The 59,211-nt window shown below is 37.1% G+C and overlaps 1 protein-coding gene and 2 pseudogenes across 2 annotated transcripts; all 3 read right to left on the reverse strand.

Moving 5' to 3' along the window:
• Nucleotides 1–1,707: 1,707 nt before the first annotated feature.
• On the reverse strand, nucleotides 1,708–20,428 carry LOC138425077 (arylacetamide deacetylase). 2 transcript variants are annotated; one of them, XM_069562705.1, is made up of 6 exons: nucleotides 20,099–20,428; nucleotides 17,650–17,730; nucleotides 12,835–13,057; nucleotides 10,956–11,025; nucleotides 9,571–9,742; nucleotides 1,708–4,612 (listed from the first exon to the last, which is right to left on the reverse strand). In XM_069562705.1, exons 3-6 carry the CDS (start codon nucleotides 13,019–13,021, stop codon nucleotides 4,016–4,018), a joined length of 1,026 nt encoding a protein of 341 aa, XP_069418806.1. In that variant the 5' UTR covers nucleotides 13,022–13,057; nucleotides 17,650–17,730; nucleotides 20,099–20,428; the 3' UTR covers nucleotides 1,708–4,015. The 2 variants fall into 2 exon arrangements, with proteins under 2 accessions (XP_069418806.1, XP_069418799.1); XM_069562698.1 differs by lacking the exon at nucleotides 17,650–17,730.
• Nucleotides 20,429–32,930: 12,502 nt separating this feature from the next.
• On the reverse strand, nucleotides 32,931–46,676 carry LOC138443725 (arylacetamide deacetylase-like; annotated as a pseudogene).
• LOC138430123 (S-adenosylmethionine decarboxylase proenzyme pseudogene) lies at nucleotides 34,406–34,999 on the reverse strand (annotated as a pseudogene).
• Nucleotides 46,677–59,211: the final 12,535 nt, after the last annotated feature.

A 59,211-nucleotide genomic window follows, 5' to 3' on the forward strand; every position in this document is an offset into this window, starting at 1 on the left:
TGCTAGATTGTGTAGAAGGTCCAACTTTGAAGACAGGGATAAATGCCTCCACTTCCTATGTCACTGATGCTAGTTCTCCCTTGATGAGGTTTTATTCCCAAATACCAACATCATGCTGATTCATTGTGTATGTTCTAGTCCATCTCTTTTGAAAGCTTGTAGGAATGTACCCATCATGTTTGATATTTGTTCTTTGTTCTGACAGGATATAAAACTGTGGATCAGGCACCCAAAATGGAGCCAGGTAGACACTTTGTGGATGTAGTTTTGGATATATTCTTGCATTACTGAAAACTTAAACTTTCTGAACTGTATAAAATTCAAGGACAGCATCAGCCATTCTCAAAATATCATCTGCTAGTGTTAATGATCATGAGTCTGGGTCTGTTCATCCAAAACACAGCAAAGTCAATCTACTGACACTGGATTGTGGTGAAGGAAAGCACAGCATTTAATGCAGGGTGCCAAGCAAGGAGAATGAGCAGTTAGTGCTCAAAAGATCTGAACTCCCCACTGGTTTTTGGAGATGGATTTTAAAAGGCAATTCTGGTGGTGTGGTTGCAGGGTGCCTGAGTATCTTTCAGATCTTTTTAAATTGATTGTTGGCTGAGGGTGATATTTTGGGAGTCGACATCATCAACCTTGTTTTCCCAGCTGGTTTGAGGTCCATATGCTGGTTGTTAGTAGTTTCCATCTGTGGGAATCTGGTGTCTATAAAAACAACTCAGGAGGGACTTCCCTGGTGGTCCAATGTTGAAGACTCTGGCCTCCCAATCCATGGAGTCCGGCTTTGAACCCTGCTCAGGGAACTAGATGCCCCACGCAGCAATGAAGATGAAAGATCCCATGGCCCCCAACTAAGACTGGTGCAGCAAAATAAATACAGAAGCACTTTTTTTTTTTTTAAGTACATTAGGAATGTGCTTCAGACACTGTTATCAATGTTCTATTGGGAGATCCTGTGTCTCTGCTATACGCTTGATCTATTGTTTAAAGTGTTATCAGTTTGCTGGCCCTATCACTATTCTTTGTTGATACATGTTCACATTTTCTTAATCATCAGCATTCTAAAAATTGGAGTATAATTGCTTTTACAATGTTGTCTTAGTTTCTGTTGTATGATGAAGTAAATCAGCTATATTTACACATATATCCCCTCCCTCTTGAGTCTTCCTCCCCTCCCCCATATCCAAACACTCTGTCATCACAGAATACCAAGCTGAGCTCCCTGTGTTATACAGCAACTTCCCACTAGCTATCTACTTTCATACATCAACCCTACTCTCTCAATTCGTCCCACCCTCCCCTTTCCCACCATGTCCACACGCCCATACCCTATGTCTACATCTCTATTCCAGCACTGCAAAGAGAATTTCTCAAAAACCTCTATCAAAACAAATAGGCTTGGCAATAGATTGAATGGAATGAGACAGTGTCCATCTGGTGGTAGGGATGCACACATGAAAGCACTTTGTGTGGTATTCTTTGTTGTGCATTTCTACCCCACCTGACAGAACTTTCTACAGCTGTTTTCTGTTTTTCTTCAGCAGAGAGCAAAGGCATCAGGATGGGAAATTGACAAAAATGAGGAGTTTAAGTTACATAGTCATTCACTGATTGTCATGTACCCTGATGCTTAAGGAGCACAATTAAGAGTCTCTAATTGGAATAAAAATCTGTTCTTTAAGAAATGAAGAAAGAAAAAAGTAATAAATATAAAGAATTTTATGACTTTGTGTAATTCATCTCTGGAGTACAAAAATTGATTGACTTTGTAGATTAAACAACCAGATAAATACAGAGAAAATAACATGTAATTATTTCAATTTATGTAGCAACTATATTAGAGAAAATTCAGCAATTATTTTCTTGTCCCAAATTCAAAAAGCAAACTTGAAGAAGAGAATAAACACATTTAGTAAAAAGAAACTCTAAAATGTAGACCTAATATCAAGCTGTTAGATAATACACTTAATATCAAATAATTAAAATCTGAATGCTGGAAAAAACACAAGAGTATCCATTATTGCCACTGTTTCCCTAACACTTTACTGGAGATCCTAGACAGAGCAATATGACCAGAAAGAAACATAAAAGGCATGAAGACTGTTAATAATTATTGATAAAACTCATATTCACAGTTGAAACAATTATCTACATAGAAAATCATAAATCATTTAGTGTAGAGCTTTCAGAACTACTAAGTGAATTAAGCAAGGGTTTGGGATACAAGGTCAATATATAAAAGCAACTGGCTTTTATATCCCTGATGTCAACAACTAGAAAATGAAAATTACAAGTAAATATTGTAATTTTGAACAGGTTTAAATATGAAAAAATCAGATATAAATTTAAGAAAATAACATAATAATGCACGATTTGTCTCTGGACTTCTGTTTTGGTCTAATTAACATCCATTCACTTATTCAGCAGTGTTTTTGCTTGTTTCATTTTAAATGCACTAATTCAGTTAAGGAAATATTTTCTAGTATGCTGAACTCGAACACTGGACTGTCTTTATTTGATGACGTTTTCCACTGCAGAATACTTTGAGGTAGGCAGAGGATAATGACAAACACCAGTAACAGAAGTATTCAACAAAATATTTTTACAGCACTTTTTTCAAATAATTGAATTAATTATGTTTCATAAATTCTGTATTTAGAGGCACACATACAATTTCAAAAAATTTATTTTACATAAAACATCTTCAAACTTACCTATCACACTACTCAATAATTTATTTTCCCAAACTATTTTTAAATTTATAATGCTATAGTGTCGTTTGGTATACATTTGAGGACATGTATATATGCGCTACTGCTGCTAAGTCGCTTCAGTCGTGTCCGACTCTGTGCGACCCTATAGACGGCAGCCCACCAGGCTCCCCCATCCCTGGGATTCTCCAGGCAAGAACACTGGAGTGGGTGTGTGTGTGTGTGTATATATATATGTGTGTAGATGTAGATTAAATACATTGGTATATGAGCATATGTGCAAACATATATGTATGAAAGTGAAAGTGAAGTTGCTCAGTCGTGTCCGACTCTTTGCGACCCCATAGACTGTAATGTACCAGGCTTCTCTGTCCATGGGATTTTCCAGTCAATATTACTGGAGTGGATTGCCATTTGCTTCTCCAGGAGATCTTCCCAACCCAGGGCTCGAACCTGGGTCTCCCGCATTGTAGACAGACGCTTTACCGTCTGAGCCACCAGGAAGTCCAATATGTATACACATATGCATTTTTGTTTCCTTGTGCTTCTACTACTGCTCAGCTACTCATATTTGGAGCTATTTTCTTAGCTGACTCCATGTTGATATATGGCAAAACCAATACAATATTATAAAGTAATTAGCCTCCAATTAAATAAATTTATACTAAAAAAAAAGGATTCAGATTATCCAAAAGTAAATGTTGCTTTTGTCTGGCTAAAATAATCTGTCAGCACCTCTCATCAAAATATCAAGAGATTGAGATATCTTTATATCTCAATTATTTATGTTGTTTTCCTTGACTAAGGAGTTGTGCATTAGAAAATAAATTTTACAGTGGTGGACAGTTGATATAGAACTGGGACAAAAATACATAGAAAGAATAACAACTTCATTCATGCCAGCATTAAATGGATCTTATCCAAGTACCTGAAACCACGCAGAGTAAATGGTTGGTATTAAACAAGCAGACACTTCTTCTAACTAAAGTAATTTATGAAGCAAGTAAAATGAAAGGAATGTAAGAAAACTAGATGCTTGAAAATGATAGCTAAAAGTGAAAAATAAAATCTAATATACTCTGAGAAACAAAAGTGAGTGAATTACTCTGAGACTAACCTGTAAAAATCATTCCTTGACAATAACAACGATTACCTACATGCAGATTTAGAAAAACTATACGTCTATAATACGTTTATACATCTGTAAAACACGTATTCCTAATGTGAGTACTCTGGGCGTTTGTCCTTTCTTCCTGAAATTCTGGAGCTTACCTTTTTCTATATTGATCAGATTTTTATTACAGGTTTTCATGTAGCCAATTAATATACTGATCAGCTGCTCTATAACCAACTTTAGTAAAAAGAAAAGAAAGTGTTCCATGGAATGCACCCTCTATGTGGTTATGGATCACTCGAACTCCAGAATTCTGAAGTCGAGTAACATACATGAGTCCATCATCTCTTAAGACATCATATTGACAAGTGATGACATAGGTCAGGGGTAAACCATGCAACTTGCTGTCATCAGCTAGCAATGGTGAAGCTTTCACATCTAGAATCCCTGGATATTTTTTAGCCAGCTCTGAACTACCATGAGTTGGAATCTTATAAATGTGACCTTTCTTAAACTTCTCAGGGAGCAAAGAACTCCAATTAACAAATTTGAACAGATGGCTTGATTCCAGAGGAATGTGTTGGTTGGAAAACATTGCTTTCTTAAGTGATCTATCTGTAGTAAAATATTCACTCCAGAATCTGATCATGAGCGATTTTGACAGAACTGGATAATGTGCATTTTCTCTATATGATGGTAAATCAAAATCAAAATTCTGAAGGGCAGGATATATTAAAGTTTGAACCTTGAGCTTGATCTTGATATCTGGATCTTCTAAGAGCTGGAAAAAATTATAATATATTGTTTTAATAAGTCCTTTTAATGAAAAAATTAACCACAATATTAATGTATTATTAAGGTTCTTAAAAATATAATTCAATAACACATTTTGATAAAAAATAAAAATCTTAACATCAGGTACATTTTAGTATTCAGTTCAGTTTAGTTCAGTCACTCAGTTGTGTCTGACTCTTTGCAACCTCAGGAACTCCAGCATGCCAGGCCTCCCTGTATATTAGATGTTCATAAAGTTAATATGTTTTAATTTTTAAAGCAAAATTAATTTGTATCCTCCTCATAGACTGTGGAATAGAATCATTTTTTTTTAAAGAGGATCTTTTACTAAACGTAATTTCATACTTATGGAGCCTGGATTTATAATCTGAGGTTCTATAAGTTCATAATCATGTACTTGATCTTCTCTTTTCTATTATTGAGCTTCCCTGGTGGCTCAGATGGTAAGGAATCCACCTGCAATGCCAGAGACTTAGATTCAAACCCTGGATAGGGAAAGTCCTCTGGAGAAGGGAATGGCTATCCACTCCAGTATTCTTGCCTGGAAAATTCCATGGACAGAGGAGCCTGGCAGGCTACAGTCCATGGGGTCACAAACAGTCAGACACGACTGAGTGATTAACATATTTTTCTATTGTTAGAATTATTTTAAATATCTAAATATGTTAGCAAGAATTGAGATGGGAAGGAAATAGCTTGAGTTTTAAAGAGATGCTTGATTCTGGATAAGTTTAAATTATACAGAACTATTAAGTTTTTAATATTTGAATGTATTTGATATTTTAAATTATTACTCAAATTTAATATGTAAACAATAGTTCAAATAAAATTTGAATTTTTGTGCTTTTCTAAATATAGTCCCCATCTTCTTCCAGAAACAGAATTCTATAGTTTTCTTCAAAGCTAATTTTCCTGCAATGTGCTTCTGTTACTGGTACAAACTGATCATTTTATCAGTCATAAAATATGTATCTAGTGAACTGCATATTTGGTGAGTTAAAATTTTCAGAACCAACTTTATCTTGTATATGCCTGAAGCAATGACATACTCAGGAAGAATCAAACTGATTAGCACACTGAAAAATAGTATCGCTTCCTTATCATTCAGAGCACTGGCCAGGATTTCAGGTACAATTGGGTACAGGTAATGTGTATCCAGTTTTCAAGAGAAAACTTTTATGAATTACCTATTAAGTATGATGTTTCTTCTAAGTGATTTTGTATACATACTTTTTCAAATTAAGGAGATTGTTTTCTATTCACTGTTTCCTAATTTTTTCATATTTATAGATTTGGGATATTATCTTTAAACAATTTACTTTTATTAAGATAACCATTATTTTCTTCTTTAAATTATTAATTTGGAGAATTGTATTAAAGGTATTTTAATGTTAAACCTATCACAATCTACTAGAATGAACTCAAAATAGTCATGATATACTAACCATTTAAAGTATTGTTTAATTTTTTGAATAGTATTTTAGTTCAGGATTTTGCATCTGTGTTCACAAATGTAGATGTTTATCATTTTTCCTTCTCAAATTGACCTTGTCAGGTTACGAATCAAGATACATCAGCCTCCCAAAATGCAACTTTACAACTTTTGGAATTTGTTTTTAGTAGATATTTCTATTAAAAATACCTCTTAGAGTTTGTGTTTAAAACTACTTGATCCTGGAGTGTGTGTGTGTAAAAATATAAAAATGACCATTCAGTTTATTTCATGATAATAATATAATCCTTGTTTCATATTTCCCCTAGAGTCAGTTCTTTTTATGGTGAATATTTCAATTTCATGTAAATTTGAATGCATTGCTCTAAAGGTGTTCAAAGTATACTATTGTATTTTTAATATCTGTAAGATATATAGCTATAGTCTCCTTTTCTTCCTTATATCAACTAATAAATCTTAATAAAGATTCTCATCTTTTTTTTTTTTTTTTTGGTCTGTCTCACCCAGACTAATCAACTGTACCGCTTTTTTCAAGAAACTATTTCTGTTGACTTTGCTGATCTTACTGTGTTTATTTTTAATTTCATTTTTGTGCTCTCATCTATCTTTTATCCCTTTTTATTTTGTCTTTGTTTTTATTTTTTAGGCATTCTTTTCTTTGTTTAATTTCATGAAATGGATATTGACCTGTCAATTTTAGCAATTTTTTTTTATATTTAGTTAAGGCTTTATATTTTCCTCTGGATGTTGATATATCTGTGTTTCACACAGTAAAATGCATATCTATTATAATGCAGGTCAAATATTTTCACATTTTCATTATGATTTCTTCTTTCGCACTTGGATTAATCAGGAATGAGCATCTTACTTTCAAAACATACAGAGTTTTCTCTTGATATTTTATTGGTAGTGCAAAGCATTATGCTAACTGTGGACAGAGATATAATCAAAATAATTTGATTTCTCAAATTTTATTGTGCATACTTAGAATCACTTGGAATTCTTGTTACATATGCATAGTGTTATTCGGGACATCTGTGGTAAGACCAATGATTCTCTATCTCCAATAAGTGCCCAGATGCTGCTGATACTGCTAGTCCACATACTATGCTATGAATAGCAGGGGTCTATTTGATTTCAGTTCTTTGAATTGTTTGAGAGTTGGTTTATAACCCTGCATATGTGCCTGATTAAGAAAACTGTTTTGTGTGTTTCAAAGAAGTGTACATTCTTCTGTTTATTATTTTATGTTCACTGTTTAAATTTATCAACCATGCTGTTCTATTACTGAAAGAGATTAGTAAAATTCTTCCAATTTTGCTATTAACTTGTTCATTTTCCTTTATTTCCTATCAGCTTTGCTCTGTGTTTTCAGACTGTTATTAATTGCATGTAAATGGATGTGGGTTTTTTTTCATCTTCCAGTAAATGGAATTATAGTTAGAAATGTTGCATGTTAATTCCAGGAATAGTTTTTTTCCTCTAAGATTATTTAATATGATTATAAAATAAGTATACTGATCAGTATTTGCTTGACATATCTTTTACTATCTTTTTTGTTGCACCTATCTATATCTGTGTTTTAAAACATCCTATTCATACAACTTCTGTTGGAATTTAAAATTTGATTGTTTCCATTTTTGTATTCTACCAGAATTTTTAATACATCTGCATCAAAACATTTATTAACATTTTTGGTTTAAATTCATAATTTATGTATTATTGTGCATTCTATTTATCTCATCTATTCTATTATTCTTTTTCCCTTTTGTATTCTTTGAAATAATTTTTATTATTCAATTTTCCTGTGATATCATTTCATTGGAACATTTTTATAAAATTTTTTTATATGTCCACTAAGGATAAACATAAAATTCATTACTTTATCAATGTGAAGATGACTGGATGGCATCACCAACTCGATAGACATGAGTTTGAGTGAACTCTGGGAGTTGGTGATGGACAGGGAGGCCTGGTGTGCTGTGTTTCATGGGGTCTCAAAGAGTTGGACACGACTGAGCAACTGAACTGAATATTAATTATATCTTTATTACTTTCTTACAGAATATAAAGTTATTGGAATATTTCAATATTCTAATTAGCCCTTCTATGCATAGGTAATTATTATTTTTCAAATTAATTGATTTCTATTTTTATATCACAGGACACAATTATTATTGTTTTATAGAGTCATGTTCATTTTCATTTTAGCTTGTGAATATATTTACCTTTTTTCCTTCTCTTTATTTTTTCCTACCTTTTTGATCCTCCCTCAGTGGTTAATTTCCTTCTGCCTGAAACAATCCTCTTTAAAATCCAAAGGGAGAGTGTATTGAATTGTGAATTTTCTGGAATTTTATTTTAATTGTGAATTTTCTGGAATTTTATTTCTAAAAAAAGTCATCATTTTGTCCTCAGATTAGAAGGATATATTCATATTAGTCTTTTTGCCATATATTTAATGAATTCTCATTATTTTGTATTTTCTATCTTTTAATCTCTCTGTTCAATATTACAAACAATTTTCTGATCTCTCTTCCAATTTTCTATATTGCTGTATTGCAGTCAATATGTTAACACTTCTACATAGTAAAACCTAGAATGAACCCTAATATAAACTATGGACTCTGGAGGATTATAATGTGTAAATAGAAGTTCATTAACTGTAGCAAATGTGCCACTCTGGGTGGGGTTGTTGATAATGAAAGAGTGTGAATGTGTGGCAGAGGGTAGACTGTAAATTCCTCATCTTCTCCTCAATTTTTATATGAATCTAAAATTGCTCAAAATGTATAAAATCTTAAAACAACTGCATTTAAAGCCTAATTTGTATGGGTAATGTTTTTATTTATTGAAATTTTGTATATTTTTCAGACATATTAGTTTTTATAGCTTCTTTCATGAGCATATTTCCAAATTTTAAAATACACTTTTATTTATTTTAAACAGATTCTACTATAACATTTTTCTAACACTAACAATATCTGAATCTGAGTGATATTTTTTCCTGTTAATTTGTTTTTATTTTCCTCTTTGTGTATCTGCTTACCTTCAACTCTCTGTTGATTGCTAACAAAAAAAATCAGTTTTAAGAATAAACTGGAACCTAGGATCATGTTGACTTCTCTCAGTGATGACCTATATTTCTTTCTGGTAAGCATATATACGCATATTAAAGTATATTATAATATACAATATTCTGAACATATGTCATGAATATACTTAGACTACATACAATATTCTGATTTCTTAGTTATACTTATAGTTACCCTTTATTGATTTTCTCTCATTAAAAGTGCCAATGAACTATATAGGAAATTGTTTCAGCATTTTATATATAAAGAAGTATCAAAGTATGAAATCATTCTTCTCAATGTTCCCTAAATACATAAAATTAGTGACAAATTATATTTATAATCCTGATGTATGAGTCAAAAATTAGTAAATGAAAGATAAGAAAATACAATAAGTGAAAATGCTAAGCATCTTACCTGCTGTGCCGCTGCTGCAGCTAAATTCCCTCCAGCGCTGTCTCCAGAGATACCTATTCTTCCAGGATCTACACCATAGCTTTCAAGAATTTGGGGGTCTAAAAACCATTTTAATGCAGTGTACACATCTTCAAATTGAACTGGAAAATGGTACTTTGGGGCTAGTCTGTAGCTGTAGATAGGAAAGCAATGCTTTCTTAATCATTGATTTTCTTATCATTTAAAATTTTTTCTTTAATTTTTGCTTTATATTGGCTTATATTTGATTAACATTGTTGTGTTAGTTTCAAGTGTACAGCAAAGTGATTCCATTACACAGATACATATATCCATTCTTTTTCAGATTCATTTCCATATAGTTTATCACAGAATATTGAGCAGAGTTCCCTGTGCTATAACCATTGGTTTTCCAGGACTCTTGACCCAAAATCAAAAGTAAAATTTTGCTTTTACCAACATATTTGTTGGAGACATGTTTTTCCTAATCATAAAATTTGACTAAGAATCTCTAAATATTGCCATTTTTATAATCAAAATGTAAAGTCCAATTGCTAAATTTGGTTCAGTCTTGGGGAAATACTTATTAGCTGCTACCTTTCCCAGAAAAAAATATTTGCAGAGTGACTAATTTTGGTAAATATTCTACTTTTTAAAAAAAATATAATTATTATTACTTGTTTCTCTAGAATTACTGTTATTTTGTCAAAATATATCAGTTTAATATGATAATTATTCCATTAGTCCATTAACTGAATTTTCTGAAGTTTATGTTTAAGAAGGTTCTCACAGAGAGTGTGTTCTATAGAAAATTTAAACCCTTTTCCTACTCTTTCTAAATTGTGTATTAGAATGGACTTTGAGATAGGTTTTATCTTACTTTCATGGTAAATACGGGTAATATCAATGGATTACTAACTTCTGGGCACCTTTCTAAGCACTGTTACATGTATTATAATATGTAGTCCCCATGTCAATGATGAAATATGCAAATCACTAATACTTAGTTCAATATCCCTTATAATATCAATCAGTTACCAATCTGCAGAGCTGACAGTCAACCCCAATCCTCTGACTCCAAAATTTCCTTAATATTCTGCTAATTATAGGGAAAGATCCAGAGGTAGTAGTTAAATCCATGTGATACTGTTGGCTAACTTCATTTGAACAACATCTTTCCTTTCTGACCTCTGTTCCTTCTTCAAATATGGTGCATGCCTTTTCTCTCGACTGCTGGACTGGACAGCTTCCGACATTAGGTTTCTCTGTCCATAGTCAATGTCATCAGAGGCACAGATTAATTTTTGCCATAATAAGACACTCTATATAGTTGTGTGTATATTGATATGTAAGGCATATGGCCTAAAATCAAATAACACAGCTCTTACTTGGTTGATATGACAACTGCATCAAGTCTGTCTGCTGTCCATCTTGACAGAAGGTCATAGGTATAATAATCTGAAATAAAAGAAAAAATACTGGACTGTTAGGGGATGTTCAACTTTAAGGGATCCAGTATATTGCATTTTCCTTTGTGTGCCATTTCTCAAGGACTCTCTGTTCCTTATCAGTTTCTGGAATACAGGAAAGAGTAGAGAGGCATGCAGTTCTCAGGACTGAGATCATGGGAAAGGGCACCGGCTTGGATTCCTTTCGCTGATTCTCTTCAGCGACCTTGTATGTATTAGACTATCCATTTTATTGCAACTGGTAGAATTTCATTCTTTGTAATGGCTGAGTAATCATTTTACTGAAGATATATAAGCATGCATTTCTGCTAATGAAATACCTTTGTTCCACTAGAGACTTGGGTCCCCCTTGTCCTTCTTTCTGTCTTCATTCTCTTTGGACCGTGGAAGCCTACCAAGCTCACTTTCTCCACTAGGCTTTCAAGACCTCCCTGAGAGGATGCCCTGTGCCTTCCTGAGCAGTACAAGTCCTGTGCATGGGCTTTATCGGTTTTCCACATAACCCGAGAGATACTGCTCTCTCTCTCTCTTTTTCTCTCTTTCTTTTTGTCAACTCCAGTCCCCAGGTCCCAGTCTGTAAAAGACCGCAACACTGGACCTCTGCTGCTGCTAAGTCACTTCAGTCGTGTTCAACTCTGTGCGACCCCATTGACTGCAGCCCACCAGGCTCTGCCGTCCCTGGGATTCTCCAGGCAAGAACATTGGAGTGGGTTGCCATTTCCTTCTCCAATGCATGAAAGTGAAAAGTGAAAGTGAAGCCACTCAGTCGTGTCCGACCCTCAGCGACCCCATGGACTGCAGCCTTCCAGGCCTCTCTGTCCATAGGATTTTCCAGGCAAGAGTACTGGAGTGGGGTGCCATTGCCTTCTCTGACTGGACCACTATAAGAATTTAAAAATGATACTGTCAAGAATAAAGTTTACTGTGATGACTTTATATTTCTTCCCTTTATCTTAAAATATTACCTAAAGAAAAAAGTCTAATACTTAGCTTCCTGTTGATCAATTTACATATTCACATGTCAGTAGAATGTGAATCATGAAGTCTGGTGATCCTTCACTTGCCCCTGATCAGTTTTCCGTTTCAGAGCACAGTGGCGTGTCTTACCCTTGCCAACCATACTCTCAATACACTGGACCTTGGGCCTTGAACATCGTCTTCCTACTTTCAATCCATAGTGCTATCCATTGTGATAACATACAGGAAAAAAATGTACTAAATGTCTCCTTTCAACATAAAAACTAAACTGTTTTTCTGGAGTACAACCTGATCTGGGAAAGGATAAAAATGTTCTTCAAGGGAAAAAAAAAATAAAATGCAACTCATTATTTAGTCCTATACTGTTAAGCAGGAGATGATTTCAAGAAAGCTGACTATACCTTAATATTTAATTAAGTAATTGGAAAGCTTTTTCACATCTATATTGGACCATTAGGAATTTGGAAAATAATCATTTGAGTCTTAAAGGATAAATAAGACATTTTCAGCAATATGTTAATGAGTTCAAAAGACAAAAAGAGTTTTTATTTGCTAAGGTGCTTAATCTTCATTCTGCGAAATTTGTACGTTCTGTCAGTGAGTGGTAAGATCAGAAACTGTCTTAATTTTTGTAACAAAAATGTGTTAAATTCTGAATGTTAATAACATTTTATTCAGACTGAGATTCCAAAAACTTAATTCATGTTGCTTTCCTGAAAATAATTTCAGAAGCAAGAGCATGATATTTAATTTGTAGCTCCCAATATGAGAATCATCATTTACATTATATGAAATGAATCTACCAATGTATCACCCTTACCATTACTACCCAAACACCAGCCACCACCATGAATATAAAACAAGCCTCTTCTTAATGATTTTGTCTTCTGTTGGGGCACATATATACGGACAGGAATATCATTGAATGTTGTATCTCTCACAATTATGTTTTCATCTGATGTTGGTGGAAAACCTTGAATTCTTGAAAAGAGTGTCATCGATTTCATGAAATGGTTTAGCCCCAATATTTCAGCAAACAGGGCCTAAAATGAAATAAAAATACACATATACTCTAACTGTAAAAAATGTTTTGAGTCAAGAGGTGTACATAAATACTCAATATGACCCCAAAACTCTTAGTTATAGTCAGAAAAATCAATGATTATACCACCAGAAGATATACAAACCCAGATGCTTTACTACTGTATGATGAATAACTTAAGTGACATTAATCCTTACTTATGCTGCTGCTGCTGCTGCTGCTAAGTTGCTTCAGTCTGACTCTTTGTGGAGCCCATGGACTGCAGCCTACCAGGCTCATCTGTCCATGGGATTTTCCAGGCAAGAGTACTGGAGTGGGGTGCCATTGCCTTCTCCAATCCTCACTTATACACTCACCCAATAGATATTAATATGGAATATATAATTCTGTTGTCAATGACCAGTAGAATTAGGTAAGCCATTCATCCTCAAAAATAAAAAGAAAAGAAAAAAATCACAGTCAAATGAAACACAAGTTATAAAAGTACATTGTAATATAAATATGGGAAAAATTCTTTGGAATAATTGTCAAGGTGAGGAAAAGGTTTTTAACTTTACTAAGACTTAAAAGGAAAATAGAGTTTGGATGATTAACTGAAGAGAAAACCTTTCAGTCAGATTAAGTAAGCTTAGTCTAGAGAAAAACAAAATGTGGTGATAGAAAAATACAGATTGTTTGCTATTCCTATCCTTTTAGACTCCAAGAGGTTGAATGAAAGGAAAGAAGAGTCCCTAAGAAGAATTTAATAAAATATACAACACACACATATTAAAAGCCAAACAAAACCCAAAGGCTATGAAAGGCATATTGATAAGTTTTGTTAAATTTAACAGTAATATTTTAAAAATCTAGTAAAGTGGTTGAAAAGTCAAAGCACAATGTAAATAATAAACTTGCAGTTATGAAAATGATAGTCTTTAGAATATATAACAAACTGATTACAGTAAGAAATACATTAACAATTCAATAGACAAAATACTCCAACATTTTTTTCATTAAAGGTCTAGAATGACTGAGGCTTTAAGGAACAGAAATACTCAGTTTTCAAATATGTAATTCAAAAGGAATGGCAAATACCAAAAAATGGTGGAATAAGCACTGTTTTAACCTCTTTCATTTCTAATTTTATTAAAATGAAGGTAAAATAAAAATCTTAATACATTTTTGCTATGAAAGCAAAATACAATTGGCCCTCCATATCCTAGGGTTGTGATCTTTGGTGGGTTGAGTCCAGGCTTCCCAGTTGGCGCTTTTGGTAAAGAACCCACCTGCCAATGCAGGAGACATAGAAGAGGCCAGTTTGATCCCTTGGATAGGGAAGATCCCCTAGAGGAGGGCATGGCAACCCACTCCAATATTCTTGCCTGGAGAATCCCATGGACAGAGGATCCTGGCAGTCTATAGTCCATAGTGTTGCACAGAGTCAGACATAACAAGTGACTTAGCAGGCACACACAAGTTGAATCCACAGATACAAAATCCACTGATAAGAGGATTGGCTATATTAATTGGTATGTGCCATATAATATAAGGGACTTCAGACTTGATATTGTTTTCTGAGGGGGTTTCTTCTATCAATCTCCTGCCACCCTGATAACAAGACTGTATTATAATATAGGCTTCTGAAAAAAGGCACAGTATTGGAAATCATAATAACAAAAAGCCTAGTTCTCCAAGACAAAGCAATACTAAAATGTGTATGCAAACAGTAACAGAGCTTAACAATGCAGGAATCAAGAACTGAAAAATTGAAAGGAGAAACAAACAAAGAATCCAAAGTTATTAGCTGGAAATTGACATTTTATCTCACATTTTGATAGAAAAAGCAAATAGAAAAGTAGTAAGCATATAGAAAATTTAAAAACTATCAACTCAACAGAATTAATGTATTGAGGACATTCCACCTAATGAAAACAGAATACACATTCTTTCAACTGCACAAAGAAATTTCACAAAGATGTACCATATGACAAATTTGGGGGAAAAATATCTCAACAAGCCAAGTAAATTAAGATCATACAGAATAGTTGTCAATCCATAGCATAAGTAAAATAAAAACTGGAAACATAATAGTGTATGAGGAATCCCTACACATTTGGAAATTAAACAACATATTCCTAAATAATTCATTGGCCAAGGAAAAGATACCTCTAGACAAATTGAAAAAATATTTTTAAGCAATTGAAAATGAAATTATAGCATATCAAAACTTGTAGAGTGCAGAAAAAGCATTGACTGAAGGAAAATTCTTAGCTTTAAATGCATTATTAGAGGAGAAGAAAGGTCTAAAGGAACTGATCTAAGCTTCCTCCACTACAAATTTAGAGTTAGATTAGCATATTAAACTCAAAGTATGAAGGAAAGAATAAAGGGAGGGGGGAAACCTGGAAATCAATAAAATCAAAATAGATAAAGAAAATTAAAGATTTATTCCTTGAAAAAAAAATCCCATAAAATTGATCAGCCTCCAGTCAAAATAATCAGAAAAAAAAAAGTTGCAGTTTACCAATATCAGAAATAAATGAAAGGACACAATTTTAAATGCTCAGACTCATAGACACAGTAGGCAGCAGTCAGTGTGTGCTCAGATCAACTGGACTGGCCATCCAGGGAGTGTGAAGTGTAGGGCAACATGGGACTAGGACTTGGATAACTGTAAGACATGTGGAAAGAAATTGAAGATGACACAGACAGATATATGATGCTTATGAATTAGAATTGATATTATTACTGTAAAAATGACCATACTCCCCAAGGCAATCTACAGAGTCAAAGCAATCTCTGTCAAAATACCAATGGCATGTTTCATAGAATTAGAATAAAGAACTCTAAAATTGTATGGAAGTACAAAAGACGCTGAATAACCCAAACAATTCTGATAAAAAAGAACAATGCTGGAGGTATCATGCTCTCTGATTTCAAACTATACGACTAAACTATATTGATCAAATAAGGACTATACTGGAAAAAAACAAACCGAGACATCAATGGATTAGAATTGTGATACTGGAAAAAAACAGATCCAGACATCAATGGATTAGAATCTCAAGACCAGAAATAAACTCACACTTATATGGGAAATTAATCTATGACAAAGGGCAAAAATATACAATGGGGGAAAAGACAACCTCTTCAATAAATGGTGTTGGGAAAACTGTATAGCTACATGCTAAGAATCAAACAGGACTATCTTCTCACATCATTTAACAAATATACTCAAAATATATTAAAGACATAAATGTAAGACCTGAATCAATAAAACTCTTTAAAAAATAGGCAATATGCTCTCTGACATCAGTCTCTGCAATATTTTTTTGGAAATGTCTCTTCAGACAAGGGAAACAAAAACAAAAATAATCAAATGGGACTACATCAAATTAAAAAGCTTTTGCACAGTGAAGGAAACTATCAACAAAATGAAAAGGCTGTCTACTGAATGGGAGCAGATGTTATATAAATGATATAACTGATAAGGGGTTAATATCTAAAATATACAGATTATTAAAAATTAATGTGATCTTGTGTTTGCCATAAGCAATTGGTTTCAATTTCAGTTATATGTATTGAAAATGAAGTTGCTAAAAGTACAGATCCTGTTGACCTGATGAATAACTTTATAGAAAAATGAGAAGACACTTAATAAATAAAAAGCATTACATTAATGTTATTATTATTCATTGTAACACATAAATTACATACATATTTTTGTAATTTGTATATGTTGTTATTCATGTATTCACTATTACCTGTATTATTTGTTACTGCTGTTTAGTTCCTCAGTCGTGGTTGACTTTTTGTGACCCCATGGATGGTATTCTGCCAGGCTCCTCTGGCCATGGGATTTCCCAGGCAAGAATACTGAAGTAGGTTGACATTTCCTCCTTCAGGGGATCTTCCCAACCCAGAAATCAAACCTGCATCTCCTGCATTGGCAGGCAGATTTTTTACCACTGAACAACCAGAGAAGCCCAAACATACCTAGCTCAACATTGTGTGTGTGTGATCAGTTGTGTCTGGCTTTTGCAACCCCTGAACTGTAGCCCTCTAGGCTCCTCTGTCCATGGGATTTTTCAGGCATGAATACTGAAGTGGTTTCCATTTCCTACCTGAGGGGATCTTCCCAACCCATGGATCGAACCCTTGTCTTTTGCATCAGCTGTGTCGACAGGTAGATTCTTTACCATTGTGCCACTTGGGAAGCTCACATATATTATATATCATGAGTAATAAATGTTTTTAAAGGAAAAGCTTTATGATTAAATATCTTTGTGCCTTTTTCTCCCTGCCTTTTGAACAAGGGTTCTCGGGTTTTCATTTAGCACCAGGCTTGAAAAATTATTTAGCTAGCTCTACTTGATACACACAAACTGGGGCTAGACTACTATTTTGCTTCCATAATGGAGAACACATGTCAGCCATTATCATGAACACTAGTGCACATATAGACACTGAAACAAAGCTGGTAGTTACAAAGAGGAAGACATTTGTTATTTCCTTAGCCTTGTTGGAGCACTCCCAGACTTGTCTCACAATAGTAGCATCACTCCAAATCTTTGATGTGGCGAGACAAAGAACCGAGGAGCATACACTCACCTGACAGTAGCAGTATGAATCAGCTTAAAGGACTATCTGCAGGAAACAAAGTTTCCATTTCCTGAGCTTCTTAGGCAGAATCTAAGAGAAACCCAAAATAAAATTGTACTAGGATACAACTTATTATTTATTTGATAAAAAAAAAGTCAAGAAAAAATTACAACATATTTTTGTTGAGAATTGAGAGAATACGGATACTCTCATGCCTTGCTGGTTGGAGTGGAAAATAATACAGAATGACTTTGCAATAATTAGCAAAATTCCAATTGGTTCAGCAATCCCATTTCATGGATTTATCATAGACAAAATGCAACCTCTGGAAGTTTTTCATGTATTACTATTTTATTGCTTGTAATATCAAAATACTAAAAAATAACAAAACTTTGCACCTCAATAGGGCTGAATAAGTGAACTATATTTTTACACACTTACTGAATCCTTTGCATTATGTAAAAGAATGAGGGGACTTTTTACATGAAGATGTGAAAAGATCTATTAGATATATGATTAAATGAGAAATGCAAAAAACCCAACAGAATATTTGTTATGTTGTTTCTTATGGAAGAATGAAAAGGAGACAAAAACATGTTTTTATTGCTATATTCATTATTATTAGCATCATGTGTAAAAAGCAACCCCAGGAAGATCACAATAGCTAATAAAACTGGTGTTCTCCAAAGGCCTGGGAGAAAAGAATGGAAAGAGACAAAAATGGGAGCAGGAATTCTCAGTGTCCACTTTTTTCATATTGTTTTGATTTTTGAAATATATGGGTACATTACTATTCAAAAAATAAAATTTATTTAAAATTATTTTTTAAAAACTGGAGTGGACTACATAGAACAGTAGTGAGCTTTCCATTCCTGGAAATATGATTGTTGAGATTAAAGGTTTCTGCTGGTCAGAACTCTAGCAGTTTTCAATCTGCCACCAAATAATCTTTGTTGATTCCTTTTTTATGTATAGAGAGACAGACAGAGGGAGGAGGCTAATTTTTTAGTGAGAATGTTAGAGGAGTAAACTGGATCAGGTTTCCAAATAAGTAGTCATAACAAATCCAGTGGTGGTAACTGATTGCCTTCAGCTAAACGTCTCATTCTTGACTATATGGATCTTGAACACTTGGGCAAACTTAGGAATATTATGAGGGACAGAAAAGCTTGGTGTGCTGCAATTCATGGGGTCACAAAGAGTCAGACACGACTGGGCAACTGACCAACAACAACAAACCTCTCATGTTTTTTATTAGGCATTTACAGTCAGCTTTTCTATACCATGAGAACCTACTTGCATGTCTACAGCATATATTGTGTTCCAAAACCATTACTAGTATTTAAATATCATAGGTAACTACAGAGTAGTTCAAGCACATGACTTCCGAATTTTGTATGAAATTCTGAAAGTGAAAGCTTGTTGTCGACCCACGAAAAGACACCGGAATTCTTGGCCTCCGGAGGAGAAAAATTCAATCCAGGGTCAGAGATGAGGCTTGATCGCTCAGAGCTTTTGTGTAATAAAGTTTTATTAAACTTTAGGAGATAGAGAAAGCTTCTGACATAGGCATCAGAAGAGAGCAGAAAGAGTACCCTCTGCTAGTCTTCAGCTGGATGTTATATAGTCACCAGCAGTCTGTTAATGAAAGAAAGGAATGTCTCAAAACTCAGAATGGCACCAGGCCCTTCACCCATAAAATGTATTTTGGGATAATCTCGGCACTAGACGATTCATCCCAGGCCATAAAACAATTGACTTGAATCTTGTAGAAGGGCAGATTACCATACAAATAGTTTCGTTTACATAGATTAGGGGAACAATATCTGAGTATAGCATAACTGTTTGTCAAGTAGTTTCTGAGCCATTAGGTGGAACGAACTTGAAGACAGAGTCTGGGGTAAATGCATAGTACATTAACATAGCTTAAGACAAATATTTCCATATGGAAAAATGCATTGGTTAGCTCAAGGTTTGAGAATAGTTAACTTCAGGTGAGACCAGATGTCATTATGGCAACACAGTATTTTAAGAGAAACCTTCTTTAAATTTGTATAGAGAAGGAAAAATATATGCTAGTGTGTTTCCTCCTGCCACTTAAGAAAGATAAAAATGTCTGGCACTTGCAGCCGATTTTCTCCATTTGGAGACCCCTGTCCTTCCTGCCTGTTACCCTCTCAAAAGCACACAAGAGTAGAAAAAGTAAAACAAGATTGTCACACACATATGCACACACACACAGTTTTACTGCTAGCAGAATAGATCACTTTAGAAATACAACCTGAATGCCTCCTTGGTCATCTTGTTACAGTTTGCTTTGAGATAACTCAGCTGTATAGCAGTCAGGAGAATTTGACAACAGGAAGCCAAGGTTATGAAGAACTTGTAAAAACAAAATGAAACAAAGCTAGAATCTTAGAAAACTTGACTTTCTTGATTAATAAATATTTTCACTTACCAAATATGATGAAGTTTTTAAAAAAGTATTTAACAGCATTATTTTCCACTGTTCTTCAACATTATCTGGAAGAGGTTCATAAATATAAGCTGCTAAGAGGACTCCCAATATCAGAAAGACAAAATATTTTTTCCCCATGTTGTAACTGTTCTGTTTCTTAAGCAAGACAGTATTAGATATCATTTCAAAGCCTGAAACTCAATAGAGGCAAACACCACCTAGTTATTATGTAACTTCTCGGCCATGGAGTTTCCTCATTGGCACAGTAGGTTGTTATATGGCAGGTACAGAAGGCTAGTGCTGAGGATAAGAGCTGAAGTTCCAGTGTGCAGTTTGTAAAGGATAACATTCACATTTTGACAGTTCATATCAAATCTCCCTGCATTTGCATATGAGAAAAATAACTGTGTAACACCAATTTAGAGAAGAATATTCTCAAAGATTCTGGAAAATAGAACAGACACACACTCCCTCTGTGTGTGTGTCTTAGTTGCTCAGTTGTGTCCGACTTTTTTCACCCCGTGGACTGTAGCCCACCAGGCTCCTCTGGCCATGGAATTCTCCAGGAGAGTACTGGAGTGGGTATTCCAGGGGATCTTTTACAGCGGATCTTTTGACCCAAGGGTTGAACCGGGTTCTCCTGCATTACGGACGGTTTCTTTACCATTTGAGACACCAGGAAAGAGAGGAAAACAAAGGGATCCATAAAAAAATTTGATATATCTTTAATGATATCTTTATTATAGCTTTATTAAAAGTCAATCATATACAAATTGATCATCTTAATGGCTATGTAGTGACTGGAGTAATTTTGGAGTGAATAATGGAAAACTGCAGCACCCAAGCCTAAGCCAAGTCTTAGGTCCACTGTTGGGTAAACCCAGGAAAGATAATGCACTTTGTAAAATGAAAGGCACTGATGTAGACTTTGTAAGTCCAATTTCAAAAGTGCATTTCTCAGCTTAATATGTAACTTGCTATTTCAAATTCTATTTGGTTAATATATAACCTTGATTGGTAATATATAACCTCAATTGTTACATAACACCACTAAATAATATTGGAAATGAAGATGTCATAACGTGCACCCAAGCTAATTCTGCTGATTTGTGTAAAATGTGTGATTCTGTTACTGTTCCACTTTCTAGAAAGGAAGAAAAAGAACTTGGATAACTACGTTGGTATGTGTTGTTAAGGGAATTTCTGTATAGAAGGTGGATAGTATAAAAGGAAAATTTTTAAATTACAGAACTACTTGCCCAGGAGAGAATCAAAACTTAATTCTCTGTTTAACACTTCTGAGGCTAATTTTCTTAAAGAACCATGAATTTAAGTAACCCTGACAGAATGTGGTCCACTGGAGAAAGGAATGGCAAACCACTTCAGTATTCTTGCCTTGAGAACCCCATGAACAGTGTGAAAAGGCAAAATGATAGGATTCTGAAAGAGGAACTCTCCAGGCTGGTAGGTGCCTGATATGCTATTGGAGGTCAGTGGAGAAATAACTCCAGAAAGAATGAAGGGATGGAGCCAAAGCAAAAACAATACCCAGCTGTGGATGTGACTGGTGATAGAAGCAAGGTCCGATGCTTAAAGAGCAATATTGCATAGGAGCCTGAAATGTTAGGTCCATGAATCAAGGCAAATTGGAAGTGGTCAAACAAGAGATGGCAAGAGTGAATGTCAACATTCTAGGAATCAGCAAACTAAAATGGACTGGAATGGGTGAATTTAACTCAAATGATCATTGTATCTACTACTGCAGGCAGGAATCCCTTAGAAGAAATGGAGTAGCCATCATGGTCAACAAAAGAGTCCAAAATACAGTACTTCGATGCAGTCTCAAAAATGACAGAATGATCTCTGTTCATTCCAAGGCAAACCATTCAATATAACAATAATCAAAGTTTATGCCCCAATGAGTAACAATGAAAAAGCTGAAGTTGAATGGTTCTATGAAGACCTACAAGACCTTTTAGAACTAACACCCAAAAAAGATGTCCTTTTCATTATAGGGGACTGGAATGCAAAAGTAGGAAGTCAAGAAACACCTGGAGTAACAGGCAAATTTGGCCTTGGAATACGAAATGAAGCAGGGCAAAGGCTTCATTTGCCAAGAGAATGCACTGGTCATAGTAAATATCCTCATCCTACAACAAAAGAGAAGACTTGACACATGGACATCACCAGATGGTCAACACCAATATCAGATTGATTATATTCTTTGCAGCCAAAGATGGAGAAGCTCTATACAGTCAACCAAAATGACTGGGAACTGACTTTGGCTCAGATCATGAACTCCTTATTGCCAAATTCAGACTTAAATTGAAGAAAGTTGTGAAAACCACTAGACTATTCAGGTATGACCTAAATCAAAACCCTTATATACAGTGAAAGTGAGAAATAGATTTAAGGGCCTAGATCTGATAGGATGCCTAATGAACTATGGGCGGAGGTTTGTGACATTGTACAGGAGACAGGGATCAAGACCATCCCCATGGGAAAAAAAATGAAAAACAGAAAAATGGCTGTCTGGCGAGGCCTTACAAATAGCTGTGAAAAGAAGAGAAGTGAAAAGCAAAGGAGAAAAGGAAAGATAGAAGCATCTGAATGCAGAGTTCCAAAGAATAGCAAGGAGAGATAAGAAAGCCTTCCTCAGTGATCAATGCAAAACAATAGAGGAAAAGAACAGAATGGGAAAGACTAGAGATCTCTTCAAGAAAATTAGAGATACCAAGGGAACATTGGATGCAAAGATGGGCTCAATAAAGGACAAAAATGGTATGGACCTAATAGAAACAGAAGATATTAAGAAGAGGTGGCAAGAATACACAGAAAACTGTACAAAAAAAGAGCTTCACGACCCCAATAATCACGATGCTGTGATTACTCACCTAGAGCCAGACATCCTGGAATGTGAAGTCAAGTGGGCCTTAGAAAGCATCACTACGAACAAAGCTAGTGGAGGTGATGGAATTCCAGTTGAGCTATTTCAAATCCTGAAAGATGATGCTGTGAAAGTGCTGCACTCAATACGCCAGCAAATTTGGAAAACCCAGCAGTGGCCACAGGACGGGAAAATGTCAGTTTTCATTCCAATCCTAAAGAAAGGCAATGCCAAAGAATGCTCAAACTACTGCACAATTGCACACATGTCACACACTAGTAAAGTAATGCTCAAAATTCTCCAAGCCAGGCTTCAGCAATACATGAACCATGAACTTCCAGATGTTCAAGCTAATTTTAGAAAAGGCAGAGGAACCAGAGATCAAATTGTCAACATCTGCTGGATGATGGAAAAAGCAAGAGAGTTCCAGAAGAACATCTATTTCAGCTTTATTGACTATGCCAAAGCCTTTGACTGTGTGGATCATAATAAACTGTGGAGAATTCTGAAAGAGATGGGAATACCAGACTACCTGACCTGCCTCTTGAAAAATCTGTATGCAGGTCAGGAAGCAATAGTTCGAACTGGACATGGAACAACAGACTGGTTCCAAATAGGAAAAGGAGTACATCCAGGCTGTATACTGTCACCCTGCTTGTTTAGCTTCTATGCAGAGTACATCATGAGAAATGCTGGGCTGGAAGAAGCACAAGCTGGAATCAAGATTTCCAGGAGAAATATCAATAACCTCAGATATGCAGATAACACCACCCTTATGGCAGAAAGTGAAAAGGAACTAAAAAGCCTCTTGATGAAAGTGAAGTGGAGAGTGAAAAACTTGGCTTAAAGCTCAACATTTAGAAAACTTAGATCATGGCATCTAGTCCTATCACTTCACGGCAAACAGATGGGGAAACAGTGGAAACAGTTGTAGACTTTATTTTTTGTGCTCCAAAATCACTGTAGATGGTGATTGCAGCCATGAAACTAAAAGATGCTTACTCCTTGGAAATAAAGTTATAACCAACATAGATAGTATATTGAAAAGTAGAGACATTAATTTGCCAACAAAGGTCCTTCTAGTCAAGGCTATGGTTTTTCCTGTGGTCATGTATGGATGTGAGAGTTGGACTGTGAAGAAGGCTGAGCACCAAAGAATTGATGCTTTTGAATTGTGGTGTTGGAAAAGACCCTTGAGAGTCTCTTGGACTGCAAGGAGATCCAACAAGTCCGTTCTAAAGGAGATCAGTCCTGTGTGTTCATTGGAAGGACTGATGCTATAGCGGTAACTCCAATATTTTGGCCACCTGATGTGAAGAGTTGACTCATTGGAAAAGACCCTGATGCTGGGAGGGATTGGGGGCAGGAGGAGAAGGGGACGACAGAGGATGAGATGACTGGATGGCATCACCAAATCGATGGACATGAGTTCGAGTGAACTCTGGGAGTTGGTGATGGACAGGAAGGCCTGGCGTGCTGCAATTCATGGGGTCTCAAAGAGTCGGTCACGACTGTGCGACTGAACTGAACTGACTGACTGACGCAAATTTAACTAGAAATTCTTTCCTGTCAATTGATCAAGGGGCCTTGCACACTGACCTATGGACTCATCAGTACTATGTAAACACCTGCATTTCAGTTCTTAATGACCATAATCATTGTGGAATATGCCCTTTCTCTCTTTAGTTCTTAGAAATGTCTGCTTTTCCTCCTCTGAAAATCACTCACTGAATTTCTTACCTGGTATGTGTTCTCTGCCTGGCAATTAACTCAGTGTCAAAACAAAAACAAGCAAATTTTCATATAGTTGTTGTTTTATTATTTGACAACAGGGAGAAGGCCTTGGACAGGATGAAAGAGCAGGTTAAGACTCAGGGTGAAATGTTTAAAGATCAACTATTACACTTCTCTATCTGCCTCTGTCTCTTTCTTCTACTTTGTTCTACAGTTTCTCTCTTAAAATACATACTTTAATTTTTAAAACATCCAGGTGAATTTAGTAATAAGTCACAGTAATAGTATAAGTAATAAAATTTGTGAACAATATCTTGCCTATCAAAAAGCAAACCTTTCTCAGATTAAAACAGATACATGAAAACTAAATTTTTGCATTAACATGCTATTAATTAAAAATAAATTCTTGAGGAAAATTCATAACATTTTTCATGGTGGAAGAACCAGTTTACATTCCTTCCAACATGGGATTGGGCTTCCCTTTTCTCAATATCTTCACATTTCTCTCATGGCTTTTTAAAAAATCACCATCTGAACTGGTGTGTGGTGATATCTCACTATTTGAATTGTTGTTTCCCTGATGGTTAGTCATATTGAGTACATTTTCATGTACTTGTTGATCATTTTGATGGAAGAAATTTTCATATTCTGTGATATGCATAAGTCATCCTGGATTATACATGGTTTGGCTTGAACTTTCTGCCAAGTAGAGCAATCTGTCTTACGGCCTGCCAAACATCCATCTGTTTTAACCAATTAAAAAAAAAGAATGCAGTCACCAGATTGTTTAGGATGTCCAAATTTGAAGGTAGAGATAAAGGCTCCCCTTCCTATGTCACTAATGGTAGTACTACTGAAGATGAGGTTTTCTTCCCAAACGCCAATGTTGTGCTGTCTTCCTACGTGCATGCTATTCTGTCTCTTTTGAAACCTTGAAGGAATGTACCAGTCATGTTTGATGTCTGTTCTTTGTTCTGACAAGATATAAAACTGTGGTTCAGGCATCCAAAATCGGGCCAGGTGGCCATTGTACATGTGGTTTTGGACGTGTTCCTGCATCATTGAAAGTTGAACTTTCTGAACTGTATAAAATTAAAGGAAAACAATGGTCATCCTCAGAACATCATCTGCTAGTGTTACTGAACATAGATTGAAGTCTGCTTCCCCAACACATAGCAAAGTCAATCAACTGACCCTGGATTGTGGTAAAGGAAAGTACAGCACTTACTGCATGGTGCCAAGAAGGAGATCTCTACTCTTTCTCATTCTATTGTTTTCCTCTATTTCTTCGCACTGATCACTGAAGAAGACTTTCTTATCTCTTCTTGCTATTCTTTGGAACTCTGCATTCAAATGGGTATATGTTTCCTTTTCTTCTTTGCTTTTCACTTCTCTTCTTTTCAAAGCTATTTGTAAGGCTTCCTCAGAGATCTATTTTGCTTTTTTGCATTTCTTTTTCTTGGAGATAGTCTTGATCCCTGTCTCCTGTACAATGTCACAAACCTCCACCCATAGTTCATCAGGCACTCTGTCTATCAGATCTAGTCCCTTGAATCTATTTCTCACTTCTATTGTATAATCATAAGGGATTTAATTTAGGTCATACCTGAATGGTCTAGTGGTTTTCCCTACTTTCTTCAATTTAAGTCTGAATTTTACAATAAGGAGTTCATGATCTGAGCCACAGTCAGCTCCCAGTCTTGTTTTAGTCGACTCTATAGAGCTTCTCCATCTTTGGCTGCAAAGACTATAATCAATCTGGTTTCAGTGTTGATCCTCTGATGAAGTCCATGTGTCGAATCTTCTCTTTTGTTGTTGGAAGAGGGTGTTTGCTATGACCAGTGAGTTCTCTTGGAAAAACTCTATTAGCCTTTGCCCTGCTTCATTCTGTACTCAAAGGCCAGATTTGGTTGTTACTCCAGGTGTTTCTTGACTTCCTACTTTTGCATTCCAGTCCTCTGTAATGAAAAGGACATTTTTGGGGGGTATTAGTTCCAGAAGGTCTTACAGGTCTTCATAGAACCATTCAATTTCTGCTTCTTCAGCATTACTGGCTGGGGCATAGACTTGGATTACTGTGATATTGAATGATTTGCCTAAAAGATGCTTGTTCCTTGGAAGAAAAGTTATGACCAACCTAGAGAGCATATTCAAAAGCAGAGACATTACTTTACCAACAAAGGTCCATCTAGTCAAGCCTATGATTTTTCCGGTAGTCACGTAAGGATGTGAGAGTTGGACTATAAAGAAAGCTGAACGCCAAAGAATTGATGCTTTTGAACTGTGGTGTTGGAGAAGACCCTTGAGAGTCCCTTGGATTGCAAGGAGATCCAACCAGTCTATCCTAAAGATAAATCAGCCTTAAATGTTCATTAGAAGGACTTATGTTAACGCTTAAACTCCTTACTCTGGTCACCTGATGTGAAGAACTGACTCATTTGAAAAGACCTGATGCTGGGAAAGATTGAAGGTGGGAGGAGAAGGGGATGACAGAGGATGAGACTGTTGGATTTCATCACTGAATCAATGGACATGAGTATGTGTAAGTTCCAGGAGTTGGTGATGGACAGGGAGGCCTGGTGTGCTGCAGTCCATGGGGTCACAAAGAGTGGAACATGACTGAGTGACTGAACTGAACTGAAGCAAGGAGAATGAGCAGTCAATACTCAAAATACCTGAAATCCCTAATGACTTTCAGGGAAGGGTTTTTAAAGGCAACATTAATGGTGTGGGTTGCAGGGTGCCTGATAAGACTTTGAATCTTTTTTCTGATTGGTTTTTGGCTGAGAGAGATACTTGGATCAACATCATCAACCTTGTGGTACTAACCAGTCTGAGGTTTATGTACTTGTGGTTAACAGTTTCCTAGTGTGGGAGTCTGGTGTCTGTAAAAACAATTTAGGAGGAACTTTCCTGAGGTCCATTGTCTAAGACTCTGAACTCCCAGTACTGGGCACCCAGGTTCAATCTAGTCAGAGAACTAGAGCCCATATGCTATACCTTAACCCTGGTGCCAGCAAATAAATACACACATATTTTTAAAAAAGCAACTTAGAAATGTGTTTCAGACAGGGTTATCGTGTTCTGGGAGGCATGTTATCATGTTCTATATCCCTGCTATATGGCTGATCTATTTTCTAAAGTGTTACTAGTTTCTGGCGCAACAGCTATTCTTTGTTGCTACATGTTCACATTTTCCAAATCATTACCTTTTGAAAACTGGAGTTTAATTGCTTTACAACATTTTATTTTTTACAACTTAGTTTTACAACTAAGATTCATTTTACAACTAAGTGAATCATCTATACGTATACATATATCCTCTCCCTCTTGAGTTTCCCTACCACCCACCCCATCTGACCCCTCTAGGTCACTACAGAGCCCCAAGCTACGTTCCTTGTGCTATACAGGAGGTTCCCATAAATGTCAGGCCTGTGCTCCCAATTTGTCTCACCCTTCCCTTCCTCCCTCTGTGTCCACGTGTGCATTCTCTATGTCTAAATCTCTATTCCTGCCCTGCAAACAAAGGTTCTCAAAGACCTTTATCAAAATAATAGGCTTGGTAATAGATTGAAACGAATGATACAGTGTTGGTCTTGTGGGCTGGCGGGGGGAATTCACACATGAAAGGACTTTGTGCTGTGTTCTTTGTTGTGCATTTCTACCCCACCTGACAGATCTTTGCATTGATGCTTTCTCCTTCTCTTTAGCAGAGAGCAGAGGAGTCATGATGGCAGTTGATAAAAATGAGGGGTTTTATTTACAAAGTCATTTGCTAACTGTCATGTACCTTCATGCATATGGAGCACAATTAAGAGTCTCTAATTGGAATAAAGATCTGTTCTTAAAAAGAGAGAAAGAAAAAGTAATGAAAAGTAAAAAAGGCAATAAAGTATTGTATGCCATTATGGACTTCATCTCTGGAGTACAAAACTTAACCTTGCAGATTAAACAACCAAATAAACTGAATAAAGGGGGGAAAAACTTACAATCGTATTAATTTATGTAGCATCCATATTAGACAAAATTCAGCAATTATTTTCTTGTCCCAGTGAAACTTAAAAACCTGAAGAAGATGAGAATATACACACTGGTAAAAAGCAACTTCAAAGTACAGACCTAATATCAAACACTTAAATAGTAGATGATATCAAATAATTAAAATCTGAACACTGGAAAAAACAAAAAAATATCCTTTCTCACCACTCTTTCTTTCCCTAACATTATACTGGAGGTCCTAGGTAGTGCAATAAGATAAGAAAGATGCATAAAAATTAAGCAGATTTTTAAGGACAATTATTCACAAATGGCAGGATTATCTACATAGAAAGTCATAAATACTTCATTGAGAAGTTTTAGAACTACTAAGCAAATTAAAGCAAGGTATTGAGATATAAGATCTCTATATAAAAGCAATTGTGCTTCTATATTCCTGATATCAATAAGAAGAAAATGAAAATTACAAATAAAGTATTGCAATTTGTAACAGCCTGAAATATGAAATAAGAAGAGAAGAAAGTGAAGTCACTCAGTCTTGTCTGACACTTTGCAACCCCATGGATGGTGGCTTGCCAGGCTCCTCTGTCTATGGGATTTTCCAGGGAAGAATACTGGAGTGTGTTGCTATTTCCTTCTCCAGAGTATCTTTCCAACACAGGGAACGAACCCCGTTCTCCTGCAATGCAGGCAGACTCTTTACCATCTGAGCCACCATGGAAGCAGGGAATATGAAATCAGCTCAGTTCAGTTCAGTCACTCAGTCGTGACCAACTCTTTGCCACCCCATGGACTGCAGCATGTCAAGCTTCCCTGTCCATCACCAACTCCTAGAATTCACTCAAACTCATGTCTATTGAGTCAGTGATGCCATCCAACCATCTCATCCTCTGTTGCCCCCTTCTCTCCTGCCTTCAATCTTTCCCAGCATCAGGGTCTTTTCAAATGAGTCAGTTTGTTGCACCAGGTGGCCAAAGTATTGGAGTTTCAGCTTCAGCATCAGTTCTTCCAATGAATATTCAGGACTCATTTCCTTTAGAGTGGACTTGATCTCTTCACAGTCCAAGGAACTCTCAAGGAACTCTCAAGGGTCTTCTCCAAACCACAGTTGAAAAGTATCAATTCTTTGGCACTCAGCTTTCTTTATAGTCCAGCTCTCACATCCACACATGACTACTGGAAAAACCATAGCCTTGACTAGACAGACTTTTGTTGGTAAAGTAATGTCTCTGCTTTTTAATATGCTATCTAGGTTGGTCATAACTTTTCTTACAAGGAGCAAGTGTCTTTTAATTTCATGGCTACAGTTACCATCTGCAATGATTCTGGAGCCCCAAAAACTAAAGTCTCTTTCTCTTTCCACTGTTTCCCCATCTATTTGCCAAGAAGTGATGGGACTGGATACCATGATCTTAGTTTTCTGAATGTTGAGCTTTAAGCCAACTTTTCACTCTCCTTTTTCACTTTCATCAAGAGGCTTTTTAGTTATTCTTTGCTTTATGCCGTATGGGTGGTGTCATCTGCATATCTGAGGTTATTGATATTTCTCCCAGCAATCTTGATTCCAGCTTGTTCTTCATTCAGCCCAGTGTTTCTCATGATGTACTTTGCATAGAAGTTAAATAAGCAGGGTGACAATATACAGCTTGATGTACTCCTTTTCCTATTTGGAACCAGTGTGTTCCATGTCCAGTTCTAACTGTTGCTTCCTGACCTGCATACAGATTTCTCAAGAGGCAGATCAGGTGGTCTGGTATTCCCATCTCTTTCAGAATTTTCTACAATTTGTTGTGATCCACACAGTCAAAGGCTTTTGCATAGTCAATAAAGCAGAACTAGATGCTTTTCTGGAACTCTCTTGATTTTTCAATGATCCGATGAATGTTCACAATTTTATCTCTTGTTCCTCTGCCTTTTCTAAAACCAGTTTTTTAAAATCTAGAATTTCATGGTTCATGTACTGTTGAAGCCTGGCTTGGATAATTTTGAGCATTACTTTACTAGCATGCGAGATGAGTGCAATTGTGTGGTAGTTTGAGCATTCTTTGGCATTGCCTTTCTTTGCGACTGGAATGAAAATTGACCTTTCCCAGTCCTGTGGCCAGTGCTGAGTGTTCCAAATTTGCTGGCATATTGAGTGCAGCGTTTTCACAGCATCATCTTTTCTTCATAGAGATGCTTCCTAAGGTCCACTTCTCTTCGCATTCCAGGATGTCTGGCCTAGGTGAGTTATCATATCATTGTGATTATCTGGGTCATGATCTTTTTGTATAGTTCTTCTGTGTATTTTTGACACCTGTTCTTAATATCTTCTGCTTCTGTTAGAATGTTCAAACTACAACACAATTACCCTCGTCTCACATGCTAGCAAAGTAATGCTCAAAATCCTCCAAGCCAGGCTTCGACAGTACATGAACCAAGAACTTCCAGATGTTCAAGCTGTATTTAGAAAAGGCAGAGAAACCAGAGATCAAATTGCAAACATTTGTTGGGTCATAGAGGAAGCAAGAGAGTTCCAGAAAAACATATACTTCTGCTTTATTGAGTACACCAAAGCCTTTGACTGTGTGGACCACAAAAAACTGTGGAAAATTCTTCAAGAGGTGGGAATTCCAGACCACCTTACCTGCCTCCTGAGAAATCTGTATGTAGGTCAAGAAGCAACATGGACATGAACATGGAACAACAGACTGGTTTCAAATCAGGGAAGGAGTATGTCAAGCTGTATATAGTCACCTTGCTCATCTAACTTACATGAGAGTACATCATGTGCAATGCCAGGCTGGATGAAGCACAAGCTGGAATCAAGATTGCCAAGAGAAATATCAATAACCTCAGATATTCAGATGACACTATCCTCATGGCAGAAAGCGAAGAAGAACTAAAGAGCCTCTTAATGAAAGTGAAAGAAGAGAGTGAAAATGTTGGCTTGAAACTCAACATTCAGAAAACTAAGATCATGGCATCTGGTCCCATCACTTCATGGCAAATAGATGGAGAAACAATGGAAATAGTGACAGGCTTTATTTTTTTTGGACCCCAAAATCACTGCAGATGGTAACTGCAGCCATGAAATTAAAAGACACTTGCTCCTTGGAAGAAAAGTTATGACCAACCTAGACAGCAAATGAAAAAACAGAGACATACTTTGTTAACAAGGTCCATCTAGTCAAAGCTATGGGTTTTCTAGTAGTAATGGATGTGAGATTTGGACTATAAAGAAAGCTGAGTGCCGAGGAATTGATGCTTTTGAACTGTGGTGTTGGAGAAGATCCTTGGACTGCAAGGAGATCCAGTCAGTGAAATCTAAAGGAAATGAGTCCTGAATATTCATTGGAAGGACCGATGCTGAAGCTCCAACACTTTGGCCACCTGATGCAAAGAACTGACTCATTGGAAAAGACCCTGATGCTTGGAAAGAGTGAAGGCAAGAGAAGAAGGGGATGACAGAGGATGAGATGGTTGAATGGCATCACCAGCTCCATGGACATGAGTTTGAGTAAGCTCCGGGAGTTGGTGATTGACAGGGAAGTCTGGCATGTGGCAGTCCATGGGGGTCACAAAGAGTCGGACACGAGTGAATGACTAGGCTTAGGTAAAAATTTTAGAGAATATACATAATAATAATACAAGCACATATTTCTTCTAGCTGAAATAACATTTATCAAACAAGGAAAATGAAAGGAATGTAAGAAACCTAGACTTTTTAAAATGATAAAAATAGCAGACTGGAGAAGGAAATGGCAACCCACTACAGTATTCTTGCCTGGAAAATTCCATGGACAGAGGAGCCTTGTAGGCTACAGTCCATGGGGTTGCAAAGAGTTGGACATGACTGAACAACTTCACTTCACTTCCCTGGCAATCCAGTGGATAACATTCCACACTTCCAGTGCAAGGGGTGAGTGTTCGATCTCTGGTTGGGACTAAAGGAACTAAATCCCCCATGCCGTTTGGCATGGCCTAAAAAAAAAATAATAACAGAAAAATAAAATAATATATTCTGAGAAACAAAAATGAGTGAATCCACTCTGAGACTAATGTATAAAAAACATCCATTGACAATAACAACAATTACATGCATGCGGATTTAGGAAGACTGATCTATAAAACACACATTCTTACTGTGAATTTTTTGCAGGCTTTTCCTACAACACTAGGGTTTATGTTTTTCTATATTGATCAGATTTTTACTACAGGTTTTCATGTAGCCAATTAATATACTGATTGACTGCAATTCTGAAGTCAAGTAACATACATGAGGCCATACTCTCTTAAGACATCATATTAACAAGTGATGACAGAGGTAAACCACACAACTTGTGGTTATCATCTAGCAAAGGTGAAGTGTCACATCTAGAATCCCTGGATATTTTTTAGCCAGCTCTGAACTACCATGAGTTGGAGTCTTGTAAATGTGACATTTCCTAAACGTCTCAGGGAGCAAAGAACTCCAACTAACAAATTTGAACAGATGGCTTGATTCCAGAGGAATGAGTTGTTTGGAAAGCATTGCTTTCTTAACTGATCTATCTGTAGTAATATATTCACTCCAGAATCTGACAATGAATGATTTTGACAGAACTGGTTAATGTGCATTTTCTCAATATGATGGTAAATCGAAATGAAAATTCTGAAGAACAGGATATATTAAAGATGAAACCTTGAGTTTGATCTTGACATCTGGATCTTCTAAGAGCTGAACGATATTAGGATATGTTGATTGTATAAGTCATTTTAATGGGAAATAAAACACAATGCAGAAAAGGCATTCTTAAATTTAAAAATCCTTAAATATATAACATAATTTGCATAGTTGGTAAAAGAATAAAAATATTAATATCAAGTAAATTTTAGTAATAGATGTCCATAGACTAAATATAAATTAAAATTTTCAAAACAAAAATAATCAGTACTCTCCTCATAAACCTTGTTAAAGGATCTTTTATTATAATATGAATTGCATATTTATGTAACCTGCAGGTGTTTGATCCTCTTTTTCATCAGTAAGACTATTTTAAATACCTAAGTATGTCATCAAACATTGTGATGGGAAGGAGACAGCTCTCATACTGAAGAGATGTTTGATCTTGGAAGAATATAAGCAATGTGAAACTTTAATTTTTAAATTTTTTTTCAGTACTGCTCTATCTTTTCTAGGTCTAGTCCTTATCTTTCCAGGAACAGTAAAATTTTATCATTTTCTTCTAGGCTAATTTTCCTGCAATGTGCTTCTGAGCACATTGCGACAAAATGATTATTCTACCAGCCATAAGATATGTATCTAGTAACCCATGTTTTTTTCTTTTTTGTTGCACAGTAATGTTTGGATAAATTAAAATTTTCAGACTTTCAAAAGGTTTTTACAAACACTACCAACTTTGTCTTGGATATGCCTGAAGTACTGGCCTATTTAAGAGAAGGCAAACTGATTATCACACTGAAAAATAGTATTGCTCACTCATCATTCAGAGTACTGACCAGGACTTCAGGTACAATTTGGTAGCGGTAGTGTGCATCCAATTTTCAAGAGAAAACTTTCAGTAACTACCCAATAAGAATGATGTTTCTTCTAAGTGTTTTTGTTTGCATACTTTTTTTCAAAGTTAGGAAATTCTCTTCTATTCACCATTTCTTATTTGTTTCATATTTATAGATGCTGAGTATTATCTGTAAACAGTTCACACTTATTAAGATAACTGTATGATTTTCTTCTTTAAATTGACTGCTGGGTAAAGCTCACTCATCAGAACTTCCAGGGTTTGATCTGGCTGATTGAATACCCAACTCTCTGGGAAATCCAAAGTATACAAAGTACCAATAGTCAGAATTCATGTGTCCCATACAATATGCTGTTCTATTTGGGACTGCATTAAGAAAGTCTATTTTTCCCTGGAAATTCCTGTGGGGTATACCCTTGGTGAGACAACTTCATGAAATTCTTATGAGAATAAAAGAAGCTTTAAATTAAGCCAAATCCACTGTAATCTCTAGCAAATTTCAACAAGGGAATCAGTGCTTTCAGCCAGAGGATGGTACCATATGTCTTCAAAATGAAACAGTCTCTTAGAGGCAAACATACTACTCTCACTGAGTACCTAACGTTCCTGCTTATAAGTTTCTGTTACATGATTGAATATTGCACAGTCCTCAAAAATATGACCCACTCTGATTTTGGTATGGTGAAAAGATCCCCAGATGCTTGGTTTGTGTTGGGTTGCTGCATGGAGAAGCAAACTTTCAGTAGTTTCTTGGTTTTCCTCCAAAAAATGTGCAGCTTTCATAACCATGAGACTAGTGACCCACTAACAACCACAGAAAATCAACTACATTAAATCTCTTTTCCCACAGATGACGCCGCCACTGCAGATTGTTCCAGCTGTGTTAGTAAAGTTCAGGTTCATTTTTTGCCATAGCTTTACGTTAACTTTTTTTAAAAAAGGATTAATAAAAATTTCCTAGCTTTTTTTTTTTTTTCCTTTGGTGTGTGAGGGAACCTGAACATGAGTTTGTTGGGAATAGAGGCAGATGGAGCTGTCTCTTGTGGTCCACTGTTTCCCTCTGAGAGAGAGTACAGCAAGTGTTAGCTAACATTGTGGACCATACTGTGAGAGCCCTTTCCTGTCTTTCTGGTCCTCCATCTGGGGTTAATGTTCTTCTGCCTGAAATCATCCTCTTTAAAACTCCAAAGTGACAGTAGGCTGGTAGTGAATTCTCTTTAATTTTATTTGTAAATATATGTCCTCATTTTGTCCTCAGATTAGAAAGATACATTCATATTAGTCTTTTCCTCCATATGCTTAAATGTCTATTCTCATTTTGTATTTTCTTTTAATCTAGCTGTTGAGTATTACAATTTTTCTGGTCTGTCTTCCAATTTCTAAATTGTATTGCAGTCAATATAATAACAAATATCTACATTGTAAAACCAAGAGTGAACCATGAACTTTGGATGATGATGATGTGTAAATATAAGTTCATCAACTGAAACAAATGAATCACTCTGGGTGGGGATGTTGATAATGAAGGAGGCTATGTATGTGTGGCAGAGGGTAGTCTGGAAATTTTTATCTTCCCTATTTTGCCATGAATCGAAAACTGCTCTACAAATAATCTTAAAGTCTATATTAAATGCTTAACTTTGAAGGTTAATACTTTTATATATTGAAGTCTTATTTCTTTATTTTTTGAATAATCTATAATTTACAGCTTCTTCCATGAGCATATTTCTAAGTTTTTAAAAATATTTTTATTTCTATTAAACAGATTCTACTAAAACATTTTTTCTAAGGATAATGATATCTGAATCTGGGTGATTTTTCCCCCAGTAACTAGTTCTTACTTTCCTCATTATATATCTGCTTATATTAGCTTTCTATTGATTATTAAAATGAAAAATTAATTTTTGGAATAAATTGAGACCTAGGATCAGGTTGCCTTCTCTCAGTGATGATCTGTATTTGTTTCTAGTAAGATACATATTATAGTAAGGCAATGGCACCCCACTCCAGTACTCTTGCCTGGAAAATCCCATGGGTAGAGGAGCCTGGTAGGCTGCAGTCCATGGGGTCACTAAGAGTCAGACACGACTGAGCGACTTCCCTTTCCCTTTTCACTTCCATGCATTGGAGAAGGAAATGGCAACCCACTCCAGTGTTCTTGCCTGGAGAATCCCAGGGACGAGGGAGCCTGGGGGGCTGCGGTCTATGGGATCGCACAGAGTCGGACACAACTGAAGCAACTTAGCAGCAGCAGTTGCTAAGTATTCTGAATATATAATATTCTGAATATACTCAGATTAAATAAAATACTTTGATTTCCTAATTATAGTTATTGCTATAATTTATTGATTTTCTTTCTTAAAAATGCTTATATACTATACAGAAAATTGTATCAGCATTTTACAAAAGTATTAGAGTATAAAATTGTTCACCTCAGTGTTCCTCAAAATAAGTAAAAGAAAAAATACTGACAGATTGTATTTATAATTTAGAAGTAAGAATCAAAAATTTTTAATAAAAGATAAAAGAAAACCTAATAAGTAAAAATGCTGGGCATCTTACCTGCTGGGTCAGTCTTGCAGCTAAATTCCCTCTAGTACTGTCTCCAGAGATACAAATTCTTCTAGGACTTACACATCTTTCAAGAATTTTGGGGTATAAAAATCATTTTAATGCAGTTTACACATCTTCAAATTGAACTGGAAAATGGCACTTTGGGGCTAGTCTGTAGCTGTAGACAGAAAAACAATCACTGATTTATTTACCATTAAATTTTTTTAATGTTTTATTTAATTTTTATTTTCTTTTGGGGTGCCCCAGGTGGTGCAAGCAGTAAAGAGCCTGTCTGCCAATGCAGGAGACATAAGACACCCAGGTTTGATCCCTGGGTCGGGATGATCCCCGAGAGAAGGGCAAGGCAACCGACTCAAGTATTCTTGCCTGGAGAATCCTATGGACAGAGGAACCTGGCTACAAGTCCTTGGGGTCACAAAGACTCAGACATGACTAAAGTGACTTAGCATGCACATAGTTGATTTACATATTAGTTTCTAGTGTATAGTAAAGTGGTTCGGTTGAACATATGTCCATTCTTTTCCAGATTGTTTTGCCATATAGATTATTACAAAAGAATATACAGAATATTGAGTAAAGTTCCCTGTACCATAACCATTGATTCTTGGTCATATACTAAAATAAGGCAGGCACTTCTGATCCACAATCAAAAGTAAAATTTTGTTTTTATGAACAGGACATTTGTTGAAAAATGTATTTTTCTTAATCATAAAATGTGACTGGCGATCTCTGAATATCATTTTTATAATCAAAATTTAGAGTTTGATCAATTTGGTTCAATTTTGGGGGAAAACTTTGTAGCTGCTATCTTTTGTTGGCAACAAATATTTAAGGAATGACTAGTTTTGGTAATTCCCATACTGTTTCTTAAAAAATCAGACATTATTACTACTTGTTTCTCCACAGTTATTTTTCCAACTTTATAAAATTATTCCAATTTGACATAATCTTTATTGCATTAGTTCATTAATTCTTTATTTTCTAAGGTTTAAGTAGCTTCTCACAGAGAGTATATTCTATAGAAAATTAAACCTTTTTCCTATTCTTTCTAAAGAGTGCTCTAAAAAGGACTTTAAGATAGATTCTGTCTTACCTTTCATAGTTAACATGGTAAAAGTTGCTTTATTCAGTGGATTACTAGCTTCTAGGCACCATTCCAAGCACTGTTATAGGTATTACAGCATTTAATCCCAATATAAATGATGAGTTTTGCAAATTATTAATATTTAAAGTTCTCATCCTTTAAAATATCACACAGTTACCAACTTGAAGGATCTACATTCAATTCCAGTCCTCTGGCCCCAAAGTCCACCTTCTTCACTTCAGTTCAGTCGTTCAGCTGTGTCTGACTCTTTGTGATCCCATGAATCGCAGCACGCCAGGCCTCCCTGTCCATCACCAACTCCTGGAGTTCACTCAGACTCATGTCCATAGAGTTGGTGACGCCATCCAGCCATCTCATCCTCTGTCGTCCCCTTCTCCTCCTGCCCTCAATCCCTCCCAGCATCAGGGTCTTTTCCAATGAGTCAACTCTTCACATCAGGTGGCCAAAGTACTGGAGTTAACAACTTTAGCATCAGTCCTTCTAAAGAACACCCAGGACTGATCTCCTTTAGAATGGACTGGTTGGATCTCCTTGCAGTCCAAGGGACTCTCAAGAGTCTTCTCCAACACCACAGTTCAAAAGCATCAATTCTTCAGCACTCAGCTTTCTTCACAGTCCAACTCTCACATCCATACATGACCACTGGAAAAATCATAGCCTTGACTAGATGGACCTTGTTGGCAAAGTAATGTCTCTGCTTTTGAATATGCTATCTAGGTTGGTCATAACTTTCCTTCCAAGGAGTAAGGGTCTTTTAATTTCATGGCTGCAATCACCATCTGCAGTGATTTTGGAGCCCCAAAAAATAAAGTCTGACACTGCTTCCACTGCTTCCAGAAATAGCTCATCTATTTCCCATGAAGTGATGGGACCAGATGCCATGATCTTCGTTTTCTGAATGTTGAGCTTTAAGCCAACTTTTTCACTCTCCTCTTTCACTTTCATCAAGAGGCTTTTTAGTCCCTCTTCACTTGCTGCCATAAGTGTGGTGTTATCTGCATATCTGACGTTATTGATATTTCTCCTGGCAATCTTGATTCCAGCTTGTGTTTCTTCCAGCCCAGCGTTTCTCATAATGTACTTTACATAGAAGTTAAATAAGTAGGGTGACAATATACAGCCTTGACGTACTCCTTTCCCTATTTGGAACCAGTCTGTTGTTCCATATCCAGTTCTAACTGTTGCTTCCAGACCTGCATACAGGTTTCTCAAGAGGCAGGTCAGGTGGTCTGGTATTCCCATCTCTTGAAGAATTTTCCAGAGTTTATTGTGATCCACACAGTCAAAGGCTTTGGCATAGTCAATAAAGCAGAAATAGATGTTTTTATGCAACTCTCTTAGTTTTTCCATGATCCAGTGGATCTTGGCAATTTGATCTCTGGTTCCTCTGCCTTATCTAAAACCAGCTTGAACATCTGGAAGTTCATGGTTCACTTATTGCTGAAGCCTGGCTTGGAGAATTTTGAGCATTACTTTCCTAGCGTGTGAGATGAGTGCAATTGTGCGGTAATTTGAGCATTCTTTGGCATTGCCTTTCTTTGGGATTGCAATGAAAACTGACCTTTTCCAATCCTGTGGCCACTGCTCAGTTTTCCAAATTTGCTGGCATATTGAGTGTAGCACTGTCACAGCATCATCTTTCAGGATTTGAAATAGCTCAACTGGAATTCCATCACCTCCACTAGCTTTGTTCATAGTGATGCTTTCTAAGGGCCACTTGACTTCACATTCCAGGATGTCTGGCTCTAGGTGAGTGATCACACTGTCGTGATTATCTTGGTCATGAAGATCGTTTTTGTACAGTTCTGTGTATTCTTGCCATTTCTTCTTAATATCTTCTGCTCTGTTAGGTCCATACCATTTCTGTCCTTTATTGAGCCCATCTTTGTATGAAATGTTACCTTTGTATCTCTAATTTTCTTGAAGAGATCTCTAGTCTTTCCTATGACAGACCTAGAGTCTGTCATACAGAATGAGGTAAGTCAGAAAGCAAAATTAAAATATCAAATATTAACTCATATATGTGGAAGCAGAAAAATGGTATAGATGACTCAATGTGCTAGGCAGAAATACAGATGCAGATATAGAGAACAGATATGTGGACACAAGTGGGAAATGGGAGTATTGGATGCACTGGGAGATTAGGATTGACATATATACACTATCATGTGTAACGCAGATAGTTAGTGGGAACCTGTTGTATAACACAGGGAGCTCAGTCAGTGCTCTGTGTCCCAGAGTAGTGAGTGAAGTGGGGGTTAGTCCAAGAGGGAGAAGATACATGAATACATATAGCTGATTCACTTAGCTGTACAGCAGAAACTAACACAACATTGTCAAGCAATTATACCCCAATAAAGACAAAACAACAAAAGGTGTTTCTAGTTCCTTGGCCCAATGACTATTCTTTCTTACTATATGTTCACAGTTTCCTAACTATTAATTTTGAAGGAGATGTTTGATACTCAGGTGAGGTCTGAAGCAAAGCTTTATACTTTAAGAGAGAGGGAACACAGGGAGTTGGATAGCTGAGATGTCCTCAAAAGATTCCACTCACTTTCATTAGCAGCTACCAGTTTCAATCCTATGGTCTCAAGGTCTCCACTTGTAATTATGCAACCATTTCAGACTCCATTCAATTCTTGCTTAACAAGCACCCTTACTTTTTGACAGCCTCCAATCCTAATTCTTGACAAAGAATTTTATAACTTTGCAGTTTTTCCTATATAAGTCTCTCCCATTTTATACTGTGGTGGAGCATAATTCAAGTGCTTCTCAAAATACAGATTTGTGATATAGCTCTCCTGAGCTATATTATCAGTTTGGCTCAAGTAAAACTCTTTTCTATTTCTATTGTAGAGTGTTGATTATTTCCAGTAACAATTTGTATGCCCCCTTTGAAAAATGTCTAATCAAATACTTTTGAAAAATGTCTAACCAAATACTTTTCTTTCAAAAGAAAGCTTTTTTTAAAAAAAATTGAGTTGCATGAGTTATTTGTGTATTTTGGATATTAACTCTGTATTAGAGAGTCATCTGCAAATATTTTCTCCCATTTCACAGGTTGCCTCTTCATTTTGTTGATGATTTCCTTTGTTGTGCAGAAACTTTTTAGTGTGATGCAGTCTCACTTTTATTATTATTATTGCTGCACTTATTTAGGTGTCAAATCCAAAAAATCATTGCCAAGACCAATGTTAGGATATCTGCACACCCATATTTATTGCAGCATTATTTACAGTAGTGAAGTATGGACATGACTCTTACCAAGCAAGGATTTGCTGCCCAACCTGCATAGAAACCAATAGTATGGTAATGGCTTCTGAGAAAAGAAAAAGCTCTATTGTCAGGGTGAAGGGCAAGGACATAGGCAAAGTTCAAATCTGTCTCCACAATTCAGGGTTCAGGGCAAAATTTAAAAGGCTAGAGTGAACAAGCTCATATGCACAAATGCTTATGGGGCAGGTTTTGATTAGGTTTTGGAATGTGACCATTTATGGTAAGGATGGTAAAGGGGCTTCAGCATTGAATCTTTTTGGAAAATAGACTCTTTGCTTCTGAAGGGATTCTAACATTCAGGTTCCAGTCACATCTTAGTTCTTTGATTTGATACTGCGTGCGTGCGTGTGTGTGTGTGTGTGTGTGTGTGTGTGTGTGTGTGTGTAGGTGGGAAATAGTCAGGGTAATTTAGTTACAGTTGTTACTTGAGGTAAAAAATTTCTATATTGTGCATGTTTTGGCTACATGACTTGTAGTTCTGTTGTCTTTAGGAAACAACAGAGTATCTTGGTAGAAACAGGATAAGGCTAACTTGGGCTGCTTTTTTTGTTACACAACCTCAGTTCAGTTCAGTGGCTCAGTCGTCTCCAACTCTTTGTGACCCCATGGACTGCAGCATGCCAGGCTTCCCTGTCCAACACCAACTCCTGGAACTTACTGAAATTCATGTCCATTGAGCCAGTGATGCCAAAAAACCATCTCATCCTCTGTCGTTCACTTTTTCTCCTGCCTTCAATCTTTCCCAGTATCAGGGTCTTTTCCAATGAGCCACGTCTTCCAATCAGGTGACAAAAGTATTGGAGTTTCAGGTTCAGCATCAGTCCTTCCAATAAATATTCAGCACTGATTTCCTTTAGGTTTGAGTGGTTTGAACTCCTTGCAGTCCAAGGGTCTTCTCCAACGTGAAAGTTCAAAGCATCAATTCTTCAACGCTCAATTTTCTTTATGGTCCAACACTCATATCCATATATGACTACTGGAAAAACCATAGCTTTGACTACCTTTGTCAGTACAGTAATGTCTCTGCTTTTTAATATGCTGTCTAGGTTTATCATAGCTTTTCTTCTAAGGAGCAAGTGTCTTTTGATTTCATGGCTGCAGTCACCATCTGCAGTGATTTTGGAGCCTCTGAAAATAAAGTCTGTCACTGTCTCTGAAAGGTTGTTGTTGAATCACGATGCCGGGATTCTTGGCCCCCGGAGGAGAAGAATTCAATCCAGGGCCAGAGACAAGGCTTGATCGCTCAGAGCTTCTGTGTAATAAAGTTTTATTAAAGTATAAAGGAGATAGAGAAAGCTTCTGACATAGGCATCAGAAGGGGGTAGAACGAGTACCCACTTGCTAGTGTTAGCAATGCAGTTATATACTCTCCAGTAAATCAAAAGAATGTCTGGTGGTTGTAAAGACCTCATCAGACCTACTCCCAAGTTTACATTGTAAGATAATGGAATTAGCCAAGAAGGTTTAATCCAGAGACTGTCCTCAGGCAGAACACATAATACGTTGTTGTTATATAATCCTTGTAAAGAGCAGGTCTAGGCTCAGAGGTTAAAGCGTCTGCCTGTAATGCGGGAGACCTGAGTTTGATCCCTGGGTCAGGAAGATCCCCTGGAGAAGGAAATGGCAACCCACTCCAGGATTCTTGCCTGGAGAATCCCATAGTGGGCTACAGTCCATGGGGTTGCAAAGAGTCGGACACAACTGAGCAACTTCACTTCACTTCACTTCAGCCAGAAGGTTTAATCCAGAGACTGTCCTCAGGCAGAATATATAATACATTGTTGTTATATAATCCTAAGGAATGTAGAGAAGGAAAAAAAGTTTGTCCTTTCTTCCTCCTTGAGAATTCCAGACCCCTCTCTCCTTGGGGACACCTAGACTTCTTATCAACCTGCTTAGGAAATGACTCTCTCATTCCCCCCTTTTCTTTTAGGAGAATTATGTTGCCTAGGGAAAAGGGGCATCGTTCTGGTTCCATAACTGCTTCCCAGCTGAGAAGGGGCATTGTCCCTAAATTGGCGAGGCAACATATTCTCCTAATCCTCATATTGAGGATATCTGATCCAGGGGCCCCAAATAGTAGTTGGAGGAAGGTGCAGCAGTAGCAGGAGTTTGAGCAACCATTTGTAAGTTAAAAGCTTTCATGCGGCTAGAAACAAATCCAGTTACACAGTTACAGATGTAAGGCAACATAGTCATTAAAACAAGTTAAAATCAAAATTAAAAGTCACATTATGTCCATAGTTAAAGTGCAACGTGTTGCACCAGTCCATTTTAGGGCTGGTAGATGTCATCAGATGAAGAAGAGGCATTGCATGTGATTGTTGTCGAAGGTATTCACAGACTTGGAGAAAGTCCTTTCCTTGGAGATGTCCACCACGGGAAGCCTTCCACTGATGAAGAGAATCCTTATAACCTCCTTAGCCTGTTCACTACGACAGAGAAAAGCCTCAATCCATCCAGTAAAAGTATCTACACAAACTTGTAAGCAAGAATATCCATTAGCTTTTGGCATACGAGTAAAATCAATTTCCCAGTCCTCTCCAGGATACTTCCCACTTCATTATAATCCAGAAGGGGAGAGATTTTGTCTGTCATCCAAATATTAACCTTAGAATTTAAGATTCCACTCACATGAGAAGTCAGTACAGTAAGGTTTCATCCTTTAATTATTTTTAAAGCTTCAGGTGCTAATAAAGCCGCTGCCCCAATTACTCTTAGGCAGTGGGGCCACCCACGTGAAATTACATCTAATTCTCTGCTTAGATAAGCAATAGGTTGCTGGTGAGGCCCTCGGGGTTGTGTCAAAACTCCCAACGCCATACCTTTCCTTTCAGTGACAAACAAATTAAATTCTGACCTTGTGGGCAAGCTCAGAGCTGGAGCTTGCAGGAGAGCAGTTTGAAGAACCTTAAAAGTTTTTGAGTTTCTGGTGACCAAACCAGTTTGTCAGTTTGGGCCTGCTGAGTTTCAGCTATAAGTTTATATAAAGGCCGGGCAAGTTCCCCATAAGCCAGAATCCAAATACGACAGTAACCTGTGATTCCCCAAAATCCTCTCAATTCTTTTTTTTTTTTTAGTTTTTTATTTTTTAAATTTTAATATCTTTAATTCTTACATGCGTTCCCAAACATGAACCCCCATCCCACCTCCCTCCCCATAACATCTCTCTGGGTCATCCCCATGCACCAGCCCCAAGCATGCTGCATCCTGCGTCAGACATAGACTGGCGATTCAATTCTTACATGATAGTATACATGTTAGAATGTCATTCTCCCAAATCGTCCCACCCTCTCCCTCTCCCTCTGAGTCCAAAGGTCCGTTATACACATCTGTGTCTCTTTCCCTGTCTTGCATACAGGGTCGTCATTGCCATCTTCCTAAATTCCATATATATGTGTTAGTATATTGTATTGCTGTTTTTCTTTCTGGCTTACTTCACTCTGTATAATCGGCTCCAGTTTCATCCATCTCATCAGAACTGATTCAAATGAATTCTTTTTTACGGCTGAGTAATACTCCATTGTGTATATGTACCACAGCTTTCTTATCCAGTCATCTGCTGATGGACATCTAGGTTGTTTCCATGTCCTGGCTATTATAAACAGTGCTGCGATGAACATTGGGGTACATGTGTCTCTTTCAATTCTGGTTTCCTCGGTGTGTTTGCCCAGCAGTGGGATTGCTGGGTCATAAGGTAGTTCTATTTGCAATTTTTTAAGGACTCTCCACACTGTTCTCCATAGTGGCTGTACTAGTTTGCATCCCCACCAACAGTGTAGGAGGGTTCCCTTTTCTCCACACCCTCTCCAGCATTTATTGCTTGAAGATTTTTGGATCGCAGCCATTCTGACTGGTGTGAAGTGGTACCTCATTGTGGTTTTGATTTGCATTTCTCTAATAATGAGTGATGTTGAGCATCTTTTCATGTGTTTGTTAGCCATCCGTATGTCTTCTTTGGAGAAATGTCTATTTAGTTCTTTGGCCCATTTTTTGATTGGGTCGTTTATTTTTCTGGAGTTGAGCTGCATAAGTTGCTTGTATATTTTTGAGATTAGTTGTTTGTCAGTTGCTTCATTTGCTATTATTTTCTCCCATTCAGAAGGCTATCTTTTCACCTTGCTTATATTTTCCTTTGTTGTGCAGAAGCTTTTAATTTTAATTAGATCCCATTTGTTTATTTTTGCTTTTATTTCCAGAATTCTGGGAGATGGATCATAGAGGATCCTGCTGTGATTTATGTCTGAGAGTGTTTTGCCTATATTCTCCTCTAGGAGTTTTATAGTTTCTGATCTTACATTTAGATCTTTAATCCATTTTGAGTTTATTTTTGTGTGCGGTGTTAGAAAGTGATCTAGTTTCATTCTTTTACAAGTGGTTGACCAGTTTTCCCAGCACCACTTGTTAAAGAGATTGTCTTTACTCCATTGTATATTCTTGCCTCCTTTGTCAAAGATAAGGTGTCCATATGTGTGTGGATTTATCTCTGGGCTTTCTATTTTGTTCCATTGATCTATATGTCTGTCTTTGTGCCAGTAAAGTCATAGGTAGGGGATGATTTAGTATAGGCTTAATTCTCTCCGGGCCTATAGCCCTAGTCCCTTCTGATATGATTAGGCCCAGATGTCTAACTGATTGTTGACACAGCTGAGCCTTTTCTCTTGATGCCTTGTAACCACAGCCTGCCAGAAGGTTTAAGAAATCTTCTGAGGCTCGCAAACAAGCTTCCTCTGTCTCAGCACAGAGCAAAATATCCTCTACATATTGTAACACCACCACTTCAGAGCTATTAATGTTTTGTAGATCCCGTGACAAACTTTGTCCAAATAAGTGAGGACTGTCATGAAATCCCTGGGGCAAAACTGTCTAGGTTAACTGAGAAGCTGGCTGCGTAGGGTCTTCAAAGGCAAATAAAAATTGACTTTCCTCTGCCAAAGGCACTGAATAGAAGGCATCTTTTAAATCAATTACTGAGAAATATTTGGCTCATTCAGGAATTTCAGACAATAGAGTATAAGGATTAGGCACCACGGGGTGTAAAGGAACTACAGCCTCATTTTATGTAAATCTTGAACTAGTCTCCATTTACCATTTGATTTCTTTATACCCAAAATAGGAGTGTAGTCCCTGTTCCTTTAAATTTTCAATGATGGGTTTTAACCCTTCCTTAACCTCAGGTTTCAGAGGACACTGCCTTTTTTGTGGAAATAAGTGTGGGTCTTTGAGCTTGACAACTACAGGAATAGCATTTTGTGCTCGACCCACAGATTTTCCATCAGCCCATACTCTAGGATTTACATTTTGTTCAACTAAAGGAAGAGAAAGGGAGGGCTCCATATTCATAAAAACAGAGGCATGGACCTTGCTCAGTATATCCCTCCCCAAAAGGGGTAAGGGAGATTCTGGCACGATCAGAAACTCATGTGAAAATAGCACAGAATCCCAGTTGCGAGATAAAGAATAACTGAAATGATACCTTTTGGCTCGTCCAGACAGTCCCATTACGGAAGCGGATCGGGAAGAAAGTGGGCCAGGGGCTTCAGTAAGCAGAGTAAGTTGCCCCAGCATCTAAAAGGAAATCGATGGATTGGCCCCCCATAATTATTAAGACCCAGGGTTCCTCAGGTGTAATTAGGGCCGGAGCTTGTGTGGGGACCCCCAGGCACCTTCAGTCCTGATTATCTTGAGAGTCTGACCCCGGAGACCTACGCCTCTGAGGGTAGTCAACTGCTTTTCCCAAAACTCGAGTCTTTGAGTCAGGAGTCAGCATTTGTCCCAAGATATACATCACATCTTTCCAAGTAAGGTCATAAAGCAGAGTAACACCTCTAAAAGCTGGGTCCTCTAAATAGTCTCCCAACCTCCTTGATTCTTTGTATTTCTTGATAAGAAAAAGGCTTATTAACTCTCATAGACTGATTATTTCTCCTGGTGGGTGTTTCATAAAGAGGCAACAGCTTGTGTGGCTGTTCCTCAGTCTCTCTGGCTGCTCTGCACATATGATCCCAGGGATAGACTGGAGAAACATGTTTTTTTTTTTTTTTTTCTCTTTGTCTCCTGTCCTCCATCTCATCTCTTACTTCGATGGTCTGAGTTTCTACTGAAACCAGAGTAGTCTGAGGTCGTACTGAGACAGGAGTTGTTTGGACCTCCACTTGGGCACTTTGAATCTGTTTGGGTTTCCATGGAGACCAAAGCGGTTTGAATCTCAGTTTGGATTTCCACTGAGACCAAAGCAGTTTGAATCTCAGTTTGGGTTTCCACTGAGACCAAAGCAGCTGTTCTGAGGGGGGTTTTCTGGCTTTCAGTTAGCTCAGCTTGGAACCCCGGGTACAGGGGCAAAGTAGGAGGACAGGAGGGAGCTGAAGGTTTCATGCCCAAATCTATACCCTTAGGACATAAGTCTGGCATATTTTGCAGAGAGAAAAAGGACAACACATATGCTACTTTTACCCATTTCCCTTGTTCCTTACAGAACCGGTCTAATTGTAAAACAGTATTATACTTAAGAGACCCTCCAACCGGCCACCGTTCGCCATCCTCCAATGGATACCGTGGCCATGCAGTATCACATAGGAAGACAAGGTGTGTCTTCTTTAAGCCCTGGGGATCGAATCTATCCCAGTTTTTCAAGATACAGTTCAAAGGAGTAAATGCTGGATTGTTAGCTCCCATCTGTAAGAGAGAAAAAAAGCGACTAGGGCCATTTTTCTACCGGAGGCTTCCCTCCCTGCTCTAGATGGGGGTGTAGACAGACTTTACACCAAAAGCTTTTCCTTCCTGCTCAGACTTAGTCTGTCCCTTACCGACGCAGGCGCCGTCTCAACCTTCCCGGTTCTACCACCGAGATGGGGTGGGGATGTACTAGGGGTAGACCTGATAACATCTCTATCTGATGTCCAGCTCTTCACCTTTAACCTTGCTTGCCTCTGATGCCACCCAGGGTGCAATCAGAGTAACCTTCCAGAATGCCTCCCAAGCTAAGACCGCTGGGGGAAATGTTCATCACCTGAGTGCCTGTGCACGACCCTGAGTATATTCCTGACCACAATAAGACCGATATGAACATAAAGCTGAGATGTTCTTTTCAAGCATCACCACACCAGTATGAGAGCCTCCCCTGGTCTACTAACAACCAGCGTTACCAAAGGAAAAAACCCATTGCAGTCCCAATCTGAGTAACCTTTAATCTCAGAGATGTTCTTGGGGCTAAAGCTCCATCTAGCTTCCAAATTTCGATTCCTAGCGAGGCTAGGCGCTTTCTTGACTACCAATCCAAGTTTGCCACAGTACACAGTAACAGTATAGATCACAAGTCCCTTGAAAGTCTATGATCCGATACATTAGGTTAGTACTTCTAATTCCCAAGGAGTTATGAAATGGTCAAAGAGACCGAAAGGTTTGACTGAGAAAGGAGAGTTCGGTCCACATGCTTTGCCCATTTCTGGTCGGTTCCCAAAAGAGACATTGGGTGCCTCTTGGCCTTGGCAGGTCGGTAGAAACCCCAGACAGGTTTTTGCCATAAGCCATATGAGATCACTGTGGAACTGCAGAGCAGGGCTCCTCACTTGCTTCGCACAGGGCATGTCATTCATTCACACAAGCACACCGTAGAGTTAGTAAAGCACAGCAGAAAACGTGTTCGCTAAGAGAACAAAGAACTAGAGCTTCAAGCATCCTTACCTTGTCCTGAAGGATCCCGGACGAGCCCCCAAGATGAAAGGTTGTTGTTGAATCACGACGCCGGGATTCTTGGCCCCCGGAGGAGAAGAATTCAATCCAGGGCCAGAGACAAGGCTTGATCGCTCAGAGCTTCTGTGTAATAAAGTTTTATTAAAGTATAAAGGAGATAGAGAAAGCTTCTGACATAGGCATCAGAAGGGGGTAGAAAGAGTACCCACTTGCTAGTGTTAGCAATGCAGTTATATACTCTCCAGTAAATCAAAAGAATGTCTGGAGGTTGTAAAGACCTCATCAGACCTACTCCCAAATTTACATTGTAAGATAATGGAATTAGCCAGAAGGTTTAATCCAGAGACTGTCCTCAGGCAGAATACATAATACATTGTTGTTATATAATCCTTGTAAAGAGCAGGTCTACTCTCATAATTTACAGAATTAGCCAGAAGGTTTAATCCAGAGACTGTCCTCAGGCAGAATATATAATACATTGTTGTTATATAATCCTAAGGAATGTAGAGAAAGAAAAAAGTTTGTCCTTTCTTCCTCCTTGAGAATTCCAGACCCCTCTCTCCTTGGGGACCCCTAGACTTCTTATCAACCTGCCTAGGAAATGACTCTCATTTCCATTGTTTCCCCATCGATTTGCCATGAAGTGATGGGACCTGATGCCATAATTTTAGTTTCTTGTTCTTTTTTAAATTAATTAATTTATTTTAATTGGAGGCATTACTTTACAACATTGTAGTGATTTTTGCAATTCATTGACATGAATGTGCTATAGGTGTACATGTGTCCCCCATCATGAATCCCCCTCCCACTTCCCTCCCTGTCCCATCCCTCAGGGTTGTCCCAGTGCACCAGCTTTGAATGCCCTGTTTCATGCATTGGACTTGGACTGGTGATATATTTCACATACGGTATTATACATGTTTCAGAGCTATTCTCTCAAATCATCCCACCCTCGCCTTTTTCCACAGAGTCCAAAAGTCTGTTCTTTATATCTGTGTCTCTTTTGCTGTCTTGCATATAGGATCATTGTTACCATCTTTCTAAATTCCATATGTGCGTGTTGATATACTGTATTGGTGTTTCTCTTTCTGACTTACTTCACTCTGTATAACAGGCTCCAGTTTCATCCACCTCATTAGAACAGATTCAAATGCATTCTTTTTAATAGCTGAGTAATATTCCATTGTGTATATGTACCACAGCTTTCTTATCCATTTGTCTGCCAATGGACATCTAAGTTGCTTCCATGTCCTAGCTATTGTAAACTGTGCTGCGATGAATACTGTGGTACATGCGTCTCTTTCAGTTCTGATTTCCTCAATGTGTGTGCCCAGCAGTGGGATTGCTGGGTTGTATGGCAGTTCTATTTCAAGTTTTTTAAGGAATCTCCATACTGGTCTCCACAATGGCTGTACTAGTTTTCATTCCCATCAACAGTGTAGGAGGGTTCCCTTTTCTCCACACTGTCTCCAGCATTTATTGCTTCTAGACTTTTTGATGGTAGCCATTCTGACCAGTTAGAGAAGACTCTTGAGAGTCCCTTGGACTGCAAGGAGATCCAATCAGTCTATCCTAAAGGAGAACAGTCCTGGGTGTTCATTGGAAGGACTGATGCTGAAGCTGAAATGCCAATACTTTGGCTACCTGATGCAAAAAGCTGACTCATTTGAAAAGACCCTGCTGCTGGGAAAGATTGAGGGCAGGAGGAGAAGGAGACAGCAGAGGATGAGATTGTTGGATGGCATCACTGGCTCGATGGACATGAGTTTAGGTAGTCTCCAGGAGTTGGTGATGGACAGGGAGAACTCGTGTGCTATGGTTCATGGGGTCACAAAGAGTAGGACACGACTGAGTGACTGAACTGAACTGTACTAATTCTGAACAGTGTGAGATGGTACCTCATTGTGGTTTTGATTTGCATTTCGCTGATAATGAGTGATGTTGAGCATCTTTTCTTGTGTTTGTTAGCTATCTGCATGTCTTCTTTGGAGAAATGTCTGTTTAGTTCTTTGACCTATTTTTTTTTTTATTGGGTTGTTTATTTTTCTGGTATTGAGCTGCATAAGCTGCTTGTATATTTTAGAGATTAATTCTTTGTCAGTTTCTTCATTTGTTATTATTTTCTTCCATTCTGAAGGTTGTCTTTTCAGCTTCTTTATAGTTTCCTTCATTATGCAAAAGCTTTTAAGTTTAATTAGGTCCCATTAGTTTATTTTTGCTTTTATTTCCATTTCTCTGGGAGGTGGGTCATAGAGGATGCTGTTGTGATTTATGTCAGAAAGTGTTTTGCCTATGTTTTCCTCTAGGAGTTTTATAGTTTCTGGTCTTCCATTTAGATCTTTAATCCATTTTGGGTTTATTTTTGTGTATTGTGTTAGAAAGCATTCTACTTTCATTTTTGTACAGGTGGTTGACCAGTTTTCCCAGCACCACTTGTTCAAGATTGTCATTTCTCCACTGTATATTTTTACCTTCTTCATCAAAGATAAGGTGTCCATAGGTGCATGGATTTATCTCTGGGCTTTCTATTTTGTTCCATCGATCTACATTTCTGTTTTTGTGCCAGTACCATACCCTCTTGATGACTGTAGCTTTGTAGTACAGTCTGAAGTCAGGCTGGTTGAGTCCTCCAGTTTCATTCTTCTTTCTCAAGATTACTTTGGCTATTCGAGGTTTTTTGTATTTCCATACAAATTGTAAAATTATTTGTTCGAGTTCTGTGAAAAATACCATTGGTAGCTTGATAAGGACTGCATTGAATCTATAGATTGCTTTGGGTAGTATACACATTTTCACTATATTGATTCTTCTGATCCATGAAAATGGTATATTTATCCATCCATTTGTGTCATCTTTGATTTCTTTTGCCAGTGTTTGATAGTTTTCTATGTATGGTTCTTTTGTCTCTTTAGGTAGATTTATTTCTAAATATTTTATTCTTTTCATCACAACAGTGAATGGAATTGTCTTCTTAATTTCTCTTTCCTCTTTCTCATTGTCAGTGTATAGGAACACAAGGGATATCTGTGTATTAATTTTGTATCCTGAAACTTTGCTATATTCATTGATTAGCTCTAGTAATTTTCTGGTGGTGTCTTTAGGGTTTTCTATGTAGAGGATCATGTCATCTGTAAACAGTGAGAGTATTACTTCTTCTTTTCCAATCTGGATCCCTTTTATTTCTTTTTCTGCTCTGATTGCTGTGGCCAAAACTTCCAAAACTATGTTGAATAGTAGTGATGAGAGTGGGAACCTTTGTCTTGTTCCTGACTTTAGGGGAAATGCTTTCAATTTTTCAACATTGAGGATAATGTTTGTTGTGGTTTTATCATATATGGCTTTTATTATGTTGAGATATGTTCCCTCTATGCCAGCTTTCTGTTTGTTTGGTTTTTTTTAATCATAAACGGATGCTGAATTTTGTCATAAGCTTTCTCTGCATCTGTTGAAATAATCATTTGGCTTTTACCTTTTAATTTGTTAATGTGGTGTATCACATTGATTGATTTGTGAATATTGAAGAATCCTTACATCCCTGGGATGAAGCCCACTTGGTCATGAAGTATGATCTTTTTTAATACATTGCTGGATTCTGTTTGCTAGAATTTTGTTGAGGATTTTTTTTTATCTAAGTTCTTCAGTTATATTGGCCTGTAGTTTTCTTTTTTTGTAGCATCTTTCTCTGGTTTGGGTATTAGGGATTTTTGAATGTTGAGTTTTAAACCAACTTTTTCACTCTCCTCTTTCACTTTCATCAAGAGGCTCTTCAGTTCCTCTTCGCTTTCTGCCATAAGATGACGTATTCTTCATATCTGAGGTTATTGATATTTCCTCTGGCAATCTTGATTCCCAGCTTGTACTTCATCCAGCCTGGCATTTTGCATGATGTACTCTGCGTATAAGTTAAATAAACGGGGTGACAATACACACCCTTTATATACTCCTTTCTCAATTTGGACTAGTCTGTTGTTCCATGCCTGGTTCTAACTGTTAGTTCTTGACCTGCATACAGATTTCTCAGGGGCAAGTAGCTGGTCTGGTATACCCATCTCTTGAAGAATTTTCCACAGTTTGTTGTGGTCCACACAGTCAAAGGTTTTGACATAGTCAATAAAGCAGAAGTAGATGTTTTTCTGGAACTCTCTTGCTTTTCTATGATCCAGCAGATAGTAGCAATTTGATCTCTGGTTCCTCTTCCTTTTCTAAATCCAGCTTGAACATCTGGAAGATCTCAGTTCACATACTGTTGAAGCCACATTTGGAGAATTTTGAGCATTATTTTGCCAGTGTGTGAGATGACTGCAATGGAGGGGTAGTTTTTACATTCTTTGGCATTGTCTTTCTTAGGAATTGGAATGAAAAGTGACATTTTTCCAGTCCTGTGGCCACTGTGGAGTTTTCCAAATTTGCTGGCAATTTTGTTGCAACACTTTCACAGCTACATCTTTTAGGACTTGAAATAGCTCAGCTGGAATTCCCCCATCTTCACTAGCTTTGTCCATAGCTATGCTTCCTAAGGCCCACTTGACTTTGCATTCCAGAATGTCTGGCTCTAGGTGAGTAATCACACCATCCTGGTTATCTGGGTCATGAAGATTTTTTTGTATAGTTTTTCTGTGTATTCTTGCCACCTCTTCTTAATATCTTTTGCTTCTGTTAGGTCCATACTATTTCTGTCCTTTATTGTGCCCATCTTTACATGAAATGTTCCCTTGTTATCTCTACTATTCTTGAAGAGATCTCTAGTCTTTCCAATTCTATTGTTTTCCTTTATTTCTTTGCATTTCTCACTTAGAAGGCTTTCTTATCTCTCCTTGTTATTCTTTGGAACTCTGCATCCAGATGGGTATATCTTTCATTTTCTCCTTTGCCTTTAGCTCCCTTTCTTTTCTCAGCTATTTGTAAGGCCTCTTCAGACAATCATTTTGCCTTTTTGCACTTCTTTTCCTTGGGGATGGTTTTGATCACTGCCTTCTGCACGATGTCATGAACCTCCAGCCATAGTTCTTCTGGAAATTTGTCTATCAAATCTAATCCCTTGGATCTATTTGTTACTTCCACAGTATAATCCTAAGGGATTTGCTTTAGGTCATACTTAAATTGTCTAGTGGTATTCCCTACTTTCTTCAATTTAAGTTGAATTTTGCAATAAGGAGTTCGTGATCTGAGTCATAGAAAACTAACCAAATTGATCACATAGACCACATCCTCGTCTAACTCAATGAAGCTATGAACCCTGTGTGTAGGGCCAACCATGACAGGTGGGTCATAGCAGAGAGTTTTGACAAAATGTGGTCTACTGGAGAAGATAATGTCAAACCACTTCAGTATGCTTGCTTTGAGAAGAAGAAACAGAATGAAAAGGGAAAACAATACAACACTGAAAGATAAACTCCCCAGATCAGTAGGTGCCCAATATATTACTGGAGAAGAGTGGAGAAGTAACTCCAGAAAGAATGAAGAGATGGAGCCAAAGTGAAAACAAAGCCCAGTTGTGGATGTGACTGATGACAGAAGTAAAGTCCAATGCTGTAAAGAACAATATTGCATAGGAAAGGGGAATGTTAGGTCCATGAATCAAGGTAAATTGCAAGTGGTCAAACAGAAGATGGCAAGAGAGAAGATAGACATTTTAGGAATCAGTGAACTAAAATGGGCTGGGATGTGTGAATTTAATTCAGATGACCACTATATGTACTACTGTGGGCAAGAATCCCTTAGAAGAAATAGAGTATCCCTCATATTCAACAAAAGAGTCTGAAATGCAGTACTTGGGTACAATCTCAAAAATGACAGAATGATCTCTGTTCATTTCCAAGGCAAACCAATCAGTATCACAGTAATCCAAGTCTATGTCCCAACCACTAATCCCAAAGAAGCTGAAGTTGAACAGTTATTTGAAGACCTACAAGACCTTCTAGAACTAACACCCCCCCAAAAAATATACTTTTCATCATAGTGGAATGGAATGCAAAAGTAGGAAGTCAAGAGGTACCTGGAGTAAGAGGCAAGTTTGGCTTTGGAGTACAAAATTAAGCATCACAAAGGCTAACAGAGTTTTCTCAAGAGAACACACTGGTCATAGCCAACATCCTCTTCCAACAACACAAGAGAAGACGCTACATAACCTAAGTGTCAACAAATAAATGGATCAAAAAATGTGAAAAAATACACATATTTAGCCTTTACAAAAGGAGATCCTATCATTTACAAAACATGGATGAATCTGGAATGCATCATGCTGAGTAAAATAAGCCAGAGAGAAAAAGACAGACACTGCATAGTACCAATCATATGTAGAATCTGTTTCTTTCTTTTTTTTTTTTTTTTTAAGCCAAATTGAGAACAAGAAAGTGTTTTCCAGGGACTGACATGGGTGAAGGAAAAAGGGCAAAGTTGGTAAAATGGTAGAAATTTTCACAATAGGAAGAATATAAAATGAATAAGATCTGAAGATATAATGTGCTACAAAGATGACTATCATTGACACTTATACAATTGAAATTAGCTGAGGGAACTTAAATGTTCTCAACAAAAAAAAGGTAAATGTGTGGGTGATGGATGTTTTGATTAAGGGAGGGAATTCTTTCACAATTATATGCTATAGAGCAAAAAGTTGAAGATTCTGAGTAGGGATCAAAGTAGAGAAGGCTAAGTTACATCATAACCTATGTAATAAAGGTATTTATTTTTAAAATATAATAAGCATATCGTGTTTATAATCTTAAAGATAAGGTCATTGAAACTGACTCAATTGCTACTTGTATGGTCAAAGGTAAGCTTATTCTTGATGCAATAATTTCATTTATAATAAAAGCCTGTCAGTTATATAATAGGGCTGTTGCTTGAATTAAATTACTATTAAGTATAGAGATCTAAGCACAAATTTTGGCATCTTGGAGGTCTTCATTAAATTGAATGTTATCATTACTGTTATTATCAATATACATATTATTATTAAAATTACAGTAAGAAAGGAATACAATCTAAATTCATGTCCAGTGGTTAAGACACTGTGCTTTCACTGCAGGGCATCTGGGTTCAACTCCTCATCAGGAAATAGGATCCCACAAGCCATGAGGTATGGCAAAAAAAAAAAAAAAATCATGCCCAGATAGATGTCACTTCATGCCCAGATAGATGTCACTTCACTCATCCTCTACTTAAAACAATTTACTCCTTGGTGCTGCCTAAATTGCTGGATTGAAATATGAAGCACAGCAATTTAATGCATGAACCCTAAAAAACCACTGCTCTAGCAAAGTGGGTGGCAACATAGAAAAGGCCAAGAATAACCAGAGCAGACAGTATAGTAGAATAAAGGTATAATCAACTATGAGAGTCAAAATCTTCTTGGCTGTTGAAGGATTATTAATCCACTGAAAAGTAGAGAAAAAGAATTCTAGTCAGAATTCTATGAATTAAAGGAGTATAGGTTTTACATGAATATGTTGATTTTTCTCCTTACTCTCCACCTGGATCACTCTCTTCTAGATAATGCACACTCTGTAAGAGTCAAACAAGTCAGGCTCTCAAGAGTGAGCTGATGGGGAAAATCTTCTTCCTTATCTGGGAGAAAACACTGAGTATAGACAAGCACTGTGCACAAGGCAAGTGCTAGGAAGCAATGTTAAGCGCTAGGAAAAGGATATGTTTCCCTTACATTGATCTATCTGTACACTATAAAACAGAAAAAGGAGATTAAAATAATGGCACAGCAGAGCATCACACACAACACTGTAAAAATACTCACAGAAGAGATTGTCAATGGACTAAATTCTTGACTTTTTTTCAGATATTCATTTTCACTTATATTCAGCAAGGCAGGAGATGCATATGATTTCCAAATTTTTAGCCATGAGGAAGTTTCCAAAATGTTTGTGGAAAAGCTTTTGGAATTTAACTAAATCTAGGCTCTTTTCTGTGACCTATTTAAGTGCTAAAATTTAAATAGGTTTCCAATAGCAAATTAAGGAGTTTTTCACATGCTTAGATAATGGTTGTGATTTGAGGAAACTGTATGTGATTCTCACAAAATTGATCTCAGGTTTATTTTTGTTTTTATTAATACCAATCTTTTTTTACAAGGATTCAGTAATCTGCTCTGAAATATTGCGGATATTGTGAAAGATCTCATGGAGAGAGAACACCACAAAGAAAGTGGTTGCATTTACTCCCCTTGATCTTCTCACTCCATCTAGGAACAATGCCTTGACCTCAAGCAATCTGTTCATCAATTAGGCTCTCATTAGTTGTTGATGGACCAAAGGGATTTAGCTAAAGCAATATTTACTGCTTCAGAAAGACACAAGCAAACGTAACATAAATTATGACACATACACGTAAGTCACTTGAAATAAGGCAATATTGCAAAGTAGTGTCTCAACCTGGCAGAGCCATGGGTTGTATGATGGGAAGCAGGAGAGAATTGTGAGTTAAGAAGTGGACAAATCAACTACTTCCTCCATGGACTGGCCCACATGGCTGTAGATAAAGGAGCATAAAAAATCTTGGGAAACATCTTTCCCACAGTCAGGATTTTAATTTATGTCAGGCTGCAACCTCTGAGTGCCAAGACCTGGAATGCTTGCATGAAGAAGAAATAGTGAATGCTATCACTGTTCTTTGCAGTTCTCTCAGTTTTGCGACAGGAAAAGTGATGAGTGCAGTGGGTTTACAATATGAGGTAGTCTCTATGCTTCTCTGAAAAGAGCATCAAAACAAGCTGAACTCTGAGCTGTGCATCTATACCTTTACAAACTCAACTCTATCAAAGTACTTGGCATGCTTTAATTATTTTTCAAATTTATTTTTAATTGCAGGATAATTGCTTTACAATGTTGTGTTGGTTTCTGCTGTATAACAACATGAATCAGCCATAAGTATACATATAGCCCCTGCCTCTTGAACCTTCCTCCCACAGCCCCATCCCACCCCTTTAGGTCATCACAGAACACCAGAGCTCAGAGCACAGAGTATAGAGCTCCCTGTGTTATATAGCAGCTTCCCACAAGCTATCTATTTTACACACGGTAATGTATATATGTCAGCGCTCCTCTCTCAACTTATGCCATCCTCTCCTTCCCCCACTGTATCCACAAGTCCGTTTTCTACGTATCTCTAGTCCTCCTCTGGAAATAGGTTTCTTTCCTTGTGCTGTGCTAACCCAATGGACTGTAGCCCGTCATGCTCCTCTGTCTATGGGATTTTCCAGGCAAGAATACTGGAGCAGGCTGCCATTTCCTATCCCAGGGGATCTTCCTGACCCAGGGATCAAACCCACATCTCTTACATCTCCTGAACTGGCAGGAAGATTCTTTACCACTGTGCTACCAAATAGGTTCATCAGTGCCATTTTTCTAGATTCCTTATGTATGCATTAATATACAATATTTGGTTTACTTTCTGACTTACTTCACTCTGTATAATGGGCTCTAGGTTCATCCACCTCACTACAACTGACTCAAATTCATATCTTTTTATGGCTAAGTAGTATTCCATTGTATGTATGTACTATAACTTATTTATCCATTCATCTGTCAATGGACATTTAGGTTGCTTCCATGTCCTAGCTATTGTAAATAGTGCTGCAATGGACACTGGGATGCATGTTTCTTTTTGAATTATGGTTTTCTCAGGATGTATGCCCAATAGTGGAATTGTTGGATCACATGCTAGTTTTATTCCTAGCTTTTTAAGGAATCTCCATACTGTTCTCCATAGTGGCTATATCAATTTATATCCCCACCAGCTGTGCAATATGGTTCCCTTTTCTCCACATCTTCTCCAGCATTTATTGTTTATAGATTTTTTGATCATGGCCATTCTGACTGGTGTGAGGTAATACCTCATTTGATTTGCATTCTCTAATAATGAGCTATGTTGAAAATCTTTTCATGTGTTTATTGGCCATTTGTATATATTCTTTGGAGAAATGTTTGTCTAGGTCTTCTGCCCATTTTTTGATTGGGTTGTTTTTCTGATATTGATCTGCATGTATATTTTGGAGATTAATTCTTTGTCAGTTGCTTCATTTGCAATTAATTTCTCCATTCTGATGGTTATCTTTTCATCTTGTTTATAGTTTCCTTTGCTGTGCAAAAGCTTTTAAGTTAAATTAGGTCCCATTTGTTTATTTTTGTTTTTATTTTCATTACTCTGGGAGATGAGTCAAAGAGGATCTTGCTGCGATTTATGTCAACATGTTCTGCTTATGTTTTCCTCTAAGAGTTTTATAGTTTCTGGTCTTACATTTAGATCTTTAATTCATTTAGAGTTTATTTTCATGTAAAGTGTTAGGAAGTGTTCTAATTTTATTCTTTTACACACAGATGTCCAGTTTCCC

Source organism: Ovis canadensis, chromosome 1 (genome assembly GCF_042477335.2).
Source record: "Ovis canadensis isolate MfBH-ARS-UI-01 breed Bighorn chromosome 1, ARS-UI_OviCan_v2, whole genome shotgun sequence".
NCBI lineage: Eukaryota > Metazoa > Chordata > Mammalia > Artiodactyla > Bovidae > Ovis > Ovis canadensis.

What these genes read in the sequence shown, in the direction of transcription:
- LOC138425077 (XM_069562698.1), bottom strand. Translation starts at nt 20,281, where the DNA reads ATGATATCTAATACTGTCTTGCTTAAGAAACAGAACAGTTACAACATG. An exon ending in GCAGTTGTCATATCAACCAA is followed by an intron (nt 9,743 to 10,955) that starts GTAAGAGCTGTG and finishes TCCTATCTACAG; the next exon opens with CTACAGACTAGCCCCAAAGT. An exon ending in CTGCAGCAGCGGCACAGCAG is followed by an intron (nt 4,613 to 9,570) that starts GTAAGATGCTTA and finishes AATTTTTTCCAG; the next exon opens with CTCTTAGAAGATCCAGATAT.